The sequence below is a fragment of the Macrobrachium nipponense genome, chromosome 18, assembly GCF_015104395.2.
Source record: "Macrobrachium nipponense isolate FS-2020 chromosome 18, ASM1510439v2, whole genome shotgun sequence".
Taxonomy (NCBI): Eukaryota; Metazoa; Arthropoda; class Malacostraca; order Decapoda; family Palaemonidae; genus Macrobrachium; species Macrobrachium nipponense.
Genome location: NC_087211.1, coordinates 50,041,061 through 50,113,149, shown reverse-complemented (window position 1 = coordinate 50,113,149; position 72,089 = coordinate 50,041,061). Strand labels below are relative to the sequence as shown.

At 42.2% G+C, this 72,089-nt stretch overlaps 3 protein-coding genes across 4 annotated transcripts in view; all 3 read left to right on the top strand.

Annotated features, from left to right (window-relative positions):
* Nucleotides 1-16,986: 16,986 nt before the first annotated feature.
* Nucleotides 16,987-49,783, top strand: LOC135197042 (transcription initiation factor IIB-like). Its single transcript, XM_064223978.1, has 6 exons — nt 16,987-17,140; nt 24,373-24,559; nt 24,976-25,089; nt 42,796-42,897; nt 43,029-43,283; nt 44,124-49,783. The coding sequence occupies exons 3-6, from the start codon at nt 24,976-24,978 to the stop codon at nt 44,283-44,285; spliced, it is 633 nt and encodes a 210-aa protein (XP_064080048.1). The 5' UTR covers nt 16,987-17,140; nt 24,373-24,559; the 3' UTR covers nt 44,286-49,783.
* A 1,473-nt stretch (nt 49,784-51,256) lies between these two features.
* On the top strand, nt 51,257-63,848 carry LOC135197041 (putative lysozyme-like protein). Of its 2 annotated transcripts, none has more exons than XM_064223977.1 (4): nt 51,257-51,311; nt 61,180-62,472; nt 62,740-62,910; nt 63,242-63,848. In XM_064223977.1, the coding sequence occupies exons 2-3, from the start codon at nt 61,180-61,182 to the stop codon at nt 62,866-62,868; spliced, it is 1,422 nt and encodes a 473-aa protein (XP_064080047.1). In that variant the 5' UTR covers nt 51,257-51,311; the 3' UTR covers nt 62,869-62,910; nt 63,242-63,848. The 2 variants fall into 2 exon arrangements, with proteins under 2 accessions (XP_064080047.1, XP_064080046.1); XM_064223976.1 differs by lacking the exon at nt 51,257-51,311 and adding an exon at nt 59,326-59,869.
* Nucleotides 63,849-64,489: 641 nt separating this feature from the next.
* The window catches only part of LOC135196576 (uncharacterized), a 13,782-nt gene continuing 6,182 nt past the window's right edge, over nt 64,490-72,089 (top strand). The window contains exons 1-2 of the mRNA XM_064223418.1: nt 64,490-64,555; nt 70,743-70,798. Coding sequence (XP_064079488.1) covers nt 70,747-70,798 — 52 coding nt within the window. The 5' untranslated portion in view covers nt 64,490-64,555; nt 70,743-70,746. The remainder of the gene's footprint in view (nt 64,556-70,742; nt 70,799-72,089) is intronic.

Below are 72,089 nucleotides of genomic sequence, written 5' to 3'. Positions count from 1 at the left end.
AGACTCTCGTCCTCTGAAAAGGACGTTTCGTGTTGAGGACGCTTCACGTCCTGTATCGCCGCTTTCTTCGGAGGATGCTTATGACGCTTTTCCACCTCAGAAGAGAGGTAAAATCTCATCCGACGAGGACGCTGGGTTGCGCGCACAGGCGCGTATCCCTGAGAAGCAGGTAGCTGTACCTGTGAGAAGGAAGGAGGCGTCCCCTCGCCCCTCATCTTCTCGCAGGATCAGCCCTGCTCCCTCTGTTCGTTCCTCTCCAACGAAGATCAGTCTTTTGTCCCTTCAGGACCAGCTATCGATGCTTATGGCTCAGAGGACTCGCCCCCCAGCAGCAGTCGAGCCTAAGCGGAGGAAGGACCTTAGACTGCCCGTTAAGAGGACGAAGCAGTCTCCTTCTCCCTCTCCTCGCTCGTCTCTTTCGCCGATTGTGTCTCCTTCGGCGATTCGCCGATCTCGTTCGCCCGCTAAGAAGACGGGTCGTCAGGACGCTTTCGTTCCCTCTCGACGTCATGGGCAGGCTGCTTGCCGTGATTTTCGGGATGACGCTCAGGACGCTTTTGAGTGCGCTCAGGACGCTTTTGAAGACGCTCGGCAGGACGCTTTTCAGGACGCTTTGGGGGACTCCGGCCAAGAAGAAGACGTACACCAGGACGCTGGGTTGCGCGCACAGGCGCGCATACCTAAGAAAATGTCTACCTTTTCGTTGAGGAAACGTAAGGAAGCTTCTCTTGCAAGTGAGGCTGCCTCGGGCGTCGCTAAGGACGCTCACGCCGTCAGACGCTCTGCCTCCTTCGAGCGGTAAACGCCACAAAGAAGACAGCCTAGATAAGGCTTCTACCAGTAAACATCGGGGGTCTTTGATTAAGGCAAGACCCGATAGACGTATGCCCTCTCCGGAGAGGCGGTCTCCTCTTCCGATTAGGGAAGAAGGAGAGTTGAGTAGTCCTGCTGACTCTGTTGAAGAGGAACCTTCTGCTGCCTCTTCGAGGACAAGTTCCAGCCTGCAGCTCCCAAGTCTCCTCCTTCGCAGTTTTCATCCTCTAAGACTTGTAAGACCCCGGAGTTTGTCGAGATGAAAGACTTCGCTCTCTAGCGGGCATTCAAGAAACTCCAAGACTGGATGGAACGAAGGAAGGATCAAGGACAAGACAACTTTTGCCCTTCCTCCGCTAGAATCAGCGGTTAAAGGAGGTATGTGGTATAAAACCAAAGAAGACGTGGGTTTGAGGAATCCTTCTTCAGCACAAGGGGATTTCTCCAGCTTGGTGGATTCTCAGAGGAGGTCCCCTTTTATCCACTGCTAAAGTGACCTGGACCCCCCCTACGGAGACGGACCATCATTGAAGGGCTGCTCCGGACTCTTGAAGTATTCAACTTCCTAGACTGGGTGCTTGGGAGTTCTGGATCTGCAATCGAGAAGCCCAGAGTCTCTCAGTCTGGGGGAGCTGTCCAGCGTGCTATCATGCATGGACAAAGCCGTCAGGGATGGTTCAGAGGAGCTGGTCTCTCATTTGGGACGGCCTTCTGGAAGAAGAGAGCTTTGCTGTGTAATTTCACGGCTCGATCAGTTACTCCAGCTCAGAAAGCGGAGCTGCTCTTTCTCCTATTACGAACCATCTCTCCCCCAGACTTTGGTTAAGGACCTGGCAAGCAGTTTGCAAGAAAAGGCAACGCAGGACCTCTTAGCCCAGTCCTCGAGACGTCCGGCAGTTCCTTCCACTTCTTCGGCTTTTGTACGACCGCCGAAGAAGGTTAAGCCCTTCGTGGGGCTCCTCCCTCGAGAGCAGCTCCTCGAGGGAGAGGGCTTGCAAGAGGAAGAGCTTCTTTCAAACCAAAGCCATCCAAGTGAGACGCATGTCCTTCAGACACCAGTCGGAGCCAGACTGAAGTTCTTTGTGGGAGCATGGAGAGAGAGAGACATGGACCCTTGGTCCCTCAAGATCGTGGAGCAGGGGTACAAGATCCCCTTTTTAGATCTTCCTCCTCCTTTCTACGACTCCCAGAGACCCTTTCTCCCATCCTATCAGGGAGAAAAGAAACAAGTTTTATTCGATCTTCTACAACAAATGATCGAAAAAAGAGCGGGGTGGAACAAGTCGCGGACCTGGGGATCTCCAGGCTTTTACAACAGGATTTTCCATAGTACCAAAGCAGTCGTCAGGTTGGCGTCCAGTCCTAGATGTAAAGCAGGCTCAATCTTTTCGTGGAAAAGACCAAATTCACGATGGAGACGCCTCATTCTGTTCTGGAGCCTTGAGACCTCCGGGCGACTGGATGGTGTCCTTAGACCTGCAGGACGCGTACTTTCAACATCCCGATCCACCCTCTTTCAAGAAAGTACTAAGATTCGTCTTGGGCAAAAAAGTGTGGCAGTTCAGAGCTCTTTGTTTCGGCCTGACCACGGCTCCAATGGTGTTCACCGTTAGTCATGAAAAAAATGTGGCGAGGGGTGGCTACACTCTTCAGGATAAGAGTTTCCCTTACCTCGACGACGGGTCAAGGACGATCTCAATGCGATCTGAGAATATCGCATCCAATAAAGAGCCATCTAAGATGGTGGTTCGACCCACAGAAAAGTACAGGGAAGGGCTTGTCCCTAAGTCTTCTGAGCCCCGGGGACCATAGTGTTGTTCTCAGACGCTTCCATCGCGGGCTGGGGAGCAACACTAGGAGGGGAGGAAGTGTCAGGCTCCTGGAGAGGGGAACAGGTAGCCTGACACATAAATGTCAAAGAGCTAGCAGCAATCTTTCTGTCGCTGCAGTTCTTCGAAGGGAGTTTGACGAACAAGATCGTTCAAGTAAACTCCGACAATACCACAGCACTCGCTTATTTGAAGAATCAGGGAGGAACACACTCCAGAACTTTGTTTCACCTGGCGAAGGAGATTCTGCTGTGGGCGAAAAGAAGAAAGGTTACGATCCTGACGAGGTTCATTGCAGGAGTGCAAAACGTCAGGGCCGACCTTCTCAGTCGTCGGGAACAAATCCTACCGACGGAATGGACCTTAAAGACGTGTGTCGAGACCTTTGGAGGTTGTGGGGACGTCCTCTGGTCGACTTATTCGCGATGTCAAGGACCAAGAGGCTTCCTCTGTATTGCTCCCCCGGTCCTAGATCCAGAAGCAATCGCTGTGGACGCGTTGCTATGGAATTGGACGGGCCTTGATCTGTACGCCTTCCCGCCATTCAAGATCATAGGGGAAGTCATGAGGAAGTTTGCGGCTTCAGACGGGACGAGGTTGACCCTTATCGCCCCGATGTGGCCAGCGAGAGAAATGGTTCACAGAGGTCATGTCTTTCCTTGTAGACTTTCCAAGGACGTTGCCCTGGAGGAAAGATCTACTCAAACAGCCTCACTTCGAAAGGTATCACCAAAACCTCTCCGCTCTGGTTCTGACTGCGTTCAGACTATCGAAAAGTTGGCCAGAGCGAGAGGTTTTTCGAAAGCAGCTGCGAGAGCAATCGCAAATGCAAGACGTGCATCTACAAGAGCTGTATACCAATCGAAGTGGGCTTCCTTCATGGCATGGTGTAAAAAGGAGGGGAGTTTCCTTCTTCCACGACATCTGTGAACCAGATAGCCGATTTCGCTCTTCTCCAGGAATGTGCAGAAAATTAGCAGTCCCTACCATCAAGGGATATAAGAGCATGTTGTCAGCGGTTTTTAGGCACAGAGGCCTGGACCTTTCTGATAACAGAACAGACATTCATGATCTCTTAAAATCTTTTGAGACTTCGAAGATTCCCCAAACGAGACCGCCTTCATTGAACCTTGACGTGGTTCTTAGGTTCTTAATGTCAAGTCCTTTTGAACCTCTTCAAGCAGCGTCTCTTCGAAACTTGACAAGGAAGGCTCTTTTCCTAACTTCTCTGGCGACGGCTAAGAGAGTTAGTGAAATCCAAGCTTTTAGTCATCTAGTGGGCTTCAAAGGAGACATCGCTGTCTGCTCTTTGAGCCCAACTTTCTTGGCAAAGAATGAAAATCCTTCTAACCCTTGGCCGAAAAGCTTCGAAATCAAGGGTATGTCAAGTCTGGTGGGCCAAGAATCAGAGAGAGCCTTGTGCCCTGTCAGGGCTCTCAAGTTCTATGTGCATAGAACAAAAGAGGTAAGAGGTCCCTCAGGTAATCTCTGGTGCTCTGTGAAGAGACCAGAGTTACCTTTATCTAAGAATGCGGTGCTTTCTCGAGGGACGTCATTAAAGAGGTCATTCATCTTGCCAGAAGACTGATTTGACCTCTTACGAGTGAAAGCTCACGAAGATAGAGCTGTCGCTACCTCTCTTGCCTTCCAAAAGAATATGTCAATCAAGGACATTCTTGATGGCACCTTTTGGAGGAGCAACTCTGTCTTCGCCTCACATTACCTAAGGGATGTGAGAACAATTTATGACGACTGTAATTCTCTTGGGCCATACGTTTCTGCAGAAACAGTCTTGGAGGCTGGAGGTAGCTCTTTCCTTATCCCTTAATTAGGTTTAGGTTAGTTTTTATTGTTGTGTTTTTAGGTTGTGGTGAGTCTTGTGTGAAGATCTCCCATCCCTTAGTTTAGTATTCAAGGGGTCTTTGGATAGTTGGTCAGGTGGTGGTCAGTTGCTTCGTTGCCCTCATATGTATGGCTTGATGGTCTTGTCACGTTGAGGTCTCGTACCCGTTGACAGATCATCCAGAGCGCACCAGCACTACAGGTCTCCACCTGGCTGGCAACTCTGATTAAGCAAAAGCAGGCTTAAGTGACAGTAATCACAGAGTCTACTTGCTAACAGGAGGTGAGGAAACCAAGATATACATCATCTACTTAATTTAAGTTTTCCTATAAATCCCTATTCTGTCTCTTCCCAGCCATACGAAGGTGGGATTCAGCTATATATATATCTGTAGGTAAGTGGCATGAACAAAATGTTATTGTTATAATACAATTAAGTTTGTTCATACTTACCTGGGCAGATATATATAAATTAAAGTGCCACCCTCCTCCCTCAGGAGACAGGGGCATTAATAAAATATGAATAGAAAATGGGAATGGTTCCTGATATCCGCCTCCCAGCGGCGGGAATGGGTACTACCACCTGGCCGCCCACTGCGTGTGCCGCGAGTTTTGAAATTCTGTCGGACTTCAGAAAATACAGCTATATATATATCTGCCAGGTAAGTATGAACAAACTTAATTGTATTATAACAATAACATATTAAAGCAATTTTATCATTATTGCATTACTATGACAAGTAGAATTCATGGAAACAGTTTATGATAATCCACTAATGTGGCAACGATGATTTTGCCATTCTTAGCATGCAAACATTAAAGGTTAAATTTATTTCTGGCATACAGTTATTAATAAAAATCACAATACTAATATAGACTTATATCAATGAAAAGTCCTAGCAAAAAAAAAATATATATATAATCCACTAATCGTCATCTGCTCCGCGATGGTTTTCGGCAGCCAGATGTACAGTGGTCTCCCCGTATTCGTGGGGGATGCGTACCAGACCCCCCCGCGAATGTTTGGAACCCCTATAAAAATGCTAAAAACAGCCTATTTTGTTAGTTAAAACTTAAGAAAAACCACTAAAAATTTTCATAGTACTTGGTTTTTTTAATAGTTTTATCACAAAAAGTGCATTTTATGATGAAATTGATAAAAAAAAACCCAGGAATTTGTGGATATTTCTCATAGAAAAATACCGCGAATGCGCGAATTTTCCGCGAATAATGCAGGGAAACGTTCCCGAGAGAAATCCGCGAATGTGTGAGTCCGCGAATCCGGAGAACGCGAATACGGGGGGTCCACTGTACTCTGTTTTCATTTTCATTACCTAATTATGGGTCAAGATGGAGCTATCGCCGTAGATGCGGAGGTTTCCGCTCTTTTCATGAAATTGATACCCTTGAATCATGTCTCGGTGCCGAGGGCGGGAGCGCGCTCGCGCCGAGTCATGTATTTTGGGTGAAAGTGTGTAATTAAGATGTAAGTACTCCTTTCATTATATTTTTGCCCTGTGCGTTCGTTGCCGAGAGCGTGAAGGCGGTCGGCACGAGCCTCTTATTTTGTATAATAGAATGCAATGAAAGTGGAATCGCAATTGCAGTATTCTTTTTCATTTTCATTTATTATGTAATTGCATCAATTTTCATTTTGGATCAATTTCCGCTCTTACCCGGGAATTGATCCTTACATTTTTATTTTCTGTGAAAGTGAAATCGCAAGTGCAGTTACGAACTACGCTGTGGACTTAGTTCGGTTGTTACGGAGCAATCATTACTTCGTCTTAAGGGGGCCGGCCAGCTAATGCCGTTTTTTAACGACAGGACTTTGACATTCATACCACTTAATAAGGTGACTTGGGACATCTCCAAACCGCATTTGATTTTCGCCTCTGATCTTCGGTTTTGTGACCCCAGGGCAATTTATCCCGAAAATAACCATTTTTCAAATTCTATCCTCCTTCCTTGTATTTAATATAAGACCCTGGATTACTACCTATATAGACCTGATGTCGACCTCCAATCAAATGGAGAGCTTTTTTTCTAAAAGTCACTTTTTTGCTAGATATGAATTTTTCAATATGGTAAAAAAATAAACCCTATAAATCACGAGAAAAAAATTTATAAAAAAAAAAGACGAAAAAAAACAAAAATTGGAAAAAAGGGCCCTATTTGATTGTTCTATAATGTCTTTCTGAGTTATATACCAAATTCCAATGTTATAGCTTTAAAACTAAGTGAGGTCAATAAGTATAGTTTTGAGATACGGGCGTTCAAAGTTTTCCTTCGTATTTCTATAAAGACAATGTTAATAAATAATGATTATTATGAATGTATATTCTTTTTTGTGTATTAATAAACCAAAAACACTATTTTATTTATAATTAATATAAAACTAAAAGATGATCCCTTTGCTCATATATCGTAGCCTGGGGCACTGCTTGAGGCAAGATGGGGCACTCCTTCCTACGTAACCCCCTCTCTCCCCTTCACTAACTCGGCTTATTACAGCGAATTTTCTTCTGTATGTTAGCGAGATGTTTTCCTTGTATTTTCCTCTTTGGCATGATGACATTCTTGCCGAAACAAAGATAAACAAACGTAAATGCAGAGAATGTCAGAGGTGAAACTCGAAGGTGTACTCTCTTTTTACAAAGACAATTTAATAAATCATGATTATATTATGAATTTCATATTCCATTTTGGGTATTAAAAAACCCAAACTATGTTATTTATCATAAATGAAGATCTCTTTGCTCAAAGATCGTAGCCTTGGGCACAGTGTGACGTGTGCTGTCAGGCAAGAAGGGGGCATTACTAGGCAACCCTCCCCCCTCTCTTCACTAACTACGCGTATATTATGATATTCTGTAATAATACTTGAGCGATTTTTCTTCGTCTGTATGTTAGCGAGATGTTTTCCTTGTCTTTTCCTCATTGGCATGATGAACTTCTTGCCGAAACATACATAAACATACGTAAAAGCAAGCGAATGTCACGAGGTGAAACTCAAACGTGTAATCTGCTTGAAGTCTATGGTCCAACTGATTCATGATTGAACCAGAATACCAGATACTCGCTTCTGCGAGCCGCGGAATCTCTACAGATGCCATTTCTCACAATTTCTTTGCCAATAATTATCAAAATTTACGATAACAGAAGAAATATTGCATTTTCTTGTACGGATGAATGTTTGTTCCGATACGTAATACAAACCATCGGTCCTTTAACAATAGGAAGTAGCTAGCGGCAGCTGGAACGGTCGTAAGCTTCGAACAAGGGGAGAACGGTAGTTAACTGCTTCTCCGACAGTCGCGCGCCGCGCGACTGGGAGGTAAACAAATCACTTTTGCTTTCGGCCGCGGGTGTGAAGGACGTGTTCGTCATCGCTCTCTGCCCGCTTCATCGTCGTATGCTTTGTTTATATTGTGTTTTCTACTAATGGTTTGTTGAAAATGAAACTGTAAGTACACTGTTTTCATTTTCATTACTTAATTATGAACCAACATGGAGTTATCGCCGTAGATGCGGCGATTTCCTCTCTTTTCATGAATTGAACCCTTGAATTATGTCTCGGTGCCGAGGGCGGGCGCGCTCGCGCCGAGTCATGTATTTTGGGCGAAAGTGTGTAATTGAAAAATGTAAGTACTCTTTTCATTATATTTTTGCCCTGTGCGTTCGTTACGAGAGTGTGATTGCGCTCGGCACGAGCCTTTTAATTTTGTATAATAGAATGCAATGAAAGTGGATTCGCAATTGCAATATTCTTTTCATTTTCATTTATTTATTTGCATGAATTTAATTTGGATCAATTTTCGTTCTTACCCGGGAATTGATCCTTACGATTTTTTTTATGTGAAAATGAAATCGCAAGTGCAGTATTCTGTTTCATTTTCATATATATTTTATGATAGCATCATATTATTGGATCAAGTTTCCGTTCTTACCCGGGAATTGATCTTTTCCCCTTTAAGTTCTATGAAGTGAATCGCAAGGGCAGTATTCTGTTTCATTTTCATATTACTTTTCACTGCTGTGCGGGGGTAGGGGGGTAAGCGAAGGGTCTGCCAGGAAGTCGTCGGAAAGAGCTCTCCCGCGACTACCCTTGGTATCCGATTCTTCGTCTTCCTTCCTGCCCCCCGCTCAGCTTCTTCGTTGTATTTGTATTTGGGGTCTTCCTTGCGTTCGGGGTGGGGATGTCTTCCCCCCGTGCGTGAGGGAACCCCTCTTACTAATCTAATTCTATGTTACCGCAGGTGCTACATCCGTGGGAGACGACCATTGGACAAGGTATGGACAGACCTCCCCTGGAACTCCCCCCACCCCCCCCCCGGCCCCCAAAGGCAAGGGCGTGCCTAGCATCCACGGGCTGCTGCAGCGTCTAGCGAGGCTGGGGCGGTCTCCACTACTACCACGGCCGCTTATGCTGCTCCCCCCCCCTCCTGGTCTACACTCCCCATGCTGTGTCGATGACGCCGTCTGCCGCTACTAGGGCCGCAGCCGTACCGAGGTGGGGTTGCCGCCGCCGCCTGTTTTCTTCGTGTTGCCTGCCCCAGACTTCCGCTGTTCCAGCAGCTCGCCCCTGGACCGGCCGCCAGGACCCAGGTTCCGCTGGCTGCCGATGATTCTACGAGGCGATCGCTGGGCCTGCCGTACCTGCCGCTGATGTGATTCCGCTGCTTGGCTGGCTCCCTTCTGGGTCTACCGCTGCCGCTGTTCCTGCCGCTCCTGAGCTGGTTGCTGTTCCTGTCGCTCCTAGTTCCTGTGCCTGTCCATGCTGGTCCTGCCACGGTGTGTCTTCCCAGTCCCAGGTCCTTCCGGACAGGTGCAGTCGGGCCGTGTTGCTTCGGCAATAGCCCGGCTCCGGCCTGGATGAGGACCTGACGACTGTCCTGCGTGAGCTGACGAGGAAGAGGAGAAGGGAAGCTGTCATTCTTCGTCTTCATCGTCTGCTGCTGCCTCTTCCCCTTCGACTTCTAAGGCCCATAAGCCGAAGAAGAAGAAGGCTGCCTTCACCCTAAGAAGTCTCCTTCGCGGAAACTTTATTTATAAGGGGCCCGTCCAACCGGTGGGAGGGGGGGTCCTTCTGCTGGTCCTCCTGCCTCCTCGGGGAGCGGGGCCCGTCCTCCCCTTCCGTAAGGGAAGAGATAGGACGGGGACCAGAGGAGTATCGGTTAGCTCTGGTACTTCCTCGCCTGGTGCTAGCGGCGATGCCGCTACGCCAGGTCCCGGCTCGGTCTCTCGTTCGCGCAGAAGATCCCGAGTGTACATTCTCCCTCGGGAGACCGTGCAGCCAAGTTTTCGGCGCCAGAGTTCGCTCGGCGCAAGAACGCGGCACGGAGCAGAAGGCTGGTGAGAGACGCTCAGGTGACTCTTGCCAGGCCAGCGGCCGCTCTTGCAGCGACCAGCTGGTAACCCGGGTTTTCCCCCCTAAGAAGGCTCCTTCGGGACCATTCTAAGGGCCCGTCTCGCTCCGGCGATTCGGGGAGCTCTTCTGCTGGTCCTCCTGCTCCCTCGGGAACAGGGCTTGTCTTTTCTTCTACCAAGGAGAAGAAGACGGGGACCAGAGGATACCAGCTTCGGCTGGCACTTCCTCGCCTGGTTCTAGCGGTTCTGCCGCTAAACCAGGATCCGCCTCGGCTTCTCGTTAGCGAGAAGTACCGAGTGGACGGTCTCCCGCGGGAGACCGTCCAGCCAAAGTCTTGACACTCGAGCTCGCTCGCCGCCAAGACCGAAGCGCGGAGCAGAAGACTGGCGAGTGTCGTGCAGACGAATCTCGCTAGGCCAGTGGACGCTCTCGCAGCGACCAGCTGGCTGCTCGGTTGTTGACGTGACGGTCGCTGACCAGCCACGGGTTGAGGCGAGGAAGGGGTCCCCGGCGGTCGTCTGGTACCGGCCACGGCTGGTTACCAGCGGCTCGACGCGCCGAGAGGACGCTCGCCGGTCTCACCGCGACAACGAGCCTAGCAGGTCACCTGACGCCGCTCCCATCGGGACCGGGCGGAGAACGGTAACCATCAACAGCCTCGCCTGACCGCTAGAGATCAGCGTCGACGTTCTCAGCCCGAGCTCTCGCAGGCGAGCGGCAAGGCTAGGCCTGCTGCTCGATCGCCACCGCGGTGTGGACGATCAGCAGCAGCCCTCCAAGCACGCTGATCCTGCCAGCGAGCTAGGGGGGAGCGTCAGGTCTGCCTCTCCTGTACCTTCAACCTCCTCGGGCTACACCGGGAGGAGCGAGGTACCTATGAGTGATCGCGAGAGGTGCGCCGCTCGCGATCCCGCTATGACGCCGTATGGACCAGGCACGGTTCTAGGACCGACCAGGACATACGCGCAAGTAGCTGGAGGCGACCGTCAGGGGTCTGCCGCTGTTCCTCCTTCTGAAGGAGGAGTATCTCGGGATCTGTTCTTGTTGGAGGGACTGGACGGTCCTACTCCGCAAGACACGGTTACTCCCGAGATACAGAGGAATTTGCAGAAGTTCATTAAGCTGATTCGTCAGCATAATGACCTTGCGGAAAGGATTGCCGCTCCCACCAGCAGAGCCCACGTCTCTGCTCGAGTCGTTTTGGGGCCCGCCGAGAGGGAACCCAAAACGACGGTGGGTCTGCCGCGATCGGAAACTTGCCGATTCTGTCTCGAACCAGAGTCTCTCGTCTCCGGACAAGAAGGCTCTCTCAGTTCTGGCCGGTCGATCAAGCTACTTCCACCTCCTCTACTGCGACAGCGGCGTTTCTACGTGTCTTCGGACACCGTATTTGAATACTCTTCGGTTTCGTCCTCCTGAGAGGTTTCGACCTCGACGAGACTGGAATGAGTCGGAGGACGGTATCGGCTCTCTCCTGTCAGGTGTCGATCAGCCCCACCCAGACGACGTTCACAGTGGCGGCAGACCCTTACCTACAGTGAGAGTTTCGTAACCCTCCGCGGGAAAACATTTTCTCCTGACGATACATTTTCCCAGACTCTGAGAGGCCATCGCCGCAAGGCGATGGCTGTTTCCTACCTCTTCCCAAACTGCTAGTTCCCACCTGGGAAGGCGAGCGAGTATCCAATTCCTCCCCCATTCCCTCTCTCCTTACGGTTACGAGGGAAAGGGAGGGATCCTACAGAGATTTCTCTGTAGGATCCCACGTTCGGGACTGCGCTACCGGGGGGACCTTCGGGTCCTACCTGACGTAAGCCCCGGTCGTTGAGGAGGAATCCTCCTGCCCCATTCTCGATTTCTACGGGAATCGAGAGGACCACCAGCCGATATCGTTTGACGAATTCGGTGTTTCGCAGACTGCTTAGAATTCTACGGAATTTCTAACGCATTCAGTGTTCGAGTTTTACGATCTCCAAAACACTTACGCGAGGAACCACGTCCAAAGTGAGCGAGACGAGAATCCCCGATATACACGATAATCGGGAACCTCGCCTATGCTCGAATTCCTGGAATTTCTAGCATTGGGAAGAAGACTGCTGCTGAAGAAACTATCTCACAGTAGGCGACCAACCTGGAACTAGAGAAGATCGGACGGGAATATCCAGTTTGGCTTGAACTATCGTCTTAGTATTCTGTTCACCATTGAAGCTTTCCTTCGAGGAAGACTTCTCCTTCACTCTCTTTGATAGAGATCGAAGGTGGTCGATCTCCAATCCTTATTTTGTTTTCTTGAAGGAAAGAATTTAGGATGGAGATCGTTGTTCAGAATCCTACAAAATATACTACGTATATTAACCTCGCGACATGATTCTACTAAGCAGTTGAATTGTCCGAGGGGGGGTAGGCGCAATATCCTAGTTAATCTACGGATTGCGACTTATAAGAGAAGTATTCGAATTGAACTGCAACTCGGGGTTGCCTGCAACCTCCCAGGAGTTTTCAGTTCAATTTTATATACTTATGGTTTTGTCACGACAACACCATTTCAACTTTTATATTTACCGAAATTCGTTTCGCCTAAATATAATTGCTCGAGCATATCTTTTATGCTCGGTAGTTCTAGCCGAACGCATTCCCTTGTGGAATAATGGATTACCTGGCAACTCAGGATGACGAGTCAGCGAGAGCTCAGGCTCAACTACTGCGTATTGAACTGCCTGATAGCAGCTCAGTATCAGCTGGGCCTCCGATATGCACGGTCATGTATGTCTCTCTCTGCCCTGCTTTGATTGACTACCGAACCGTATCTCTGCCCAACAATCATGGACTTAGGTCTCTGATTAACGGGGATTCTCGCAATAATGAAGGACCATCTACTGCTGTGACGCTAGATTCCATCGCCGCTTCGACATGCTTTTGCGAGAATTTTCAACAGAGATATCTCTTGGACTCTTTCATCTTTCTGTTTACCGCACGGTAACAGAAGTCCTGTACAAAGTTCTCCCGCTGCATCGCACTGCGATAATGCGAATGATTTTGCAGACATCTGAGTTTGTCTTCAAAATATCTCTTATTCGTAGGTGTACAATTGTTCATTGTTCAACCAAATTACGAGATGTGTCAGAAGACATCGCCTACTCTCCGACCTGACAGCTCTACTTCCAAATGTTCAGCCCATGAGAAGCAGTTCTTCAGGCAGGCTTTCCCCTGTGTTTTCATTACTGAAGAACGCCCGCTTTCATTGCAAACTACGACTTCTCACCGGACAGCAATGAAATAGCGGTTAGCGTTTTCAGTCATTTGTAAGCACAGGTTATGAATCTTGAGAATCCTTCTCTCGATTCATCTGTGAAGACGTAGGTTGCATTCAATATTACCTTCGTCTTCAAGCGGTACATAATGTTGTCTCCTTAGCTGAGATTCAACAACCACTGAGATGTTTTTACCTTCAGGGACCCTCGGTCTTCTAGATGGCAATTTGACTTTCGCCTGTTGGGCACATGCCTTAAGAGAATCATCACCTCGCTGGTCCGGCATTGGTGACAAACAAATACTTATTGTTTGGTCTCTCGGCATAACCCTTTAAAGGCGAAGGTCACGTGACTTACTCGATGCCTTGACAACTTGCCTCTACCGAACGCAGTCAGTCGGCAGCTGTCAGAGCGGCCGAGTCAGTTACGAACTAACGCTGTTGACTTAGTTCGGTTGTTACAGAGCAATCATTACTTCGTTTTAATAGCTTGTCACAGTACCCATACCATTGACACCCACCATGGAGTGTCGGTGTCCTATCCACTACGAGAACTTCGCTGCATGGGGATAGGAGGATGCGAGAGACTTCGTGGCAAACGGACAGACCAGTAATGGGTACTGGACATCACCGCGTAGAGAGTTAGATAAGTAGGGAATAGGTCATTGCAAACTATTTCCTTCCTTTTCCCTCTGATGGAAAACTGCAGTGACTTCTCCTGCGAAGTCAAGCATCCAGGGGATGGGGATCCGTGACGCTCGATTTCGTACCGAACTTCGTAGCGAAGACTCTGAACCCTTCGGTCCTGACGATTGGTTCGAGTCGTTCACAATCCCCTCCCTAATGCACTTCACCGCCTTCGATGCGAAGGAGATGCTGCCTTGTCCGCAAGAACTTCTCCGTGGCGCAGGTACTGAAGGCAGGGGTCTGGTCAACCAGACCACATGCCCTTCCTTCTACCTTCGAGATATTGCCACAGGTCCTTGGATCTTTTTCCCTTGGGACCCTCCCGTGGTGGCTGCTCAACACGTTGTGTAGCGAACCCAGACCCTCGCGAGGCTGAACAGCATCGAGTCCTGGTGTGACCATAAGAATGGATGAGTGAATGAGAGTGTGACTGGCTCCTCTTCCCATCTTTTTCTTCCCCTCTACCTGTGGTTAAGAGGGACCACGTCGTCACCCACCCTGCTGGATAAGGACACAGATGCAGGTGAGCTTACTCAACAGAGCCCCATCCTATCCCTTTTCACTAGGGATAAGGAGCGTATATCCACCACTTCCTCCACAAGGGGGAGGATGGATGCCCAGCTTGAGACAACCCATACTTTATGTTGCCTCTTGCAAACAGGAACAAGTACTTGCTTGCTGGTACGAAGAGATACGCTTGCCTCTCTCTTAGTACTCGGCCCAGAGGTCTGACCATTGATCCTGCGGTGCACACCCCGATCAATCGGACAGAGGCTTGGATCCCTCCCTCGCTCTTACGAACCAGGGAGGCATTCCAGGGATGGACGAACACCAGTCTGTTCATCAAAAGACTCAGATTCCTCCCACCAAGAAGTGAGTCTTCCTATTGTTAAAGGGACCGATGGTTTGTTATTACGTATCGGAACAAATGACAATTTGGTCGAAAATTGCATTTTTCCTAACTATACAAACCTGAGGTCCTTTACATATAGTCCCTCCTCATGCCACCCCTCACTCGGCGGTATTTTGCATGGGCCAAAAGCAAAGTGATTTGTTTACCTCCCAGTCGCGCGGCGCTCGACTGTCGGACAAGCAGTTAACTACCGTTCTTCCCCTTGTTCGAAGCTTACGACCGTTCCAGCTGCCGCTAGCTACTTCCTATTGTTAAAGGACCTCAGGTTTGTATAGTTAGGAAAAATGCAATTTTCGACAAATTGTCATTTTAGGCTTATTGAGTTATGTTTACTAATTACCCTGTAACTACAAAAGTAAGAGGAATTTTGACAAAATATTTCGTTCTCAATTGCCATATGAAGCTCCATGAATTTTTTCATGACTGCATTTTTCGCCCTATACCACCATATATACGGGTTCCAGCCGGCCCCCTTAATAGCTTGTCACAGTACCCATACCATCGACACCCACCATGGAGTGTCGGTGTCTTATCCACTACCGAGAACTTCGCTGCATGGGGATAGGAGGGATGCGAGACTCTTCGTTGCAGACGGACAGACCGAGTATGGGTACTGGACATCAACGAAGTCGAGAAGAGGGATAGGTCATGCGACTATTCCCTTCTTTTCCTCTGAGGGAACTGCGTGACTTTTCCTGCGAAGTCAAGCATCCAGGGGATGGGGATCTGTGACGCTCGATTTCGTACCGAACTTCGTAGCGAAGACTCAGAACCCTTCGGTCCCTGACGATCGGTTCGAGTCCTTCACAATCCCCTCCCTAATGGACTTCACCGCCTTCGATGCGAAGGAGATGCTGCTTTGTCCACAAGAACTTCTCCGTGGCGCAGGTACTGAAGGCAGGGGTCTGGTCCAACCAGACCACATGCACCTCCTTCTACCTTCGGGATATTGCCACAGGTCCTTGGATCTTTTTCCTTGGGACCGTGGTGGCTGCTCAACATGTTGTGTAGCGAACCAGACCCCCGCAGGCTGAACAGCATCGAATCCTGGTGTGACTGTAAGAATGTATGAGTGATATGAGGATGTGACTGGCTCCTCTTCCATCTTTTTCTTCCCCTCTACCTGTGGGTAGAGGGACACTGTCGTCACCCTGCTGGATAAGGACGAGATGCAGGTGAGCTACTCAACTGAGCCCCATCCTATCCCTTTCACTAGGGATAGGAGCATATATCCACCACTTCCTCCAACAAAGGGGAGGAAGTGGATGCCAGCTTGAGACAAACCCATACTTTATGTTGCCTCTTGCAAACAGGAACAAGTACTTGCTTGCTGGTATGAAGAGATACGCTTGCCTCTCTCTTAGTACTTGGCCCAGAGGTCTGACCATTGATCCTGCGGTGCACACCCCGATCAATCGGACAGAGGCTTGGACCCCTCCCTCGCTCTTACGACCAGGGAGGCATTCCAAGGTTGGACGAACACCAGTCTGTTCACCAAAAAGACTCAGATTCCTCCCACCAAGAAGTGAGTCTTCCTATTGTTAAAGGACCGAGGGTTTGTATTCGTGTCGGAACAAATGGCAATTTGTCGAAAATTGCATTTTTCCTAACTATACAAACCTGAGGTCCTTTACATATAGTCCCACCTCATGCCACCCCTCACTCTGCATTTTTTTGCATGGGCCTAAAGCAAAAGTGATTCTTCACCTCTCAGGCGCGCGGGCGCGCGCACTATCAGACAAGCAGTTAACTACCATTCTCCCCTTGTTCGAAGCTTATGACCGTTCCAGCTGCCACTAGCTACTTCCTATTGTTAAAGGACCTCAGGTTTGTATAGTTAGGAAAAATGCAATTTTTGACAAATTGCCATATTTCATCTTCCCAACCTAATGTAACTGTGTGGGGTTCCAGTGATGTCATCTTATTCTGACTAAATATACAGTATTAATACTTGAGTAATTTTCATTCAGTGTGTCACTTTCTGTATACATACTGTACAAGTGTGAATCCTGTTCTAGATTAGCTTTACGTATGTTTTCAGGTCATGTGACATTCTTCAAGTATTTATCCTTGTGAAATTCACATGATAAAGAAAGGCATTTTATGCTCATTTAGCAAATGAATTTGATTATTCTACTTTCCTTTGTTTTTAATGTTTGGGATTTGTGATAACATATGCTTTGATACGGTTTGCTGGTATTGTGCATTAGAATTAAATTTACGTGACCAGTACGTGCAAGCAAAATTTCTCTTTCAGTTAGGTTTTATTATTGTTAAGATGCTATTATTGTTAAGATGAAAAATTAAAATGGATCTTTCTGCAGGGGAAGATTCAATGAAGTATGCTGTCCTCAGCATCCAGATGCTCATCTTATCGAAGATTACCGTGCTGGAGACCAGATTTGCTCAGAATGTGGTCTTGTTGTAGGAGACAGGTAATTGTAGAATTATTTTATGCACTGATTAAATAGTACTATCGTTCATATTTCTTGGTTGGTAAATTTTCTTGGTTCCATCCCTAAGTCAAGACTATAGACTATCTGTAATTAATTGTCTCTCAGTACCCTGCTTGCATTCACTGGACATATGTTGTTTCTTTTGTACCATACTGTGTAGTAGTATTATTATTTTATTAGATGAAACCTATTCACATGGAACAAGCCCAAGGGGCCACTGACTTGAAATTCAAGCTTCCAAAGAATGTTGGTTTCAGCCTCCCACCGCAGACCCCACACTGCACCAGTAACTGATTGTGATACAGAGCCAGTGATTTTTCATCGCCCAGGGGGAGGGGGGAGGCATGAACTCGCAACATCTGAGCGCCATGCCGTGATGCTAGCGACCATACCAGCGGACCAACTAACTTTATTTTTCTTTATTTTTCTTTCTTTTAAGGATTTATGTATTTTTGTTGAGAGATGGGAGGAGTTCTTGGGCTCTTTGCATTTGTTTAATTCTGAATGAGTAAGTGAAAGTGACTGAAAAGCTTAAAACTTTGTGATTTTCTTATAAATAATAATACGTAATAAATAAATAAATTTCTTAAAAGTATGTTGACAGTTAATTGCTGCTAATTGGTACTGTAGTACTGTGCTAGGTAGTTAACCTTAGGTAGTCTGAAGTTTTATTGAGTATATGTGTTCAGGCGCTCAGTTGTTAAGTGCAGTCATATTTATAAAATAGAATTTTATTGTAGTGTCTTACCGAACAATTATACAGCCGTGATTTCCACGAGCGGCAGGATACTAAATTCAAGTTTAGCGCGTCGGCGTCGCCAACACTGGTGGTGATGACGTCATCTCCCTCCACTCGCGGGAGAACCAGGTACAACTGCCCAGGTGAATCCAATTCTTTTCCTGCCGGCGTCCGGTGAACATCGGTGGTCGGTGCGGTTGGATGACTTTGCTTCGCTTTTTTTCTTGTGGATTTGATCTTCGGAATTGGTGAAGTACTCTTTTTTTTGGCGCTTGTTGTTATTTTGTTTTTCTTTATTTAGGCGTTGCCATGTCGAATTCTAGTCCGTTCGGGAGTTTAGGTTTTGCATCTCAGGATGTAAAAACTAGATTATCCAAGTTAGAGTATGATTCTCACACTAAATGTGTTAAGTGTAGGGGACAGGTTTGTTCAGCAGATCGAACATGTAACGAGTGTAGTGATTGGACTGATTCTCAATGGAAGGTTTTTAGTTCATACTCGGAGAAATTAGCTAAAGACAGAATTAGAAAAGCAGCGCTTAGGGAAAGTAGACTTAGCTCTGCTTCGTCTTGTGATGCATCTGTTCCTTCTGTTTCTCCTCAAATTGTTATGTCTCCTTTAACTACACCTCCTATTCCTCCTACTAATCCCACTTCTCCGGCTTCCCGTGTAGTTTCTTCCGACACCATTGCCAGTCTGGAATCGAGGTTAGATCAGAAATTTTCGGTACTAGCGAATACGGTTTTGCAACTTGGTAATTCAGTTAAGACGTTTTTGGAGAAAGCGGCTTCAAGGTAGGTAGTGTAGTTGAGGGTGCGTGTCTGTCCTGACACGTCTCCTAGACAAAGGTCACTGTCCAGCTCCCCCGCACCGGGGAGAAGACATACCGGAAGTCCAAGGAGTCGATCGGGATTTGCCCACAGACAGGCGCCTCTCTTGTTGAGCTGTTGCGCCTCAACAGGGCTCGGTTGTTTAAGCGTTGGAAAGGTGTTGCGGTCAGACGCCTTTCGAATGATTCAAGCGATTCGTCTCCGGTCGCGCGGCGCTCTTGGCGAGATTCGCCCGTTTCGCGTCCCTTAAAGAGGCGTTCAGGCGCCGATTCTTCGCCTCCTCCAGTCAAGCGGTATAAGGAGCCTGAGAGTAGGGTTGCGCCGCGGCCGTTAGCGCTCGTTCGTCGCCCTCAATCTGTGCCTTTTCGGCTCCATCTACTAGTAGAGATTGTGGTTTTAGCGCTGTAGCTAGCAGTTCTAAGGGTGTTTCTTTAGGCGCTTTTTCCGTCTGTTACGCCTGATGCGCCTGTTTCGCCTCGAATTTCGGCGGCTCCGAGCGAGGCGCAAGTAGTTTTTCCGCCTCCTGCTGAACATTTAGGCTCTTCCAAGCCTACGTTAACTGTTTTTGATTCGTCTCTGGCGCCTTTGCGCAAGCAATTAGAGATGTTAACCAACTGGATGAATAAGTCCAAGGGTGGTTCGAAACCTTCAGATCCGGTTGTAGTTCCGTCTACTTCTTCGGCGGTATCGGAGAATGAAGAAGAAGTAGAGGAGGAGGATTCTCATCCCACCTCTCGTGTTATTCACGTCTCCTTAGATTTCTTCTGGTATCTTATCCAGATTATTTTGAGAAAGCGGGCTCCGCGCTCCACAAACTTCGACTTTTTTGATGAGGAGGAAAACTTCAGACCCTCTCCTCCCAAAACTTGTTTCTATTCTTAAAGCGGTTTTAGACATTCGTGTGAAAGAGACTGAGAAATGGATGTCTATGAAAAGAGACTTAGGGAAGGCTCTTTTTGCTTACCCTCCCTCTAAGTTGCTTCGTAAGAGGTATAGGTTTTATGTAACTGGGGAAGCTCCTTCTCTGGGAGTTTCTGCCTCCTCCAAGGGAGACTTCTCCAGTTTTAATCGACTCCTCTAGAAGATCTGCTTTCGCCGCAGCGAAAGTTTTCTTTACAGCGCCTGAGTTGGACCACGTTGTAAAGAATCAATTTAAACTTTTGGAAGTCTTTAGCTTCCTTGATTGGACTATTGGCGCTTTAGCGGCCAAGATCGAAGACTGTCCTTCTCTTTCAGGAGTTAGTGGAGGATTGGATTGGGGTTCGTCCTGTGCGGACAAATCCATTAGGATGGATGTGATGAGTTAGCTTCGCTCATCGCTTTGGTACCTTAAGAAAAGGCAACTTTTGGTGCTCCTTTGCTTCTAAAAGGGTTACTTCCCACAGAAGTCTGCTCTCTTGTTTGCTCCTTTTGTGAAAGATAACCTCTTCAGACGATGTAGTGTTGTCAATTTCGTCTGCGCTAGATAAGAAATCTACTTCGGATTTACTGGCACAGTCTACTAAGAGACCTAAAGCTCCTGTGGAGACTGTTCCTTCGGTTTCTCCTCTGGACCCAAGTGCCTTTTCGAGGGAGAAAACCCAAGCGCTTCTTTCGGCCGAAGTCGAATTTGCGACTCAGTCTAAGGCCTCGGCCAAGGTTAACAAAACCTTCCAAATGAAAGCTCGGTTCTTCATGCACCAGTGGGAGCCAGGCTGGCTCTGTTTTGGGAGGAATGGGAAAACAGAGGAGCAGAAGCCTGGGTAGTGCAAGTACTCAAGTTCGGCTATCGTATTCCTCTCGTTTCACCTCCTCGCTCTCACCTGTGCCAATTCCATTCCAGGCATACTCTCCGGGCTCAGACAAATTTCTGGCGCTAGCCGCAGAAGATGGAAGCGCTTGTTCTCAAAGAAGCGATAGAACAGATAGAAGGGGATTTTCCTCCAGGCTTTTACAATCGCCTTTTTTGTAGTTCCCCAAGTCATCTAGGGGGCTGAGGCCGGTTTTGGGATGTGAGCGCCCTGAAACTTGCATGTCCAGAAAATAAAATTTCATATGGAGACCACTCGGTCGGTTCTGGAGTCCATCAGACAGGGGGATTGGATGGTCTCTCTGGACATGCAAGACGCTTATTTTCACATTCCGATACATCCGCGAATCTCGGAAGTACCTGAGGTTCATGTTCGAAGGCAAGGTGTTTCAGTTTCGGGCGCTTTGCTCGGACTAGCGACCGCTCCTCAAGTTTTCACCAGGGTTCTATCCCCGATAGGAAGCTGGCTGCACATATTAGGAGTAAGAATCATCCCTCTATCTGGACGATTGGCTTCTCCGGTCGGAATCAGAGAGTCGGTGCATGAAGGACCTTGGAACAACTGGATCTTGCCAGAAAGGTTAGGAATTCTGGTCAACAAACAGAAGTCCCAGTTGGTTCCATCTCAGAGCATCCTTTATTTGGGGATGATTCTGAATGCTCAAGGTTTTTCAGGCTTTTCTGTCCCCGAAGAGGGTTTCAAGGCTGTCTGGAGACAGTTCAGGGAGTTCTTGGACAAAAAGGTAAGTTCTGCCAATCAGTGGATGAGGCTCCTGGGCAAATTGACGTCAGTGGAGAAATTTGTGGACGTTGGGAAGACTGAACATGAGACCTCTGCAGTTTTTCCTGAGAGCCTCTTTGGTGCAGGAAGACACAACCAGACTCGATTACCTTTCCTGTCACAGATCAAATAAAAGAGGACCTAAGGTGGTGGCTCTCTCGAGCAAGGTTGGAAGAAGGGTTAGATTTACGACCCATCTCCCGAACCTACAGTTCTTTTCCGACGCATGCGGACACAGGTTGGGGAGCCCTACTGGAAAGTCAACGGACTTCAGGAAACTTGGTCGGAGAAGGAGAAGAATTTCCACTATAAATGTAAAGGAACTGTTAGCAATTTTCTTGGGGGCTCAGACAGTTTCGGAGTTTAGTAGAAGGCGAGCAGTGGCAGTGCATTCCGACAACTCACGGCTCTCTCGTACGTGCGGAAACACAGGGGGGGACTCAGTCTTTCTCTCTGTACGAAGTAGCCAAGGATCTCCTCCTGTGTCAAACGAAGCGAAGGTTCAGCTAGTCCAGAGATTTTTGTTCCGGGAAAGATGAACGTCCTGGCGGACGAGTTAAGTCGTCAACAAGCAAGTGTTTACCTCTGGAGTGGACTTTGGACAACAAGATTTGTCAGAAACTTTGGCGCCTTTGGGGACGACCGTCAATAGACCTGTTCGCGACATCAAGGAACAACCGTTCTTCCTCTCTTTTGTTCTCCAGTCCCAAGATCCTCTAGCTGGGGTCGGTGGAGCAATGCTGTTGGATTGGTCGGGTCTGGAAGCTTATGCATTCCCTCCGTTCGGTCTAATAAGAGAGGTGCTGACAAGTTCATGTCGCACAGCAATGTAACACTTAACGTTAATCGCTCCCTTTTGGCCCAGGAAAGAGTGGTTCCCGGACCTTCTCCAGTGTTAGTAGACTTCCCCAGACTTCTTCCTCCAGAGAAGTGGTTCTCAAACAACCTCACTTCAAGAGGTTCCACCAAAAACTTGTCCGCTCTAGCTCTGACAGGGTTCAGACTGTCCGGAATCTTGTCAGAGCGAAAGGATTTTCAAGAAGAGCTGCAGAAGCTATCGCTCGTTGTAGGAGAGAGTCTTCTAACAAACTCTATCAAGGGAAGTGGAGAATCTTCAGAGAGTGGTGTAGAAGTGCTAAAGTCTCTACTTCTCGCGACCTCTTTAACAGAAATAGCAGATTTTCTTCTATTTCTTAGGAACTCTAAGAAACTGGCTCCTTCGACGATCAGAGGATATAGAGCCATACTCTCTTCGGTTTTCGACATCGAGGTTTGGATATTTCCTCCAATTCAGATCTGTCGGACCTCATTAGGTCTTTCGAAACCACTAAGCTCCCGCAAGATACAGTGACTTGGAACTTAGATGTGGTGCTTAAGTTCCTCATGGGGGCCACCGTTTGAGCCTTTGAAGTCGGCTTCACTCAGGAACTTGACTAAGAAGGCACTTTTTCTTATTGCACTAGCTTCTGCTAAGCGTGTCAGCGAATTGCACGCTATAGACAAAAGAGTCGGTTTCTCTCAAGGCAATGCTGTATTTTCGGTATCTTTGACCTTTCTAGCCAAAAATGAGAATCCTTCTAATCCTTGGCGAGGAGTTTTGTGGTAAGGAACTTATCTGATTTGGTTGGACATGAGGAGGAAGAAAGGCTCTTATGTCCAGTCAGGGCTATTAAGCAGTATCTGTTTGCCACTAAGGGTATTAGAGGACAATCTTCTAAGCTCTGGACCTCGGTTCAAAATCCCTCTCGTCCTCTTTCTAAGAATGCTATATCGTTCTTTATTAGAGAGCTTATCAGGGAAGCTCACTCGCAGTCCGAGAACGACAATCTTTCCGTTCTGAGAGTTTAAAGCTCACGAGGTTAGAGAGTGGCAACTTTCTTTAGCATTCAGAAAAAGAATTTATCTTAGGCTTCGATTCTTCAGAGCACGTTCTGGAGATCGAATTCGGTTTTTGCGAGTCATTATCTCAAAGAGATAGAAACGGTTTTCGAGAATTGTAAAACGTTAGGTCCGGTGGCGGTTTCCGGCATGGTGTTGGGAGAAACGGCACATGGGGTCGTCACCTCTATGCTAACTTTTCACCTTGAATAGGTTGTCGAGTTCAAGGGAAGCTTGGGGGTACTGAGTACCTGGGATACTCCACCAGTCTGTTAGGTCAGATTTTACAATGGTTGGGTATATATGTTTTTAAATCTGGTGTTGGTGACAAATGTTTTGTATGATTGAATTTCTGGTCTTAGCCCAGGGCAAGGGCAATCTTTGTTGTTACTATCCTCTGTCAGTCAGCCTTGACTCGCTTGAACTACGGAAGGATTCCACTCCTGTAGAGGCTAACTTTGGTCAAATTCCAATTCCTCTACAATAGTAAGAAGAGCACCGACCAGAGGCAGTAACAGTCTGCTGTAGCTCTCTTACAAGGTAAGGTACAACAGACACCTTGATTGTTTACTGGTATGCATAAATGTAACCATTTAAAAATACTAGTGGTCCACTGAATCCCACCTTCCCATAAATGTGTAATCAGCTGTATAATTGTTCGGTAAGTACACTACAATAAAAATGAAATTTTCATTATTAAAATGAAGGTTTTATTTGTATACTTACCGAACAATTATGATTATACCCACCCTTCCTCCCCTTAGGTGGACGGACGGGCAGAAAGAATTGGATTCACCTGGGCAGTTGTACCTGGTTCTCCCGCGAGTGGAGGGAGATGACGTCATCACCACCAGTGTTGGCGACGCCGACGCGCTAAATTTGAATTTAGTATCCTGCCGCTCGTGGAAATCACGGCTGTATAATTGTTCGGTAAGTATACAATAAAACTTCATTTTAATAATGAAAATTTCATTTTGTGTACTCTATGCTGAAATTTTGAATTTTATTATTCAAGATCTCAATATTGAATGTTGCTGTGATATTACGTACTACATGCTGATGATGTGAGATATACTCTGAGAGATTGGTATTATGTTGATTATGTGGTAAATAATTATACTAGTCTTTCTGCTCTATGTTAATAGGCTGTCTTTGATATTTCTCCTTTTTTTTTTTTTTTCACTATGATTACAGGGTTATAGATGTAGGTTCTGAGTGGCGTACTTTCAGCAATGAGAAGGCAAACAGTGACCCTTCTCGTGTTGGTGGGGCAGAAAACCCTCTTCTAAATGGCTCTGACTTGTCTACCATCATTGGTCCTGGAGCTGGAGGTGCTGGGTTTGATGGATTTGGTGGTCCAAGATTTCAGAACAGAAGATCTGTAAGCTTTTTTTTATTACTTACAAAAGTTGCGTTAGTTGCTTGTAGAACAGAATAAAAATAATTCTTTCATCATAATTAATAATCAGTGTAACAGTATATTACAACCATCTATGATTTCTGTTATTTGTCATATGTACAAGAAATCTATGCATAAGTGGGATTTGTCTCGTGTGTGTGATGCCCTTTGACCCTTTTTTACCTCCTTCAAACCAACTTGGGCATGGAGATTATTAATGGATTGCCTTTTCATGAAAACGTTTACATGGATTAACTGTATACTAATTATTATTGTAACTTTAATACTCATTGTTTTTTAAGTCACCCACAAGATTGCATGAGACAAAAAGAAATGTTTGTTTGTGGTTTAAGGTTTTATGAATTCATTTATCTTCTAATATTATTTTGATTTTTCAGATGAGCAGTTCAGACAGAGCCCTCATTAATGCTTTCAGGGAAATAGCCAACATGGCAGACAAGATCAATCTTCCAAAAGCTATTGTAGACAGGGCTAATGTTCTCTTTAAACAAGTAAGTACATACAATAAAGGGTTGCATAAGAGTATTTTGAGGTTTGCTCTTTTGTTATGTTAGTTGTCCTCTTGATTGACTAATTACTTTTGTTGTAAAATAACCCTTAAATGCTGAAGCGGTATTTTAAAAATCGTCTCCTGTATGCCGGCGGTGTTTGCGAGTGAGTGTCAAAGCGGAAAAAATGTTTTTTTTTTTAAAATCACAGTACGCTTAGTTTTCAAGATTAAGAGTTAATTTTTGGCTCCTTTTTTTGTCATTGCCTGAAGTTTAGTATGCAACCATCAGAAATGAAAAAAAAATATCATTATCATATATAAATATTGGGATATAATGACAGCACGAAAAAAAATTTCATATATAATTGTATACAAATCGCGCTGTGAGCAAAACGGTTAAAGCAATTAAGTTAATTTTTTTCTGTTGTATTGTACACTAAATTGCGATAATTTTGGTATATAACACATTGTAAAACAATCAAGGCAACACAGAGAAAATATTATCACAAAATGATACATGAATTCGTAACGTGCTGATGTATAAAAAAAGCTGTCTTCAAAAATTCACCATAAATCGAAATATTGTGCTAGAGACTTCCCGTTTGTTGCAAAATGAAGGTAATTGATTGAATATTACTAGACTGTAAGTGTTGTAGCTTACAATTGCAGTTTTTTACCATTTTGGTCGAGTTAAAGTTGACCGAAGGATAAAATTTTTCTATTTATCATTATTTATATGAAAATATTTCAAAACAGATAAAAGCTACAACCATGGGTTGTTTTTTGTTGTATTCTACATGAAATTGCACACATTTTCATATATAATACTCCATGTAACGGTTAATATATAATGGTGCAAAAATTATGTCAATGTTACGAAATAATTTCTGAGATGTGTCACTGATGCTTTTTAATGCGAGAAGAAAGAAATTCGCGCTTGAGCGCCTGGGTAACGATTGTAAATAAAACAACGCCTTGATCCGTGAACTCCCAGCATCCCCCAAGGTGCATGATTCAAAAGTTTTTGCCTAGTAGGCCTATAACTATTTTTCCGCGAATTTTTAAAAAACTTTTTATATCGACGTACCATACGTCCAATCGGCACCCGACAGACAATTTTTATTGACATTTGATACGTCCAATCGGCGTTAAAGGGTTAAGGGCTATTTTATGATACTTTCATTATTTACTGACTGCAGTGAAATGATTATCACTGTACTGCAATTAGAATTTTGTGAAACAAATATGTTCTGAGACACTTGAGCCCCTTTCGAAGAAAAGAAAAAGAAACTAGTCTGTCAATAAAACTGCTCTTATGTTGGTGGATCCAATGGTCCTTAGATATTTGTGAGTCTCTTTCTTAGTACATCTAGAATGTGCATCTTGGACAGCAATTACTATGCGCTCCAAAGCTTAAATCTTTTGCTACATATCGGCTTCCCCTTGTCTTGTAGTTCATTATATAAGTTTCTGCTTTATTTGTATATTTGTGATAGGACTTTTTCCCTTGGTTTTGAATATACAAAAAATTTCTTAGACTATTTTTTTCCCTTTTGTGAATGCAGTACAAATTTTTTTACAATATATTTTAGTCTTCAAGAATGGACTGGTTTTTCTTCTAAAGTTCCTGAACCCCTTTTGAATTTTGTGCCTCCCTATTGTCTGCATTTCTTATTTGTAGCATGGGATGAAAGTATTTTATTGCACATATGTGAAACTATGTGCCCAAATTTGTTCACATATGTGAACAAATTCAACTATTTAAAAAAAATGTACTTGTAAAACCATTACATACTGTACTGATACTGTAATTGGAGTGCCCACCCCCCTACCAATTATAGTAGAGGCTCGTGAGTCATGATTTAATGACTTGGGCTCAAGTGCTTTGTCCCGTTGTATCCACCCTTGCCCGTGCAGGGTTTGATAGACTTATTTTTTATTGTTCAGGAAAGATTGAAACGTCTAGAATAATTTTAAAAAATTAATTAAAAATCTTGAGAACAAGATGTGGTAGGCCATTTTACATGTCTTCGTTCAAGTGTAAAGATAAGTGTCCAAGAATATGTATACAGGCAGTCCCCGAGTTATGACAGGTTTGGCTTTCGACGATCCGAGTTAAGGCGCTTTTCAATTATATTAATCAGAAATTATTTCCAGGGTTATGACGCATGTTCCAGGGTTACAGCGCCTACAAACACTGATATGGCAGAAGAAATGTGACACCAAAAATGCAAAATAATAAATATTTGAAGTTTTTTTTTTATGAAAAATGCAATGTAGTTTACATAGTTTTTAATGCACCCAAAGCATTAAAAGTAAGGTTTTCTTAGGATTTTTGATGATGTTTCGGCTTACAACGCGTCTCAAGAATGGAACCCCCGTCGTAACCCAGGGACTGCCTGTTTTTATGCATTCAACTTACCCGTCAGATATATACTTAGCTATAGACTCCGTCGTCCCCGATAGAAATTCGAATTTCGCGGCACACGCTACAGGTAGGTCAGGTGATCTACCGCCCCGCCGCTGGGTGGCGGGAATAGGAACCATTCCCGTTGTCTAAGACAGATTTTCTCTATCGTTTGGAATGTAAACATACGTTTGCAGTTCCTCCTGATTTGGATTTTCGTGTTTCATCGCCATCGATCTTCTGGGCTAACTTTTGCAGGGAAGTACTGGGTCTTTGGTTCGGCATACGTTTATTAACTGTTTTAACGAATTTGGCTTCGAAAATTTCGAAGAATACATTACGTGTAACTACCGAAGTTTTCGGTAGACACTTACATAGTTTGCAAGAAGGGAAATATTAATATTTATTCATTAATGGGTAATAGAAGTTAAAATTGATTGAGGCTAACTTCCTTATCGAGGAAGTCAGAAAAACATAGAACTAGTTACGCTTCCTTTAGAAGTTTTATAGCTCTCGTACTAACAAGCAGTTAGAGCATTAACAGTACTAGTAGTGTTGTATCCTCATCACTTCTTACTTTACAGAACTACAAATTCATATTGCAATTTGAAGATAAAGGAATATAGCTCCAAAAGCGAGCTATTAGAAGGTAAGAAGTGAATTAGTGTTTCCCCATTGCAATGGAGGGTGCGTCTGATCGGCTTCATCTCGCTCCCAGGCCTAGACCTCTTCCAAGCTCACAGGCCCAGAGGAGAAGGAATGTCGAAAGCCTTACGGAGGTTATGGAGAATCCCCACCGATCAGGCGTCCCCTCGGCAGTGTCTGTAGAACGTCCCAGACTGCCAGGGATAGCCATTGGAAAGGCATCCTAAACAGTGTTTCCCCCTTATGGTTAAACCTCCTTACCCTCGGCGGATGAGGAGAAGGAAGATTCATCAACGAAGATTCTTATGAATATACAAGATAATCTCGTTTATGTTATGAATAAAGAAAGAGGAAAAATTGATGGTTATAGTATCATTACTAAAGCATAGCTTCATCTAGGCACCAGGTGCAAGTCAAGTGCCAGGTGCCTGCTTAGACGTCTACCATGATGAAAGATCCTCCCAAAAGCGCATGAAGGAATGCCATGGGGAAGGCACATAGCCAAAGGCCATACCACGTTGAATACCGCTTCCCTTCCGATCAACGAAGTTCAGTAACATGGGGTCTGGTCAGTACGTGGATAGGTGCCACAGGATAGAGCGGTGATGTCACAGTCTCTCAATGATAGAATTCCTTCGCCTTTACAGTAAGTGAGGTCTAAGGAACAATAACCTATGAAAGGGATTAATCTCCTTCTGATCTTCTCGAATGGGAAGAAGTTTAGAAGACGAGGCTCCAATGAGGAAATACTTTCGAATTATAAATTGTTCCGATACGTAATACAAACCCTCGGTCCTTTAACAATAGGAAGGTAACTAGCGGCAGCTGGGACGGTCGTAAGCTTCGAACAAGGGGAGAACGGTAGTTAACTGCTTGTCCGATCGTGCGCGCGCCCGCAGACCCGAGAGGTGAAGAATCACTTTTGCTTTCGGCCGCGGGTGTGAAGGACGTGTTCGTCATCGCTCTCTGCCCGCTTCATCGTCGTATGCTTTGTTTATATTGTGTTTTCTACTAATGGTTTGTTTGACTTGAAAATGAAACTGTAAGTACACTGTTTTCATTTTCATTACTTAATTATGAACCAACATGGAGCTATCGCCATAGATGCGGCGATTTCCTCTCTTTTCATGAATTGAACCCTTGAATTATGTCTCGGTGCCGACGCTCGCGCCGAGTCATGTATTTGGGCGGAAGTGTGTAATTGAAAAATGTAAGTACTTTTTTCATTATATTTTTGCCCTGTGCGTTCGTTACCGAGAGCTTGATTGCGCTCGGCACGAGCCTTTTATTTTGTATGATAAAATGCAATGAAAGTGGATTCGCAATGCAGTATTCTTTTCATTTTCATTTATTCATTTGCATAATTTAATTTGGATCAATTTTCGCTCTTACCCGGGAATTGATCCTTACGATTATTTTCTGTGAAAGTGAAATCGCAAGTGCAGTATTCTGTTTTCATTTTCATATATATTTTATGAATAGCATCATAATTATTTGGATCAAGTTTCCGTTCTTACCCGGGAATTGATCTTTTCCCCTTTTTTAAGTTCTATGAAGTTGAATCGCAAGGGGCAGTATTACTGTTTCATTTCCATATTACTTTTCACTGCTGTGCGGGGCTAGGGGAAGCGAAGGTCTGCCAGGAAGTCGTCGGAAAGCTCTCCCGCGACTCCCTTGGTATCCGATTCTTCGTCTTCCTTCCTGCCCCCCGCTCAGCTTCTTCGTTGTATTTTGTATTTGGGGTCTTCCTTGCGTTCGGGGTGGGGCATGTCCCCCCCTCCTCCCCCCGTGCGTGAGGGAACCCCTCTTACTAATCTGTCTGTGCTACCGCAGGTGCTACATCCGTGGAGACGACCTTGGACAGGTATGGGCCACTGCGGCTGCAGGGCGTGCCTAGCATCCACAATCTGCTGCAGCGTCTAGCGAGGTCTGGGGCGGTGACCTTGGAGCGGTCTCCACTACAACCTCCACGGCCGCTTATGCTGCTTCCCCCCGCTGGTCTACACTCCCCATGCTGTGTCGGTGACGCCGTCTGCCTCTTCTAGGGCCGGTCGCCGCCGTACGAGGAGGGGTATGCCGCCGCCGCCTGTGTTTTCTTCGTGTTGCCTGCCCAGACTTCCCGCTGTTCCAGCAGCTCGCCCCTTGGACCGGCCGCAGTACCCAGGTTCCCGCTGGCTGCCGATGATTCTACGAGGCGATGGCTTGGCCTGCCGTACCTGTCGCTGATGTGGTTCCCGCTACTGGCTTGGCTGTCCCTTCTGTGTTTACCGCTGCCACTGTTCCTGCCGCTCCTGAGCTGGTTGCTGTTCCTGTCGCTCCGTGGTTCCTGCGCCTGTCCATGCTGGTCCTGCCCATGGTGTGTCTTCCCCAGTCCCAGGTCCTTCCGGACAGGTGCAGTCGGGCGGGCCGTGTTGCTTCGGCAATAGGCCCGACTCCGGCCTGGATGGAGGACCTGACGACTGTCCTGCGTGAGCTGACGAAGAAGAGGAAGGGTGTCATCTTCGTCTTCGTCTGCTGCTGCCTCTTCCCCTTCGACTTCTAAGGGCCCATAAGCCGAAGAAGAAGAAGGCTGCCTCCCCCCCTAAGAAGTTTCCTTCGGGAACTTCTAAGGGCCCGTCCACCTCGGTGGGACGGGGGGTCCTTCTGCTGGTCCTCCTGCTCCTTCGGGAGCGGGGCCCGTCTCCCCTTCCGTAAGGAAAGAGATAGACGGGGACCAGAGGAGTATCGGTTAGCTCTGGTACTTTCCTCGCCTGGTGCTAGCGGCGATGCGCTACGCCAGGTTCCGGCTCGGTCTCTCGTTCGCGAGAGATCCCGAGTGTACGCTCTCCCTCGGAGACCGTGCAGCCAAAGTTTCGGCGCCAGAGTTCGCTCGGCGCCAAGACCACGGCACGGAGCAGAAAGGCCTGGCGAGAACCGCTCAGGTGACTCTCGCCAGGCCAGCGGCCGCTCTCGCAGCGACCAGCTGGTAACCGGGGTTTTCCCCCTAAGAAGACTCCTTCAGGAACTTCGAAGGGCTCGTCACACTCCGGTGTGACGGGGGGGTTCTTCTGCTGGTCCTCCTGTTCCTTCGGGAACGGGGCCCGTCTCCCCTTCTGAGAAGAAGAAGAAGACGGGGACCAAGGGTGTGCTGGCTACCGCTGTACACCCTCGCCTGGTCTTGGCAGCTCTGCTGCTAAGCCAGGTACCGGCTCGGTTTCTCGTCCGCGAGAAGTTCCGAGTGTACGGTCTCCTTCGGCGTGGTGACCGTTGCAGCCAAAGTTAAGACGCCTGAGTTCGCTCAGCGTTCATGACCGAGGCACGGAGCAGAAGACTGTCGAGAGCCGCTCAGGTGACCTCTCGCCAGACCAGCGGCCGCTCTCGTAGCGACCAGCCGGTACCTCGGGTGGACGTGACGGTCTCTGACCGGCCACAGGTTGAGGCTGGGAAGAGGTCCCCCAGGTCCCCTCGACCGACGGTACCAGCCTCGGCTGGTACCAGCGGTTTGACGTGCCGCGAGGACGCTCACCGGTCTCACCGGGCGAAAGCGAGCTCTTGCAGGTCACCTGACCGCCGCTCCCACAGGGACGGGCGGATACGGTGACCAGCAGCAGCTCGTCTGACGCACGGGACCGGGGTCGACGTGCTCAGTCGAGCCGCTCGCCACAGGTGAGCGGCACGGCCAGGCCTGCAGATCGATCCCCACCGCGGGTTGGTGATCGGCTGCAGCCCCCCACGTACGCTGGTCCTGCCAGCGAGCAGGGGGGGGGAGCGTCAGGTCTGTCTCTCCACTACTTTCAACTTCCTCGGGCTACACCGGGAAGAGGCCGAGGTAGCTAGGAGTGATCGTGAGAGGTGCGCCGCTCACGATCCCGTCACGACGCCGCACGTGCCACGTATGGTCTTAGGACCAACCAGGACGTACGCGCAAGTGATTGGAGGCGACCGTGGGGGGGGGGGGCGGGGGGGGGGGCCGTAGCGTCAGTTCTGTCTCTCCGATACCTTCAACTTCCTTGGCATACGCCAGGAAGAGCGAGGTATATAGGAGTGATCGTGAGATTGCGCCGCTCACGATCCCGGTCACGACGCCGCACGTGCCAGGTATTGTCTTAGAACCAACCAGACGTACGCGCAAGTGATTGGAGGCAACCGTCAGGGATCTGTTGCTGGTCCTTCTTCTGAAGGAGGAGGGTCTTGGGAGCTGCTCTTGTTGGAGGGAGGGGCTGGACGGTCCTACTCCTCAAGACGCTGTAACTTCCGAGATTCAGAGTAACTTTGCCCAGGTTATTGCACTGATCGTCAGCACAACGACCTGGGGGAAGGATCGCCGCTCCCACCAGCAGAGCCCATGTCTCTGCTCGAGTCGTTTTGTGGGGCCCGAGAGGGAAACCCAAACCGACGGTGGGTTTGCGCGATCGGAGCTTGCCGATTCTGTCTTGAACCAGAGTCTCTCGTCTCCGGACAAGAAGGCTCTCTCAGTTTCTGGCCGGTTGATCAAGCTATCTTCCACCTCCTCCTAACTGCGGAACAGCGGCGTTTTCTGACGGTGTCTTCGGACATCCGTATTTAAATACTCCTTCGGTCCTCCTGAGAGGTTTTGACCTCGCGACGAGGACTGGAATGAGTCGGAGGAGACGGTAATCGGTCCTCTCTCCTGTCAGGTGTCGATCAGCCCCACCCAGACGACGTTCACAGTGGCGGCAGACCCTTACCTACAGTGAGAGTTTGTAACCCTCCTCGGGAAAACGTTTTCTCCTGACGATACGTTTTCCCAGACTCTGAGAGGCCATCGCCGCAAGGCGATTGGCTGCTCCTACTCTTCTCCAACTGCTAGTTCCACTGGGAAGGCGAGCGAGTATCCAATTCCTCCCCCATTCCCTCTCTCCTTACGGCTACGAGGGAAAGGGGGAGGGATCCTACAGAGATTTCTCTGTAGGATCCCACGTTGGGGACTGCGCTACCAGGGGGGACCTTCAGGTCCTACCTGACGTAAGCCCCGGTCGTTGAGGAGGGATCCTGCCCCATTCTCGATTTCTACGGGAATCGTAAGAGGACCACCAGCCGATATCGTTTGTACGAATTTCAGGTGGGGGTTTTTCGCAAGACTGCTTAGAATTCTACGGAATTTCTAGCGCGATTCAGAGTGTTCAGAGTTTGTCTTACGATTCTCCAAAAACACTTAGGCGAGACCACGGTCCAAAGTGAGCGAGACGAGAATCCCCGATATGTTACACGATAATCGGGAACCTCGCCTATGCTCGAATTCCTGGAATTTCTAGCATTAGGAAGAAGACTGCTGCTGAAAGAAGAACTATCTCACAATAGGCGACCAACCTGGAATAGAGAAGAACGGACGGGAATATCCAGTTTGGCTTGAACTATCGTCTTAGTATTCTGTTCACCATTGAAGCTTTCCTTCGAGGAAGACTTCTTCACCTCTTCTTTGATAGAGACCGAAAGGTGGTCGATCTCCAAATCCTTATTTTGTTTTCTTGAAGGAAAGAATTTAGGATGGGATCGTTGTTCAGAATCCTACAAATATAACTACGTATATTAACCTCGCGACATGATTCTGCTAAGCAGTGAATGGTCCGAGGGGTAGGCGCATATCCTGGTTATTCTACGGATTGCGACTTAGACGAAAAGTATTCTAATTGAACTGCAACCCGGGTTGCCTGCAACCTCCCAGGAGTTTCCAGTTTCAATTTATATACTTATGGTGTTGTCACAACAACACCATTTAAGCTTTATATTTACCGAAATTCGTTTCGCTTAAATATAATTGCTCGAGCATATCTTTTTATGCTCGGTGGTTCTAGCCGAACGCATTCCTTCGTGGAAAGGATTACTTGGCAACTCAGGATGACGAGTCAGCGACAGCTACTGCGTATTGAATTGCCCGAGGCATTTCAGTACCAGCTGCCGCTTTGAGATGGACGGTTGGTTATGTCTTTCTCACCTGCTTTGATTGAATACCAACCGTATCTCTGCCCAACAATCACGGACTTAAGTCTCTGATTAACGGGGATTCTCCGCATACATGAATGACCATCTACTGCTGTGACGCTAGTATTCATCGTCTTCGGTATTGCGAATTTTTAAACAGAGATACTATTCGTACTTCATCTTTCTGTTTACCGCACGGTAACAGAATTCTGTAATAGTCTCTTGCTGCATCGTATCTCGATAATGCGAATGATTTTTGGCGGAATCCGAGTTTGTCCTGCAAAATATCTTGTATTCGGAGTGTGCAATTGTGCATTGTTCACCCCGGATTAGCAGATGTAATATGAAGACATCGCCTACTCCCACACCTGCCAGCTCTACTTCCAAACGTTCAGCCCATGAGAAGCAGTTTCTTCAGCAGCTCTCCCCTGTGTTTCATTACTGAAGAATGCCCCGCTTTCATTGCACAACGGACAGCAATTGAAATGGCGGTTAGTTTTCGTTTTCAGTCAATTGTAAGCACAGGTTTAGAATCTGAGATTCCTTCTCTCGATTCAGCTGGAAGACGTAGGTTGCATTCATTGCCTACCTTCGTCTTCAACGTCACTAGTGTTGTTTCTCCTTAAGCTGAGATTCAATGTCTATGAGATTTTCTTGCCATCAGGGACCTCGGTCTTTTGAAGGCAATTGACTTTCGCCTTTTGAGCTTATGCATTAAGATCATCGCCGCGCCGTCCGGCATCGGTGACTAACAAATATTTTATTTGTTTAGTCTCTCAGCATAACTCTTTAAAGGGCGAAGGTCACGTGACTTACCCGGATGCTTGGACAACTTGCCTCTACTGATTCCGAACCAGTCAGTTGGCAGCTGTCAGAGCGCCCGAGTCAGTTACGAACTATGCTGTGGACTTAGTTCGGTTGTTCCAGAGCAATCATTACTTCGTCTTACTAGCTTGTCAGTATGAGTACTGTACATAACCAAAGTCGAGAAGAGGGATAGGTCATACGACTATTCCCTTCTTTTCGTCTTAGGTAAACTGCATGACTTCTCTTGAGAAGTCAAGCACAAAGGGATGGGGATTTGTGACGCTCGATTTCGTACCGATCTTCGTACGAAGACTCAGAACCCTTCGGTAACTGACGATTGGTTCGAGTCCTTCACAATACCCTCCCTAATGGACTTCACCACCTCCGATACGAAGGCTATGCTGCTTTGTCCTGTGAAGGCGCGACGGAGCTGTCTGAAGAAACTCGACACCCAGGATGAGTGTGGACGCCTCTTCATCTTCTCTGCGTTCCGCAAGAACTTCTCCGTGGCGCAGGTAATGAAGGCAGGCGCCTGGTCCAACCGGACCGCATGCACCTCCTTCTACCTTCAGGATATTGCCCACAGTTCCTTGGATCTTTTTCCTTGGGAACCTGGTGGTTGCTCAACACGTTGTGTAGTTAACCCAGACCCTCCGCAGGCTGAACAGCATCGAGTCCTGGTGTGACCGTAAGAATGGATGAGGAATGAGAGTGTGACTGGCTCCTCTTCCCATCTTTTTCTTCCCTCTAACCTCTGGGTAGAGGGACACGGTCGTCACCCTGCTGGGTGGACGAGATGCAGTGAGCTACTCATAGAGCACCATCCTACATTTCAGTAGGATAGGAGTAAATATCCACCACTTCCTCCCAACAAGGGGGAGGAAGTGGATGCCAATTTTTTGAGACAAACCCATCATTTTATGATTGTCTCTTGCAAACAGGAACAAGTTCTTGCTTGCTGGTACGAAGAGATACGCTTGCCTCTCTCTTAGTACTTGGCCCAGAGGTCTGACCATTGATCCTGCGGTGCACACCCCGATCAATCGGACAGAGGTTTGGATCCCTCCCTTGCTCTTACGACCAGGGAGGCATTCCAGGGTTGGACGAACACCAGTCTGTTCACCAAAAAAGACTCAGATTCCTCCACCAAGAAGGGTTAGTCTTCCTATTGTTAAAGGACCGAGGGTTTGTATTACGTCTCGGAACAAATGACAATTTGTCGAAAATTGCATTTTTCCTAACTATACAAACCCTGAGGTCCTTACATATAGTCCCACCCTCATGCCACCCCCACCCCCCTCACTCTGCAACTTTTTGCATGGGCCTAAAGCAAAAGTGATTCTTCACCTCTTGGGCGCGCGGCGCGCGGCACGATCGGGACAAGCAGTTAAACTACCGTTTCTCCCCCTTGTTCAAAGCTTACGATCGTCCCAGCTGCGCTAGTTACCTTCCTATTGTTAAAGGACCTCAGGTTTGTATAGTTAGGAGGAAAAAAATGCAATTTTCGACAAATTGTCATATTCTTACAGCATGCAGGATTTCCAGCTTCTTTGTGTTGGAAGATGGAAATTGAACAGGGTATCCTCTTGAGATTTGTCACGGGATCAGTTTTTCCTGACGGGGGCGCGAAATGTCGCACAGGCGGCTGTCGCCCGTGTCAGGATGTGTTTGAATCTGTGGGAAGTTTCTCTGGAAGAGAACCCAAGAACATACTTCTCGTGAAAGAGACTAGTGGTCGCATAAGCGACTTCGTCTCTATCACATTGGTTTGATTTGGAGAGAAGTTTTTTTTGTAGGATCAGCCTTCACCTGCCAGGTACTCAAGATGTCGCACAGCGAACGTAACCCTTGTCAGGATGAAGCTGGTTCTACTTTTAAAACCCTTTACCTTATGAAGAGAGGCGCCTCTCCTCGGGTAACTCACTCTTTTCCCAACATTATGGGACAAGAGATGGAAGATATCAGACTAGGAAGTCAATGAGGGTGCAGGTCTTTCAGCTTACAAGACCTTAGCAACCCTTTTATTGCAAGAATTCGGAGAGTCTCTTGAGTTCTGCCACCCCTCCTTCTCCTAGTTCGTTACTTTTAAGAGGATTATAAGTCATCCTCTTCTGTATATATGCAGCAAACCGATTTTCAGAATGAGAACTTTGCAATTGTTTGGAATTGGACAAGACTTGTATGAGCTCGCATTATTTGATTAGAGGCTTTTTCAAGTAATAGAAGCATAAATTACAGCATTATGTCCATGGATAGGAAGCTTGAATGATTCTCTTCGATCCTTATTTCTCAATAGGATCTCCTTCGTCTAGTACCAATTCGTTTTATTGACGAAAAGAACGAAGTTAGGAGATTTTACATTCTCTCTCGGCCTCGGCGAGGAAAGAATGTAGTAGAGAATTCACCTTAAGACTACGGTATGATCATGTCATATACATATACCGAAGTTGACTCTATGGTTGACAACTGAATTCCTAGTATCCTTACAAAAGTTTTCCTAGTTTAATTCTGTTTACCGCAATGTAAGAGAATTATAGAGGATTCTTTATTTTAGGAGTTATCTCAGGCTTTCGGGAAGCATGCAGAAAAGCATGTCTTATTAAAGGACGAAGATTGCTAGATAGTTCGATAAGTCTGTTGGGATCATTTTCTTCGTGGGCAGAAGTTGTTTCCCTGATCTCAGGCTTTCGAGAAGGCATGTTTAGAAAGCTATCGTATTAAGAACGAAGATTGCTCAGGATAAGTTTGATAAGTCTTGGGAATCATTCTCTTCGTGACAGAAATTGTTTCCCTGAATAGACTATATACAGTGGTCCCCCCGTATTCGCGGGGGATGCGTACCAGACACCCCCGTGAATAGTTAGAGCCCGCGAATGTTTGGAACCTCTAAAAAAATGCTAAAAACAACCTATTTTGTTAGTTAAAACTCAAGAAAAACCCACTAAAAATTTTCATGCACGGTTTTTTTAATAGTTTTATCACAAAAAGTGCATTTTATGATGAAATTTATCAAAAAAACCAGGAATTTGTGGATATTTACCATAGAAAAATACCGCGAATGCGCGAAGTTTCCGCGAATAATGCAGGGAAACGTTCCCGAGAGAAATCCGCGAATGTGTGAGTCCGCGAATCTGGAGAACGTGAATACGGGGGGTCCACTGTACAGTCCATAAAAGTTTTTCCTACTGAGAACGGAATAAACATAGAAGGCTCAATGCGCCAGAATGCGCAGCCTGAAAGCCATGGCGCAAGCCAGAGCGCCTGGCGCAATGCGCCAGAAGCGCCAGCCTGGCGCAATGCAGAGCGCAGCGCACCTGGCGCAAATGCGCCAAAAGCGCCACCCTGGCGCAATGAGCCAGAAGCGCCAGCCCCTGGCGCAATTGGCGCTAGAAGCGCCATCCAAGATAATTTCTTGTGTTTTTTAGCGAGTTATTAACCTTAGAGTTTCACTAGCCTCTTCGACAGAGGCGTAGTAACGGCAAGTTTTCGTTCCTGATTTCGTTCCCCTTCTAATCGAAAATGGGTTCGATCCCAAGGAACTATGAAATTATTAATTTTAAGCATTTAGGCCAATGCCACAGCTCTCTCATATCACAAAGAGAATCAAGAATCTCTTTTTTTTTCGTCCGGGTTCGCGTTGACAAAAGAGAACCTGTTCGGAAATCAGACACGGAACATAACGATTCTTAAGAGATTCACTGCAATATGTTGCACGTCCGTGAGAAACTTCTCGATAGACGATAATAATTGTGAAATTATGTCTAGCATCTATTGGAGAGAGTTGTAAAAACCTGAGAGAAGTCTTCTTCATAATCGCTTCGCAAGGTGGAAAGACGACCAGGCTTCCTATAGATTACTCATTATTCTTGACCCAAGAGATGTTAGCAATTTACGCCTCTTTAGTTTAAAGAAAGGGGAATAAACTTTAGCTTTTTCCCCTAAATATAAATTCTTAACAGATGTTGTCAAAGGAAGAAAGGATGATACTTTATGCTTCATTTTTGGCCTTAGATATATTGGATTCACAGAGATCATAACGTTCTTCTCACAGCATGTTTCGTAAGAAAATTTCCCAAAGATTTCTGGAGGTTTCTATTAGAATCCAGTATATAGACCTGTAAAACCTCTCCATTCTGAGGTCGGTCTGCGTGCAGACTGACCAGAAGTAGACATGGTAAGAGGATTTTTTTTAAGGTAAGGAAAAGGCAAGGTCATGGTAAAGGGAACATAGGGGAACTTGCTGCAGATCTTGCTGGTGGGAATAGGGAAGCTGTCCTCTTCCTATACCTCTGTGAACCACATACGGGGTGTTTTCTTCCCTTTCAGAGGGAAGAATCACCTTTGTCTATATCTTTTATCAACAACGCAGTATAAGGTTATATTCTGTCTCTGCAAGGAGAATTAGATATAGCAGAGAATTAAGATCTTCGGGATCTTATACGATACCTCTATATGATAAGAGTAGGATATCATGCACGGAGTATGGGATTCCTTTTGTTTGGAGTGCTCAGATTCCGTGTTATGACAAGATGGAACTGCTCCTCATAAAACTTCTTTTTCAGAATTTTATGAGGGAATTCCTCCCGTTTTTCGTTTCTCGGTCCTATACGACCAAGAAGAAAAGGGAATTTTTTGTGCATTGGAATCTTGCATCAGATTCTATGGGAACTCGGCAATGGGTTCTTGCCAGCATAATACAGTATGTCTGGCAAAAGAACTAAAACCCTCTGTTCCTCACTAAACGCTCCAGATAGAGTTTCGTTGTTCAGACAGGGTCTTACGTTTTCATCTACAGAAGAAGAAATGGTGGAAACGTTTGCCTACAGAGTTTTTGGAATGTGATGAGGCTCAAAATGCTGCCCTTAGTTAGTATTAAGAGGGATATATATAAAGAGCTAAGAAATCATGGGTCCGCCCAATTTCTACTCTGAGTCTCCTTCGACTTCCAGGCTCCTTCCCTTCCTTCGGGCAAGGATAGGGAAGATTCTACAACGAGAAACCTCATCAACATGTAAGAAGAGATCTCTGTAGCAACAGAAGTAATCACGAAGGATCCTTTTCGGAATAAGACTTATCTCTCGTACTGTTAGATTTCATATCAATTATGGGAGTGTTCCGTTGACTTACTTCTCCTCCCTTGCCGGAGAGGCCGAGAGCTCAAAGTGGAAGAAGGTCTTCCACCCTTCTCAAAGTCTCCTGATAAACTATTGTGGGTTGTTTAGGACTTTCGGACAATGTAGCGCCAACTAGGCGCTAAATGCCATACAGGCGTAAAAAACGCCAGAGGCAGACAGTCCCAAGATCACTGTCATTGTCTGGTGAGGAGAAAGAGTGGGGCCTCCAACCTGGCTTAGATTTGCTAGAGGCGAACAAAATCGGACAGATAAGAGAGTTCGATGGGGAACATCGACCAGACATCTTCGAGACTCTAACCAAGCTCGAAGCTCTAGCAAGTGGGGAGGAACCAGCCAGGCTCCAGAGGCGAGGCTCCAGGCAGGCGCAAAAAGGCGCCAGGCCGGCGGGAGGGCCAGCCAGGCGCGAGGCACCAGACAAGCGCGAGGCGCTAGGCAGGCGCGAGGAGCCAACCAGGCAAGCGCGAGGAGCCAACCAGGCAAGCGCGAGGCACCAGCCAGGCTCTAGGCTTCATCCAGAAGAGATCCATTTCTAAGAAAGCCCTGGTCTTCTTTGAAACTATGTGATCACTAAAACACTTCATGAGTATCTTGATGATTCCTTCAAACAGCTGAGAATTAAAAGCGAATGAAGTGCGAGCTTTTATGAATTCTTGTTCTTTCCATAACAATATGTCATTAAGTACATATTAGCTGTCATTTTACGGGAGATGCAAACTCTGGGTGACCTCCCATTATACGAAGGATGTCAAGTTGACCTGCGAGGTTTACGTCCTCTCTGGGTTTATACTTGTCTACGGATAAGTTGCTGGGATAGGGAGTCGACACTGATCCTTAACTAGTGAGTTAAATCTTAATTTAACGGAATTTTTTTTATTATTTGGGTTGTTTGAAAGGAGTTTGGGGATAAAAACACTTTTTTTCCAAGTTAAAGCACGAACCCTCGTGTGAGGATCAGGTGATCGGGATCGGTGTTGTGCTCCTTAATTATGCCACTAGGCATAGGTGTTTTGTCATGTAAGTGGATAGGACCCCTTTGACAAATAACCATTAGATTCTGTCAAGTAAGTGGATAAGACCCCATTGACAGATCTACAAGAAATCTCTTTAGCCATAGGTTCACATCCTCGCTGAGGGCTCTTGAGACGAAGCAGACTTCTAGCAATAGCTAGGAGGTCAACCCTTCGTCTAAACACAGGAACCAATAGGGAACCAAGGTTTTATTTATTTATTCCTACAACGTATGTTGTTTTCCTGTCTATTCAGTAAATTGTAGCTGTCTCTTACCCTCCGCCAAAGGTGCCAATCAGCTAAGTATATATCTGACAGGTAAGTTGAATGCATAAAAATGTTATTGTCATGATACCATAATAAAGTTTTATGCATACTTACTGCAGATATATACGATTAATGGCCCACCAAGACTACCCTCAGGAGACAGGTGGAAGAGAAAATCTGTCTTAGAAAACGGGAATGGTTCCTATTCCCGCCACCACGCGGCGGCGTAGATCACCTGACCTACCTGTAGCGTGTGCCGCGAAATTCGAATTTCTATCGGGGACGACGGAGTCTATAGCTAAGTATATGTCTGCCAGGTAAGTATGCATAAAACTTTATTGTATCATGACAATAACATATTTGTTATTTGAAAATTATATTAATAATAATGGTTCAGTAAGATAGATTTGAAAATTATGAATTAAAAGTTAAAAAAGACTTATTGCCTATATGAATATTCTTGTTTATGTGTTGTGTTAAAAATTACTGTTGTTGTGTAGTCTACAGAGCATTAATGTATGTGTATGAGGAGTCACAGTTTAGTGTAAAGTTCAAAGAAGTATAGTGAAATGCCTCTTGCAGAAGGTATATGTTTAACATACCTGTGCTAATGGATTCCATTCTGTTTTTTCTGGTTTATTACAGGAGCTATTTTTATTAAGGATTTGAATGTTAAGTAAGACATGTTGCCTAGACTCTGTAGACTTAGAAAATGGATATTGCTGTATTAGGACCAACTAACCTGTTAAGCATTTATAAAAAAAAAAAGTAAGAGAAAATAAAAGAAAATAAATGAATGGTACAGTTTTGTGGCTATGCACTGCTTCCTGTAACTGAGGTGAGTTGAATAGTGGTAAGGACATGGAGTTCCAATCATGATGGTAAATCAAACATCCTGAGACGTGGAATAGTAAATAGTATGCTCTTGTCCACAAATCAGATATAAAGGAAGCTCAGTTACTGTATTTCTCATTTCTTTGTTTTGATGGCTCATACATGGCAAACTAAGAAAATTGACAATATTGGTTCATCTTTATTGGTGTTGAAGTGTTTAGTAGGGAACTGCAGTGGAAATTTCTTACATTTTTACTTTTGGGTTAAAGATAAGAAAAGAGATGAAAAAGGGTGTAGAATATAAAGCTTAGATCTTAATTATTAGTAGAAACTGGGGAATGTATGGCAGATGTAAAAGGCACTAGATTGCATTATATGTTAAGGAATTTAACTAGACTGGAGGAAAGTATTTTGGAGGCAAGTTTCAAATGTGTGTTTAACATAAATTGTGCAGTACGTATAGGAAGTGTGTGTGTGCTTGTGCTAGAAAACATTTCTATCACATATATTATCATATACATTATCTGCAAATAACATGTGATAGAAATGTTTTAAGGATTTTTAGACTGGTGTATGGTTTCTGACTTTTTTTTACATTTTTTTATTTATTTATTTATTTATTTTTTTTTTGGAGAAGATTTTGTAACTTTTGAATTACTATTGTATTTCATTTGTGCTTCAGGTCCATGATGGGAAAAACCTTAAAGGACGTAGTAATGATGCCATTGCTTCAGCATCTCTTTATATTGCATGTCGACAAGAAGGAGTCCCTCGTACATTCAAGGTACAGTAATGAGATATCATAACTATGTTGTTGTGAATTGTATCTGCAAATACCGTAATTAGATTTGCCTTCCTCGCCCTGTATATATACTATTTGCAGTTTTTCATATCCTATGTTTCTTATGATTTCAGGAAATTTGTGCTGTAAGTAAGATAAGCAAGAAGGAAATTGGCCGTTGTTTCAAATTGATTTTGAAAGCTTTGGAAACTCAGGTTGACCTTATTACCACTGGAGATTTCATGTCAAGATTTTGTTCTAACTTGGGTCTGCCAGCTTCAGTCCAAAAGGGCGCCACTCATATAGCAAGAAAAGCTGTTGATTTGGATATTGTTCCTGGAAGATCACCCATCTCTGTAGCTGCAGCAGCCATTTACATGGCATCACAGGTAGAGTTTGTATAATACTAAGTCTATGGTGAATGTGTTATGCCTCATGTAAGCTTACCCAATATGAGACCATCCTTTGACAAAGGTCTTAGCTGTATTCTTAGAAATATTTTGATATTTTAATTCTCCTGCTCTTAATTAATTATCAGAGATACATTTGTATGAGCCTTAAATGTTACTGTGGTTGATCAAGTGTTATCTATTATCTAGAGCCAGGTTTAACCAGTTACTGTGCTTATTAAAGATGTTCATGTACGGTAAAAAGTACATAGTTTTGCTTGTAGACGTATTAGTGACATCAGCGGGAAATATTCCCAGAAGCTGAGGCATTACTATAAATTTGATATAGAAGAATGATAGTCGTGTTTCGAAGTTAATTACCTATAAGCACAGTTGGAAATGGAAGAGGTCAATGACTGCATCAGCACTGAGTAACATTTTTGCTTCTACACTTGTGCAATTGTAGTGTTATTCTGGTAACATTTGTTATTGTCTAGAAGTGCCAAAAACTTTTCGTTTTTTATTTAGATTTTGGATGTTCTCTTTTACCTGAAATCCTTCCAGGAGGACAAAATGATACTACATGTTTTTATATTTTATAGAAAAATTAACTTTTTCTATGAAATTTTTGTGGATGTTTTTGAATTGTCAGTGAATACATTAGTTTCAGTAAGTAATTTATGAACCCTGTAAATAACATCACTTAGTCATATTCTATTTTTATTACACAAAACCCTGCTAGTAACTTCCCTTGGTCATACTCAACATTTGTTTTTAATATTCTCATTTTTTTATAGCATGAAATTGAAGTCAGTCCTTTGCTTTTTCTGTGTATTTCAGGCCTCAGAAGATAAGAAAACGCAAAAGGAAATCGGTGACATAGCAGGTGTTGCTGATGTGACCATAAGACAGTCTTACAAACTAATGTACCCAAAAGCTAAAGAGCTCTTTCCAGAGGATTTCAAGTTTGTCACACCAGTCGATCAGCTTCCACAACTATAAAACTTTTATCATGTGATGATTCTTCCTTGGTTTTTCATCATCTTTTAGAAAATTTATGTTAAGGTAGGGATTAGTAATGTGCCACTGCACTGTATGGGCCTTTTTCATGCCATGACAAGCCATTTAGTGGGTAATTTCAACCTTTCTGTACAATTCTTACCACAAGGAAATAGTGTTCATATTTGGTTGGAGATGTGTATGGCATTAGGTAAGACACTAGGGGAGGAAAAGTTTCAGTTGAGTTTCTTAGTAGTTCTGAAGTATATTGTAATAATGATGACATTTTAAGCTCCATGTGTACCATATTTTATTTAATTTAAATGCATGTTCTATTTATTCCCAGAAGAGAAAGTGCTGTTATATCTTTGCTGTGCATGTTTTTATGTTGATGAAAGCCTGTTGATTTTTCTTGGAAGAGAAATAACTAGGATTTTAGGAGCCGGAAGTTGAGAATGCAGGTGCTGTCAAGAGCTCTGATTTAATTGGTTGGAGTTGTCTCTTTTACGGAGATATATGCTGTTAATCCTTCATATTTTTTAATTGGGTTTTTTCTGCACTTCATAGTGTGGGAAGTGGAAAAGCAATGAAGATTAGATAAATATCATATAGCTGTGTTATTATGCTTTCATAATACTTTAATTTACTTGAAATGAGTGTTTATAAGTACAGTAAGGCCTTTTTATTGGTTACTGTCATTTTGAAAATGCAGTTTTTGTGGTCATGCTATTGTTCCTTTTATTCAGTAGTTAGCACCTTTGTTCCAGTAAATGTGGTTTCCTTCTCTTTCTGTTGTTGAGGAGTTCATATTTTGTATTGCCTGTTGATTGGCAGAGAGGAGTGAAATATTGAAAAAAATAGTGATGTAGTTTTTAAATTGATCATACTGTATTTTTACTGTAAAGGTGTACATATTTCAGTTAGAGAGGCTATAGTAGATTCACATCAACCTTGCGTTTGATGTCTAGGCCCGTCCCTTACGACACTCCTGATTGGCAGTTGATAAGCCAGTCTCTCAAGAGTTCACATAGGTAGGATGTATGTTCCACCTCTCCTGAGGGATACATCTTTCTTGTATCCCTCAGGAGAGGTTGAACGTAGATCCTACCCATGTGAACTCTCGAGAGAGACTGAGGTTTTCCAGCCCTGTGATTGGCTTATAAACAGCCAATCAGGAGCGTGGTAAGGGATTGGCCTAGACATCAAATGCACGGTTGATGTGAATTTCTACTATAGTATGTTTCCCCCCTGATATGAGGCCTTTAATACATTTTTTTCTGTAGTAGTTTTCACTTTAAGAGCGTTGTGGTTATTTTTGTACGTTTTTCAGTAGCTGGCAGTTTTTTCATCTGGTTAGGCACATAATAGCTCTCTTTGGTAGTCATACAGTTAGTATATCATGGAAAATGTAGCAAGCAAGAATGAGCATCATTTAGATGTCAGGTGGAGTTGAAGTTTTACTTTTTAATATCTTGAGGTTAGTAGGTCTCTCGATGACACTGAATTTTATGTGATCAGTACAGTTATTTGCAAAGTTTTACTTTCTTCAGTCATCTGCAATGAAGCGTTTAAGGAAAGATAATTTTGAGCTCATTGCACTTCAGGAAACTTACCCATACACTTTTCCTTCTCGTAGGTTGTTGATCCTCATTTGTAGAAGAATGGTGGCCTTGGTGAAATAGATTCTCCTTAGTGGTTTAGGTCATGGATTTATTGTATAGTGGTACACATAAATGTCACAATTGGAGCATTGCTTGTTTATAGTCACTTAAAGATGGTGAATGAATAGGAAGGTATATTGTTCTGTATGCTCATCTTAAAGGTACAAGATGGTAAACTGTCAATGTTGAGGTGAAGATCTTTATCGCAAATGTGCCATTGTCATGACCATTATTTTCAGTTTACCATTTTGATATTTTCAAGAATATTTTTTTTGATTGACATTGAATATATATGTATTCTATATATTTTTAACAATATACAGATCCCACCTCTTCATTTTATTAGCTTGAAGTTGTTTGGAAATAAGGGAAGAATGGACTAGCGTCAAGATTTTTTCCTTCTTTTCAAATTAAAACACGTTACAATCACATACCATGTGATAATAGTAGTTGAATTTGTCTGTATTCTCCTTCCAGGTGCAAAAATATTTTATAAGAGTACAATTTGTAATCTTTGGCCTTTTGAATGTTGTTTAAAGGAACTCTATAACTGGAATTGTGAGGCATACAAGTTAAGTTTGGGTCGTTTAGATTTTTTCTGTATTGCCGTGATTTTAAGGCCACGTTATATTAGTGGGTTAATTTTTGTTTTGATCTCTGACCCTACAGTATGCTCTTGCTCAGTCCCTTTAACAATACTTTAGCTTTATTTTTGTTTTGTTACATAGAAGATGAGAACTGTGATGAAATAGCACAGACTTATCTGTTACCATATTTCTCTATGGTAGGGATTTTAATGTCTTAGATTCACAGGCATGGAAATAATATTCCACTGAACTCAGTTTGTGCAGATAACAAGATTTTATGCAGATTTGTATCTTTCAATTAGTACTAACCCTATGTGACCAGTCAACCCCCAGAAACATGCAAAAATGGGATGTTAAGGTTCTGTTGTAAATCCATATCTTTGTTAGTTTTTTTTTCGTATGTTTGGTTTTAAATCTGAGATGGAAGATGGTTTAGGTATTTTAAGGCTGGTTTTATTAGGTAATTGAAAAACATCATTACCTTAGTGTTTTTCCAGAGCATAACACTGAGCAAAGAAGCCTACAGTTTTGTTGGTATGTAATGGCAACAGTATGTCACCAACAATGTCATAATCATCATTATTAACATTTTTATGTGGGATTGTCCTTTATGAGCTTAGATGTAGAATGAGTTAGCATTATAATATTTATAGTACAGCCGGAACTATTATGAATAATCGATTCATTAGGTTTGCTTTAATAAATTTCAGTCTTTAATAACTGTTTATCGTCCTATTTGTTGCAGGGGCTAGTTGTAGAGTTATTTTTTCTAAGTGACCATGCAGTTTTGTGTTTGCTTATGATGTAGTATCTTAATTATTCAGAAGCAGGGTAACAAGACTATTTCAATTATTTTAATGAGTCATTTCAATACTTGCTTAAAGTCAGCATCAAAGATTTCTTTTTGGAAATTAGAGCAAATAAAGTCACAGAAGTTGGACTGCCACATAGGAAAAGATCACAGGGAATGGATAGATAGATAGGGCAGAAAGCATGACTGCTTAGGGGCCAATCATTTTTACTGTGTCATATAAGGTTCATGTTTGCACTACTTCCTCTATAGTCATAGTAGGATTAGACCACAAGACATCACTTTTCTGCAACAAGGTAAACTTAAAGGTAATGAAATTCTTTATGATAAATATTTCTGTGGTGGTATTGTATCTCTCACTTGTAACGTTTTTGTGAGCTGTCATGGTTTGTTCTTTTTTGTACTCGGTAAGATGAGTGGATGAGGAGATATGTATATGTTCAGCAAAAAGATTTAAAATTTAATCCATTTCAGATACTACTTTAGTCTTTGTGAAGAAAATTGTCTTTGTAAGTTTTCTTACCAGAAACTCATTTCTTTTTATCTCCATGAACATTTTTCCTCGCCAGTTGTATATATCCTATGGCAGCATCAAAATCAAATATTTATCAGTCAAGTGTCAGGTTGCATTACTCATTTGTCAGCTTATTTAGAAAATATTTAAGCCAGTTTTTCCATCTCACGATTAGTATCTATTAAGGTTGAAAACTTTGAGTGAGAATATTGGGTACAAATGAAGTCTTGGAATTTTTCTTAATTTTTGTCTTTGTGTAACGTACGTGTTTGTTTATCCTTTTACTTAGATCGCACCAGAAAGTGAGTTGAATTGAGATAGTTTTTTTCAAGTAATTTTTTTTTTTTGTGCTCTAGTCATCATTTTAGAAGTTTCAGATATGCCAGAAAAAATTACAGTCAAATACAGTTGGGAATTAATGTTGTATATATTACATACTGTTCAACAAGAGAATAAGTATCTATTATAGCAAAGAGTATTGCTAATAGTGTTTTCTTCCTGCACGAGGTTGGTAAAGGTAATGGTGCATAAAAAAATTTTATTTTATATTTGATGGGCTTACCTAATTCATCCGGGTCAGCCTGCCAAATATTCTAAAAAATATATTAGTATTTCTATGTTGCATTTAAAAAGGAGGAACCTTTGAAATTGTCTTGTTAATAGATATGTTATCTGGATGATGATCCCCAGATGGTTTTTTGGGAAAATCACTAGATTAAACAAAAGTAAAGGTACATCGTTGTAAATTATACTGAAGCTTACAGTACTGTAATATATTTTTGTCTTTGCACTTCTATGAGTTACCATAATTCTCGTGTGATCTTTGCTGCAATGGGTCATTAAATTACCCCTTGGTCATAATCATGTTTGATAAATTTGGGTTCTGATTTTTGTATTCATGGATTGAGTTGCAAAATATTTGAATAGTTCAGATGAAAAATACCTGAAATCTCAATCCAAGCTACTGTTCTGTAATTTGATTTCTCTCGCAATCAGGCCAGCCTGTGAAAGAATTGTAACTGGTCTGGGTAGTACTTTTATCTAGCAAGGATAGTTAGGAAGACTAAACAACTCGAGTGGATAGACTTTTGGGTGAACAGTTTCTTTGATGAAGCATTATACATACAGTAATCCACAGGTGCATAATTGGATTTTTCTGTGCTTCCTGAAGCAACGTACAATGTGTGCTGTTGGGTTTACTAGTGCAGTTTAAAGAGTTGATGATTTCATGATAAAAAGTTAATTACTTTATTTTTATTGTTACTGAATTTAGGCCATAACTAACCCACTTTATAATCATGAAATGGGAACTTCATTGCACATAACTTCATTTGTTTACTATGAATTCTTCCTCCACATACTTAGAATCCCTCAGTATCCCCTATTTCTACTCCATTCCAACTTTTGTAGTATTAAAATACAATCCATGGCAGTGTTGTAGTCCATAGACTGGTCTGGTAGAGCTCATTAATGATATCAATAATCATGTTTAATCTGCATCATTAAATTCAGGGTACAGTAGTACGTAGTACATGGAATGGTATTCAAATGTTTAGTAGACATAAAGACTGAAATTTTGAACAGTGATCGTCTCGCACGACATTTAAAAGTGGGAAACAATTAATTTTCTCATGATTATTGATTTTTGCTGAGAAAATTTCCTTTTTTAGTACTGTAACATAGCTACTGTTTGTGTCTTTTAAGTGCTTTATAGCTTTGAAATAGGCTCTATTTTTGTAATGGATTTGCTTTATGGATTACAAGTATGTAAATGATACTATAATCTGATCTCATAAAATTTTAGGACTGGATCACAAAGGGTTATATTTATTAGTATGAGTACTAAGAAAATTTCTTAAACTGTAGAACCACTCATGCAATAATATTTATTTTGCATTTGTATTGAAAATAAATAAAGATGATACAAATTCTTTCATTATGCCCTGTAAAGAAACTGCCAAGATCAAACTCATAAGATTTGGATTTTATTGTTGCTTTGTCTAAGTTTGCCATATGCAGGCAACTAAGAATGAATTTGAATCTGGTATTGCTTGCAATTAGAACATCATGCTCCTCTCCTGTTAAATCCAACCTTCTAACTTTGACAAAAGTGGAAAGTTTGCCATCAAGTTCTACGCAAAGTGCTAAGCATGATCTTGGATTGCCAACCATAAGGGTGCCTCAGCGGCGTGGTTGGTATGGTATTATCGTCCCACCTCGGTGTTCGCGGGTTTGATTTTCGGCCATTCCATTGAGGAGTGAGAGATGTGTATTTTTGGTGATAGAAGTTCACTCTCGACGTGGTTCGGAAGTCACGTAAAGCCGTTGGTCCCGTTGCTGAATAACCACTGGTTCCATGCAACGTAAAAGCACCATACAAACAAACAAAGTTGGAATTTCACTTCTGGTGTAAGAACAGATTGCTGTTCGTTGTGAGTACATCAAATGCAGTGTTTGTTACAGTGTGTCATTTTCTGTTTTAGTTGTCTTTGATAAAGGGATCTTCAAATTCTGCTGTTTTCCCTTTCTAAACATTTGATCATTTGCGTAGCTTAGTTGCACCAGTTATACATTCTACTGCTAGATCAAAACTGCTTAACAGTAGTCTGAATTTCCTCTTCGTTAAAAATATTGGTAGACGTACCCCTCGAATCGGAATAGTGCTACTTAAATTATGTGGTGTAGAGTCCTCCATTTCAGCATTATGGAAATAGAAATAGCATGTGTCATGTAACCCTTCCCTGAAAATTTTATATAGAATTTCCTAGTCTCTGATTTTGAAAAAGTCCTTCAGTTAACATCAGATACGTGAAAATAACTGCAGCTCTTCAACACTTACTTAAGTCGCACACGTGTATTAATGGTTTTTAAGTTTTCTGTAAAACATTGTGCCGCCTTTGTCTGTTCATCAGCCCTCGTATCTTACAAACTACTGAGGCTAGAGGGATGCAATTGCAAATTGGTTTGTTGCTCATCCACGCCGAGTCATCAAACATTCCAAACTGCTGCCATCTATCCTCGGTACTTTTTATTTTGTTTATGGTTAAAAGCAGCCATAACCTTACTTCTGGAGCGCTATAGGTACCAACAACTGGCCACCACCACAAATGATCAGGAACACCACTACATGATCTTTGACAAGGAAATGGAAATTCCTTCTTTGGGTGGAGCTGACTTCAGTGTATTTGAAAGAAGTACATGTATTCTGAAGGGCTCCGCATGGAGATATCGTTTTCTTGGATTAACCTTTTTCTATTTTACTGTGCAATATCTAAAAGAGTGTTTACACAGCAGAATGGTGAGATAACATGAAAGGTTTACCGAGCTAACTTCAGAAATTTAACCATCTTACTCTCATGTTTTTATAAACCATCTTACTCTCATGTTTTTATATTCATTTCAGAAGGGCTGTTACTGTAAACATGTCGCCCCGCGGAGCAATGTGTAATTACTGAGGTAAGTAGACTGAGTTTATACAAGACAATTTGTAGCAGAAATTAGCAATTTAATCTGTCTTAATGGGTTACATATATATAAATTATCCAAGAGCTCACTTGTGCATCGTTACGTTACCGAACATACATTGGCTGCCAGTGCCAGGCTCCAAAGTATAACGGACAACATAGCCTATACCCTATGCTTTTGATATCACCTCCAGAAAGTTATCTTTGATTGAGTTGAATCTAAAGTCAGAATACATGTTCCGATGTCGATATAGTCTGTGCATAATAAAGTAGCCCTTATTCATGTTAAAGTCAAATTACCCACTTTGGGATCCATTGGGATAGATTAAGGGAAGGTTAAGTTAGGATGCACCTTTGCAGAAATAGACTGGCCGCGTTGATAGGCCTAACCGACGCATCTCTTCTATACATTTACCGAAATTAATTTTGCAAATTTGTTGTTTACTGTTTTTTTAGCAATAATTAGTTCCATGTATAATGTTTTGAGAAAACTAATTTTTTGTGTGTAGTTTTTCAATAGTCACGCATAAAAAATAAATGAATAATTTTTATTACATCTAAAAATGTCCGTTTTCTGAATCGGTTAAACCAAAAGTTAATTATTTTTTTTTAGGTTTTTAGAATATTAATCCGGGAGCTTTTTTAGTTGCACTTCCTATTAACTGCACCGAAGCTTTAAAATTGTCAAAGTATTAATCTCCGCATAATTTCATGAAGTTTATCTATATCAGCAAGAATGTAAATTCTTGTTATATAAGCAAAAATAAATAAGAACAGTAGGAAAATTACGACGTTTTTGAAATATACTTTCATTTTATTTTTTAGGCCAAATTTTAAATTTTCTTTGATTATGGAATAGTTACTTTGAATGTGAAAATATTGCATTCATTTTCAGTATCGAGATATATATACAAAATAAATTAAATTTAATAATTTCGTAATTACAACCTCACATAGCTTAATTATAGCCTATTCGTTTGGCACAATCTGGAGGGTATGATTACACCTACTTGACCATCAAATAATGTCCAATCGTGTTTGACCATCAAATAATGTCCAATCGTGTTTGACCATCAAATAATGTTTAGCTACAATTAAATGTATATTTCCCTCATGCAGGAGAGGGAGAAGAAGGCTTCCTATGGTATCGTGAGGTTTAGTGAGCAAGACAGGTACCGATTATTTATTTACTTGTTGTTTGAGATTAAGCTGGTCTTGTGCCAGCACGGGCTCTTTTTACGTTGTTGTTTGAGATTAAGCCGGCCTTGTGCCAGCACGGGATCTTGTTCCTATTTTTACAGATAAGCTCAGGTTATAAAGAGGTGTGCGGACGGATCTGTAGTACGCGACCTACACTGACACAAAAATGACACGATCCGACCCGGATTTGTGTTTCTTGACATGCTAACTTATATGAATTATATTTGCTACACTGGGTTAACTTATATGAATGAAATGTCGGCGGATAAGACACGTGAGGTAGAACGCGGACAAGAAAACTTTTATCTATACATTTAAGCAAAAAACGTTGTCCTTACAAATACATTTAAGTAAAAAGGGACGGACTGGGACTATATTTTGGGCTAGGACTTTTGATGTTAAAGATGGAGCTAAATAGAAGTGGGGAGGTATAACTTGAAATGAAAGTATACATTTGATGGGAAACAGGCTACAACGCGCGCGCACACATACACAGATATATATATATATATATATATATATATATATATATATATATATATATATATATTATTATATAATAATAATAATAATAATAATAATAAAAGGAGCCCATAAAAACACCAACATATAGAGAGAGAAATGCTATATTTCAGAGACTGCTGAAGAGGGAGACAGCAGTCTCTAAAATATAGTATTTCTCTCTCTCTCTATTTTGGTGTTTTATGGGCTCCTTTTATTAGATGGAATTCTGTTACAACAGAACATTTTTACCAGTCATATATATATATATATATATATATATATATATATTATATATATATATATATATATATATATATAATAGTGATGGGTTGGATAAACGGCTCTGGAAAGAATAAAACACATGCAGGCATAACTAAAGGAATTACTTTGATTTTAGATTATCAAAATTTTCTTTAATAGTTCACTTTTGGATGCAGCTTTGTCAATTATTAAATCATTATCGAGAAACAGTAAATATCCCTCTCTATTGTCATTAGCGTAAACTCCTGAAGGTGTTCCTGTGAGAATCGCTTCTTAGACGATTTTTTATGAAGTTTAAGGTAGAAAAACTTCTCTCACAGGAAACTTGAGTAACTGACAAGTTACTCAAGATAGATACTTGTAATCTAGACCAATTAAATGATAAGCATCAGTTAACAAGTTGTACCTACTGAGTATCTGGTAACAGCAGACTGGACAATCCTTACATGATGAACATTTGGTTGCAATTGTCTCATGACTGTCTTCGTTTAAATAAGACTCGTGTTCATCCTCATCACTCATATCTTTAACGTTGTAATTTTCCAAGGGTGCATTTTTCCATTTTTCCCAGTGTGTAGCTAGACTCCTTAATTCCAACTTCAAGTTTTCAGCTGTTGCCCGGCTGTCGAACTTAAGCAATGCCTTACTGAGTTCTTTAAATAAAGACTCATACTCTTCAATGTTACTGTTCTTCAACTGATCAAAATTTCTCGGGTCTAGAATCGATAAATCGTTGTCAAGAGACCCATGAGAAAGAAATCAATTGCTGAGGCTCTGTGTGACTGTCCAATATTGGATATATACCTTAACTTCATAAGCCATCTCTGCTTCACTCAGCCTTTCATCATAAGCCTTCTCAATAATTTCACCATTTACTCAGATTCTTATAGTGCACTCATGGCCATTCAGCAGTATAACCCTAAACATCCAATTGTTCAACGTATTCAAGAATGGTTATATAGGCTTGCTTCCAAATTCAAATCTGTCCAGTTTTGCTGGGTTCCTTCCCATGTGGGTATTTCTGGTAACGAACTTGCTGACCATGAAGCAAGAGATGTCATTAATAAAGAAGACATTCTCTTCCACCATATTCCTTCCACTGACATAAAATGGACTATTCGTTCATATGTTAAAAATAAATGGCAAGCACATTGGTCGTCTCCCCATCTGACCAACAATAAAAAGTACAAGAAGATCCGACAAAGTATTGAACATTGGCCCTCTGGTTTCCAACAAAATCGTAGGGTAGAAACTGTATTATGTCGTCTAAGAATTGGCCATACTCGATTGACCCACCGATTCCTGTTGGAGGGGGTACCTGCACCAGTCTGTATGCAGTGTGACTCTCCTCTTACTGTGGAACACATTATATGCCATTGCCATAAGTATTCTGTGGCACGACAGAGACATGGGTTAGTGGGCAGGGATATAGTAGAACTGCTTGGTCCGGATGTAGCTGTTAATAGAATTGTTGGATTCCTTAGAGACATTAACCTTTTTAATGAAATTTAATATTGACCGCCCGGTATGTTGCAAAGTGTAGTGTATACACTAAAGTTGTTTATATAAGAATACTTATATGAATATGATTATGTGTATGGTATATGTATGTATAAGTTTTTTACTCTTGCTTGCATTCACGAAATGCGAAGTTATAATTTTTATGACGGACATCCGTTTTTATCATAATTTTAAAATTGCTTGTATTTATTTAGTTTATAAAATCATCAACATAAATATTCATGTCAAACCAGTTTCATTATAGCGCTGAATAATCCCTATGGATTCCAGTGCTTGGCTTCAAGCCTAAATTTCATATTCCATTCCATAAGCCTTCTCGCCAGGCATCGTTTTCTTCTTTCTAACTTTTCAGTGGAATTTCTGTCTGCACCGCCAACTCCAAATCTGCGCTCTCTTCATCTTCTAGCTGTTCATTAGCCCAACAAACAAAATGATCTGCTGCCACCTTACTACCTCCAAAATCTCTGTGTATTTTATCTTGACTCTCTTTAGTAGTAGCAACCATTCTGTACGCAGAGAGAATATCCATTCTGTTTGTTTGCAAATATTTCGAAAGAGGAGTAGTCTGCTCAAATATACGAAGAAATATTTGAGCAGTCAGTTTGGTTTCAATTTTGAGTAGTGATTCAATGTATGCTTTGGCTTTGCTGCGAACATCTGATTTCATATTTTCATGTTCTTGTATGGTAACCAAAGTTAGCAGAACATCTGTGTATAGGGCATTATCAGGCTTGCCAAAGTTTCCAAATATTTTTCTTAAAGCATCATCTTTAGCCCACCAGCGAGTTTCTCCGATAGGAGAGAGGCGTTGATGGCGAGAACCTTTGTTTTCATTCACAATTCACAACTGCAACAAGTCTTTCATGACTAACATCTGTGACATACCTAAGAACAACAGCACACTGGTCCTGCGAGGTAATATCATGTGTTGTATCAATCTGCACAGAGAACATTCTAGCTTTACGAACTTCATTTGCAATGGATTCCTGAATAATCTGCTGAATTGTACTTAAAATATTATTAACAGCGGTCTTAGACAAAAAGCTTACAAAAGAACCTCTGCCCTTTGACTTGGTTTGCTGCATTCTTTTGCTCTTTTCCAAACATTCAGTTAAGTGGTCTCTTATGCATATATCATATTTTCCCAGGAGAATTATCAGTTCTAAAAAGTTACCATGGTCAATGCTTGGATCATCCAATGTATAACAGGCTTCTGACTATGTACCCCTATAACTAAGCCCCCCTCTTCCCAATGATTTTAACTACATCAATTATTCTTTGCAATACCATACGCCTCTTTCTAACTTGTTCCCTAAGTAGTGATATTTGTTTGCCACCTAACAAATTCCTTGTATCTGATTCAGAAGCTCTTAAGAAAATATGCCTCTGCACAGTGCTTGTGCGAAGAGCTTTGCTCGTGTAGCTCCACTCGTTGATGGACATGCTTCCAATCGTTCATTCCGCTAATAAATATATTCTTGTCAGAAGTATTAGCAAAAACAATACAGATGTAGCAATATAACATGTGACTTTCTTCACTGTATGAAAGCCATTTCCTATTTGTACCATCCTTACAGTGAATTTTTTTGTAATATTGGATTTGTTGATGGTTGCTTTGGGTGAAATTTGAAAAATTATGGATAATCCCTACTGAACAGTGTTTTTTTTATTATATTAATCTATTATATAATTATGTGTGTCTGTATAATCACAGAATTCTGACTGTTGCCCAACCAGTAAGCAATAATGAAATGGAAAAGATGGCATATTGTATACTGGCTGATGGTTAATGAACGATAGCTTACAGAAAATGTTGATAAAATTATCGGAACAACCATTTAAAGGGACATTTCAAGATTACTCTCTTCCAATGGCTGCATTAAGGTGTGCTGGCGATGAGATTCATGTCCCGCCTCCCCACTCTCCCTCCTATTTTTCTCTCTCTCTCTTTCTGTGTTTTCTATCCAATTCTATTCTCTTTGTTCCCTTATTCTTCAGATTATTAAGTTTTCTTTCTAACTTTTTTTTTTTTTAATTTATAATTTTTTTTTACCATAGACCGGCCCAATGGGAAAAGTCCCATTTCTCCAAATGGCCAGTCCGTCGCTTTCAAAAAGCGTTGTCCTTACAGTATGTGCACAACAGTAGCGTTAGGAAGATCATCCATTTTACTATATAGTTTTGGAATAGCATCCAAAAGGGATTTAGAAATGATAGCCGAGTGATCAACGTCGACTGTTGATCTAATAGCTAAGTCAGAGGGTCACGTAAAGCCCACGTTCGAATCCTGGTCGAGGCAGTTACACGTCACATATTTCCCTAACATGTAAATTGTTATTCTCAAGACAGCAGATTGGGTATTATAAGCTTTCTCTCTCTCTCTCTCTCTCTTGGTGTGTTTAGCACTGTTATCTGACAGATTCTTAAAGATTACGGAAATGGCCAGAGACTCAAGTTTTGTCTAGGCCTTCGAAATGAACTCATAGCATTTTCGATCTTATTATCCCTAAGGTTAAGGTTCATAGTGTTGACAATAAACAAGGAACAGTGAGTTCCGCATTCCACATGAACATTCGCAATATCCCTTGGTAACTTTCATATTTTTCGCGAATATTTCAATATATTTCAACCTTTCGGGAACTGGTGCGTGAACTCATAACAGAATATAAACCAAACAGCTAATTTCTTAACCTGGCTCCGTGTTTGACCTCTGATAGCCTCGGGCAGGTTGACCCATAACCTGAGAGTTCAACCAGGAACAATTTACGCGAGGAATCTTTCCTAACGGTCCCTGATAAATCGATCAGGGAAGTGGGCTGCCGAGGATTTGTCCCTCCACGGAAAAATAAGTCATTATAAGTGTGTGGAATGCAGGTCAGCGATCGTGTCTTACCAACAGAACCTGCGGCTTTGTAGCATCGATAACAATAAAAGAACTGAAGAAATTATTATTCAGTTAATTATTTGGAAGACATCAGTGCTAAAACAATGAAGAAACTTTAGGCTACAGAAGTTGTTTAGAACTTTTACTGTCATAATTCACTTCTAAAAGTAATTGTCTCCCGTGAGATCACGGAAGAGCAGAATACTCTTTACAAACGTCACGACCGTTTCTTGTTAATAGAAGTCATAAACTTTATATATGTGTGTGGAGAGTATATAAATTAAACCGTTTTTTCTTAAAATTGGACGGCTCCGTCTGAAATAACAGCACAACAATCTGCCATATTTACAACTGAACTGCTAATGGTGTGGAATTTTCTAGAACTATCTCTTTCCACATCTCGGAAACTCTACTTTTGATGTTGGACACAAAGGCCTTAATTCCTGTCTAGATCTTACCTGCCTCCTTATCGTCATGATAATTTTTTATTAACGAAAATTTCTTCGACACTCACTGCGCACATTTACACTTTGGCTTCTGTATACAGTATTTTCCTGACCTTTTGTATATACCCTGCTAACGGTTTTTGTGTGCTGTCGCCTCTTCGCGTATCCTACCATCTTCCATTTTGGTTACTCCCATTTAGGGTACTTACATAAATCAACCTAATGTTCTTCCGCAATCCGCATTAACACTGGTTGTTCAATTTTTACCATTTAATCTACTCCCATGACCTTCAGTCATATACATACATACACACACACACACATATGTATATATATATATATATATATATTATATATATATATATCATTGCTACAAAAAGCTAAAGACTATAATTGTATACATCCTGACGGATTGCGGACTTATTTCTAAGCAATTGTCGAAGGAATGATACTTAGCGCATTTCAAAATCTTTTGGTACTGAGAGATATTTATATGAATCACGTGTCATATTTATTATAATCATGTATATATGTATGTATATGAACAGACTAGTGTATCTGTTTGAGAGTCGCAATGGTGTACTATGTATGCCAATGTATCTGTGTGTAGGCTACTATGTTTGTGTGTTTGAGAGAGCCTCAGTGATGTATTTAGGTATGTATGTATGCAGGCTATGTCTGTGTGTTTTATAGAGAGCCACTATGATGTATGTATGTAAGTAGGCCTATATGTGTTTGAGAGACCCACAGTGATTTCTGTATATGGGTCTATGTGTCTGCGTGTTTGAGAGAGCCACAGTGACCCCTTAGCTTGTCGTTTTGATAATTATGTCACAATTAAAAGACCTTAACTCCGAAATTAAATTCAAATGAAGGAACTCCAACTTACAGTGAGGATAATGGAACTCACTCACATTGGGTTGAGTGAGATTCAGCCTTGCTGTTTCAATTACACATATTGGTAAGAGCGACTTATTGTAGAACGTGCGTTAGATATGTTAGACAGCCAAACGGGATGAACTGTTAACTTTACTATTTCCTAATATTTTCCACGTATTTACTACTGAAAGTCGTAAATTCCGAAATTGACGATTAAGGAAAATGAAACAGAAAACTTCCTAAAATATTTGCAGGATTTAGAGCTCATTGCATGTGGTCGTTTTAAGAGTGAAAATTATATATATAAAGTGAACCAAAACCATATTACAGTATATTTGCACCGAAGAAGTAAACAAGATCGCATAACTCAGGTTCGTTTGGAGAACATTTAGGCTATATAGCCTAAGGCCAGCATGGACCCTCGAGAGACCATTTATCTGTTATGAAGATGGGCCTAACCATTACCTCACTTTTACTCCTCTTACGGTCGGTCCCTCGAGATTCGGGAATCGTCAAGTAAAAGTGATTTGGTGAAAGGGACCAACTAAAGAAGTGAAAATTCGTTTTCATTCGGCGACAAATTTCGATTCGAGGATTCGATAACTTTTATCAATTTGACTCCGCAGCAATTTTGGATTAGACGCAAATCGTTAGACTGCCTGATCTAAAACTGTTAATAAGACAGTTAAAAGAAGGGAAAATGAAATCTGGCAACTCCTGACGGAAAGGCGGAGTCAGAAGGATACGCAGCCCCCTTCTGGCCCTACAAATTCACCTCGTTTCCCACCTGGATGCGCAGAGGTCACCGGTCTTCCCTTGGAGTCAAGTCAGGCACTGCACTCTGTCCTTGTCAAGGTAAGTGTCTGTGAAAAGGTATATACTTGTACTCATTTACGCAATTTATATATATATAATCTATATAGATATAATATATATATATATATAGATATATATTATATATATATATCTATGATATACTGCATATATATAAATGTATAACAATGAGATAAAAGGCCAATAAAACACCATTTTAACGTTGCAACCATAAATTCCGAGCACTTCCTTCTGCGCTCATGATCACTGGTAAAATATGGACATAGGGTGTCTACAAGAGTCTACTTATATACAAATGTATCAGGCACAATGGAAAACATAATAATCATCCTGAAGTAAGACGCACTCTGGCTCTTTGGTGAAGACCATCATGAAACTATATATATATATATATATATATATATATATATATATATATATATATATATATATATATATAATATATATATATATACATATATATATATATATATATATATATATATATAATGTGTGTCGTTTTATAACTAAAGTTATTCTGATGATTTCTGAATGTACTAGACCACGGTTGCCAATTAGTAAACTGTAATTGTACTCTCTCCTTAGGAAAACAATGTTTTGTGTATAATGCACTGTATGACTTACAGTATGTTATTAACTTTTCTTTGATGCCTATGTACACAAATATGCAAACTTGCACACACGCCCATTATATATATATATATATATATATATATATATAATATATATATACATACATACATATGTGTGTGTGTAAACTCGCACACACGCCCATTATTATGCATATATATATATATATATATATATATATATATATATATATATATATATATATTTATTTATGTAGGATCTGTTAAATAATGTTTCCAATGGAAAATAATGTTTGTTGATTTCCAATTGCCTAATAGGAATAACTATTATAACTGTGCTATTACATAATCATTTAATCTAATTAATTCACCATAGAGTGCATGATGAGCACTTTTTACCCTCTTGCATCCATTATTGTCCCTGCCCTTAAACCGTACCTTTCTTCTCACTTTCACCACTTATCAATGCAGAGGCTGATATATTTATAATGTAATTTGTGGAGTGGTGAATTTGAGCACGCAAATGACACTACCTGGTCCTAAGCCCATGTCCACATTTACATTTACTGAAATGATTTTACAAGCTTTGCCCTTTACTCCTGTTAATATTAACTGCTTAAAAATATACAAATATGTTTATTGCATATATATATATATATATATATATATATATATTGTTACATGGCCATTAACATCTTAAAGAATTGCAGTATTGTTAAACTATGACTATCTTCATTCCAGATGAGGCTCGCTACACTAGTGACGGTGGCATTAGTGTTGATCATAGCTCCGACGAAGGGCACTCTCGACTTGCTGCTGAAGAAGAAGATCGCCGAATCTGCCAAGGTAGACCTCCTCAAGACCTCTAGCTTTACTCCCGTCAGCAACTTCAAGGATTATTACGTCTTGGGAGGGCTTCTGGGCCAGTCCGGTTACCTACCACCGACTCAAAGCAGTGGTAGCTCGTCCTTTGGCAGTGTTCCTGGGGGCACAACCAGCTTAAGCCTTGGAGGTACAGGTAGCATAGGTGGTAGTGTGAGTATTGGGTCGGTTTCCACAAGTGGTGGCATCGCTTCAACAGGCGGTTTCTCTTCCACCAGTGGTGGCATCGCTTCAACAAGCGGTTTCTCTTCCACCAGCCAAGGAAGCGGCAATGTTGGCATTGCTTCAGGAGGAAATAACTTTGGTTTCACTTCCATCAGTCAAGGAGGCGGCAATGCTGGCATTGTCTCAGGAGGAAACAATTTTGGTTTCACTTCCACCGGCCAGGGAAGCGGCGTAGGCGTAACTACCTCTAATTCCGGCAGTCAGGGGGGCATCATTGATGTGAGCATCGGAAGTCAAGTTGACCTAACAGTTCCTAACGATGGTATAGGTGATGCCGGCATTACCGCGATCGTTGGAAGCACTGGATCTTCGGTCAGTGTCAGTGGCGACTCCATCAGCAGTTCTGGTGGATTCGGGGCCATAGGCTCAGGCGGCGGCGTTGTCATCAGCGGTAGCGGAGGTAACATCGGAGGGGGCCTCGTAAGTCTTATTGACGGTGGTGTCACAGGGGTAGGAGGAGGGATAGCCGTTTGCCCAGATGTCACAGTGCCTGTAGTGGAAGAAGCAGTCATGACCCAGTACGTTACCGAATACGTCACAGTCCCGCAGCCAATCGCAAACTACGTCGTCACTACCGTTCCCATCGTCAAGCCTCTGTATGTGACTCAGACCGTCCCATTCACTGTGACCGAAATCAACGAAACAGGATACTGTACGACCACTCGCCTCTTCTATCAGACAGAATCGCTTCCCAGTGCGAAGATTGTGCCACTGACACAGGGCTTGACCGAAACCGAAGTCTTTGAAAGAACGAGAACGATTACGAACACTCTCACACAGACGTCAGTCGTCACTCAAGTCCAGACTCAGATAAGAACCGTTTTCACAACTGTTGTAGGACACACTCGCACGATAACTCGTGTGTCAACAACCACGGAATACGTTACCAACACTGTGACATCGCAGTACAATATAAGGAGTACAACTGTAAGTAAAATTTAGCTTTTTTAATTTTTTTAATTGATAAAGAGACGGGATATTTTCGGTGACTAGTCAAGTGTGAGGATACATTTATTCTGAATGGAATTATATTTTAAAAAATTAAACGAGCTTTCGATCTGAGTAATATGAAAGACCAACTGGATTAGCAAGTACAAAATGTATGCAGTTAAAACAGGAAAAGAAAAACTACATTCTTAGGTATAATGTTCACAAAGTTCATAATTCAAACTATACACACCTCTTCCATATCAGGTTGCCGGAGTGGGCGTCCCAGTGTGGATTACAAGCAATACAGAAGTCTGGCTACCTGTCACCCGCACTAGAACCCTAAATAAAACCAGCTACCAGACTGTCTGGAAGTCTTGTGGTGGTTACTACTAAGAGGAAACCTCGACCATGACCTTGGCAACCTGTAGGAAAACGGTACGCAATTCATTTTTTATTTTCTTTCTGTAGTTCTCTTTACCTCCGCTCCGGACAAGTCAATTGTTTTTTAGTGGGCTTGTTCCATATGAATAGATTTCGTCTTCCGAATAATAATAATTTTGGTATTCTTAAATATAGCTCAGTATCTCTTAAGGATGTGAATTGTTACCATAAAAGAATTTGTTTTGCAATAGGAGGATAAATATATAAAAGATGTCGCGATAATTGTATTCTAGCATGCAATGTTTTGGTGTCACAGAGTTGGCTGTTCACCTGACCTCTTTGTGAACATAAAACGCTAATACGTTCGTTGTCGTCTTACCAACAGGTGTGACCTAGGCTTGGCGGCTCCGAGAATTGCACCCTTTTCCTCCAGCAACCTTCTGACCTTTGAATTGCGTCGAATCTTTTTTGATGATGACGAAAAAACTAGATACCACTTATTTCTTACTCTTCTATGAAGTACAAGACGAAGTCCAAGTTTTCAACAGCTTTCGAAATTGCACGCATATATCACTTTCAGGTTATCAGCCCATTATTTTGATATTTATCTTTATGTATACAGAAGATGTTGAAAGATGATGTATGACACACATCTCCTGGTCTTGTTTAAACGCAATAGTTTGGCACACTACAAGATTTTATCCTGTGCTGTAACAGTTTCCTGCTGTGTGTAAGGAGTCAGATTTCATACCATTTCAACCCAAGAAGACAAACGAGAGTAGTACAACACAAACCCATGTCACATTAGTTCTAGATTCATTGATTTCTCGTCTTTTCATCTTCGGATTTTCTATTTATTGATGTAACTATTGACTTCTTTTTCTCTAATCAATGGTGATTAGTATCCCAGTTATTAGATGTAAGGAAACATTTTTTTGTAACTTGTATATACTGTATGTATCTGTTATGTCATTACGTAATGAAGAGAATAAGGGACAAAATTTTTCTTTTAATTTAAAAAGATCCATTTACTTGTATTGCAACAAGATTATTAACCTAAGAAGTATTAGGATGACAAAGGCAGACCATATAATTAAATGGATATATTGTCCATCAAGAGAGTGGGAAACAATGCAGGCACTGATTAATAGTGTGAATGTCACAAGGCGGACTTCCCCCAGTCTAACAAAATGGCTTTATGAAACGACTTTCAATCTAAAATAGAAGATTCCTCTAGCCACTCAGGGGACCTTAACGAAATACTCTGTCGAAAGCATCTAACAGCCAGGTATAGGCTTCCACTGAGGAGTAGAGATATGTATTTCTGGTGATATAAGTTCACTCTCGACGTGGTTTGGAAGTCCCGTTGCCGAATAACCTCTGGTTCCATGCAACGTAAAAGCACCATACAAAAACCTTACATGAATATGAAAACAAAACACTGGATTCGGTAAATTCGAGAGTTTGTGAAGAAGTTAAGCTAAAAAACAGGGCGTAACTATTGGTTAAAAGTGAAAATAAGAATTTTTCGAAAAGACATGGCAACGTAAGGAAGATGTTTAAACAGATAAAATAAAAAACAAAAATAGAACGAGCAAGAGGGGTCTTTCCATAATGAATCTCTTCTATTACTACTACTATAACGAACATTGAAAGTATTATAATTAAGGACAGCTGTTTGTGTATTATAGCCTCTAGTGTAAGCAGTTTCATTATTTGTTTTGGATATTTTACATATAATTCATAACTTATTCATAATAAATATTATTTTGAAGTTATTCAAATGGCACAAAACAACGTATATTTGTTGATTTATTAGTTTTCAGTATAGCTTCAGCTCACTTCAAGTTCAAGCATATAGTTGTTTGGTAGTTGCCAAAAATACGGGTGTAAGTCTTCGTTCCCTCACGTCATTGTGCCACCGAGAATCTGAGTCTGTCAGAAATTGTAAGTTCAATTTAATACGAAGATGATGTAACTTTGATGACGATATCACAACCCTACAAGAACTAGCTAAACTTGGTGGTACGTAGGTAGCTGACCAATGTAAACCAGACTTACAAGAACTCCTACCTACCTACCTACTACTATAGTAGTAACGTACTAGGCTACCTAGCTAGGCTATAGCTACCTACCTAGGCTAGGTATCCTAAAGTTAGCTGTTAGTAGATTTGCTTTGTCTTTATTGTACGCTAAATTTATAACCTAAGTATTTAGGTAGGTATTCGGCTACCATAGCTTTGTTTTACACAATACCTACCTACTGTGTTTAAGGGTTAGTACCTAATAGGCTACCTACCTAGCCTACTGGTTGGGGAATTGAAACTGACATTTTGTGGGTGGGGTCTGATAGGCACTCCTGTACTACTAGGCTATATACTGAAATCAATGGTATGGTTTCCTGTTTAGGTATGTTAAAACAGCTCATTGTTACCCAGTAGGGACCTACCTAGGGTAGAACATCACAGCAGGCCAAGCAGGCCACCTACCATCAATGCAAGCCACCCTCCGAAAAAGTACATTATAACGCGTCCTGACACCCGAGATGGGCATCAGTCGCGACTTGTTGTTGGTGAGAAACGGAGCTAAAGACCTCTACTCTCCTTTCGAAGGTCACCCGCACTGCGTACCTCAATTTTGGAAAATACACACACACACACTCCCAGCAATTCCGCCTAAGTCTGGCCGAATGTAAGGGGTATGAGTGAGTTTTCCTGGTAATATCCTACGTATGACTGTACTGTCCATGACACGACTTGGCCACTACTGACTTACCTGGAGAGTAGAATGATGGCTAAGAATCCTTCAGGAACAGCTCTCTGAGTGAGTATTAGTACCATAGGTTAGGACAACAGCCGGAGCCCCTTGGGTTCTCCCCTATTGAATCCTTACCGTGTAAAGTGTCATGAGGAGTAGGGGGTCTGGGTTAACATCAGGTCGTGTGAAGTTATTGGCGGCTCTTCAAAGGGGTACATTCAGGTCACTCACCTTCCCATCCTCAGTTCGAGTCTCCTTTTGTTAGACAACCGACGGTTTGTACTTAGTCGGAACAAAAGTAATTTTGTCGAAAAATTATTTTTTCCTATATACAAACCTAGGTTGTCTAACAGATTAATGGCCCTCCTCATCCACCCCTCTTTGAGTTATGGCCCCCCTTTTGAAGAGTGTGTCTGTTTAGGCTAAGTATTCTAACGCTCAAAGAATGGTATCACAATGACCTACCCAAGCTGGCCCGGGCTCACCCCGCGCAGTTACCCCAGACCCAGGTACAGCGATTCAAGTTTGAACTCTTTGTATGCGGTAGCGGCGGCGCGTTCCCGCGGATATCCTTTTGTTAGACAACCTAGGTTTGTATATAGGAAAAAATAATTTTTCGACAAAATTACTTATTTTCTCCAAAGTTAGAAATTAAGGCCAAATTTTAAGATTTAAACAGAGGGTACTGAAAACGGTCTCAAACGTAGTGCAAATCTCACCAAAACGCGTTCAACATTTTTACTTACAACTCGAGGTATTTAGAAGATTGACGCCATCTCGATGCTTACGGAGTAGCTTGTGTCAATAAACTAACCATTTCCTGTGATAAATCCGCACACCACTTGTACCCACAGACGCTGGAGCACTTTTATCACAACAATCGAAACACGATTTCTCATCAACAACAAGCCAGGCGTAAACAGCTGTTTGGGTAGAAGATGACGAGAAGCGTGCTCTTGGCTAATTTTTAAATAAGTAGTAAAACATCAATATTTTACATATTTATGATGATTAATTTGAAAATATTCGTTATTGAAAAAGTAACTCGACTCTGACTCAAATTTAAGTAATTATTTTTCTGAAATTAGAACGTTCTTTCAAGTCTGTAATTATGACGTCACGACATCTTGACTTTCGTACCTATTGTAAATAATTGCTATACTCAACTGTCATTGCAGAACAGTTTACCAGTTATTCATGCAGATTGTTATCAGCTATACATGTAATTGTTATAATCGTAATGCGCTTATATATCTTTATTATTTACTTTTTGGATATATGAAGATGTTTTACTGCTGGATTATCGCCGTAGTGTGACGCAATCGTTTTCGGTCCATGGGCCTCTGTCTGTTTTCGCACCATAAGAAATTATGGGGCCGAATTTGCAATGACCAGAAAGTCGTTAAAAGAGGAAAGTTAGCATTGAGGGGCATATGTTTTGACTGAGAAAAAATTTATTCAATAGCTAGCTTGTAAAAAATACTTTGGTTATAAAAACTTGATTGACAACTAAAGCAGCATGTCTACTATGGGTTTTCAGAGACAGTGCAAGCACGTTTTTGGGCAATACCTATTTCTGTAACGAACACTCGTAACAGAACGAGATTTTTCTTTAGTGCATTACCCCCAGTGCCGTAATTTATAAGGGTATCATGAATCACTAATCGTAAAGAATAACTACACTTGTCCTTGTACTAATAGACCAAAACTCCATTATCCAGAAATGGATAGGAACACACCAGTAAACAGCTCCACCTACCCTCTCCCCCCACCTCCACCGCCACCCCTGTCCTTCCTCCTTCCTTCACCTTCCCTTCTCTCTCTCTGAAAGTTGTTGCAGTTTAAACTTATTTTCTATGATTTTTCCATCTATCTATCTAATAATAGTAGTTTACATTGGTGGATATATCTAACGATTCACTCGGTTGTTACCTGCCCATTGACCGATATATTTATACACTGATCCACTCAACTCTCTCTCTCTCTCTCTCTCTCTCTCTCTCTCTCTCTCTCTCTCTCTCTCTCTCTCTCTCTCTCTCTGTTTCTTTTATTGTAATTCGAAAAATGAACAAGAAAATATATTTCATACTTGTATAGCATTAATTAAATACTTTCAAGTTTTTAATTCAGTCGTAATGATGAATGTAGGTGCATCTACTAGTGCTCGCAAAATAGTTAAGCAGGACATAGGTATGTAAAATTTAAAAAATATGAGAGAGAGAGAGAGAGAGAGAGAGAGAGAGAAAGAGAGAGAGAGAGAGAGAGAGAGAGGACGGAATAGGAAGGGACATTAAAAATACCTGGAAATGAAAACCCTCCCTATAATCCAATAATTATAGCCTCAGGGTTTGTCTCGAAAACCATTCAAAGGTCTGTCACACAAGTGAAAGTTGTTTTTGAAAATTTGGCAGACATGTCTCCTCATAGCGTATAGTGTGCTGATGAATGAGGTTGTGTTGTTTATTGTTAATTATTAACCTCCTATATACCCTACATGGTTGGGGGACCCTTTGTGAATGCTGGTTTTGTGTTGGGTAAATATTTTGGAGAGAGGTTGGGAAGGAATCCGTGGCCGTGCGCTAATTTTCATCACGAAGACATGTTTAAACAATAATAGCCACTTGATTTATGTTTCATTTTTATGACAATTTGTGTGGTTTATGTATGCTCTAATTTTAGTTTAAAAATATTAAAAAAATTTTCATGCACAACAGTTTATATTGCAGGTAATAAATATTATATTAGTTAGTAATAACGAACATGGGTACATCACGTAGGGCAAAGGGATGGGCCCACTTGCCCCTCACCCGGATATCGTCATTTCAGCGAGTGAAAATATGGCTCAGGTTTACTATGTCAACTGAACGACTTAAGGAGGTTACAGATTCTTTAGTAACGAACATTGACCCTCCAAACTGGGTATAAGACTATAAACAAAACGTTGAAATTGGTGAAATTAGGCTATGTATTGGAAGTATATATACATAAATATTAAAGCAATTTTATCATTATTGCATTACTATGACAACTAGAATTCATGGAAACAGTTTATAATAATGGAACGGCGTATGTGTGAAGCCTCCACTAATGTGGCAACGATGATTTTGCCATTCTTAGCATGCAAACATTAAAGCATGCAAACATTAAAGGTTACATTTATTTCTGGCATACGATTATTTAAGAAATTCAAAATACTAATAAAGACTGAAATCAATGAAAAGTGCTAGCAAAAACAAAAAAGCAAAAAAAAAAAAAAACGTAGTCGTTCCTCTATGCACTTTTCCGTATTCGTTCCTCTATGGTTTTCGGCAGCCAGATGTACGAAAACGTTAGAAACATTTGATTTTATCTACGTTAGAAATATCTGTAATTTTTCGGGGTAATTTGGTTGCAAAAAAGGGATAATATACATGAATTAAATCAAAATTTTTAAATAACAATGTAAATTTAAACTAAATAACGAGTAAAGTAAACAGTTTAGGGAATAAAACTTTGCAGTTTCGTCGTCTGTCGTCGTCTGCTGTTTGTAATTGTGTTTATGGCGCGCGCGCTTAGAAACCAGGAACAGCAACGGGTTTAAAGTGCAATGTGGAGTGAACTGAGACCAAAATGTGTATAATAATAATCAAATAAGCACTGTGGAGTTTCAGTTGTGATGGCAGTAAGGATAAAAACCGCCGATTACAAGGTAAGAATGAATTCAGTTCCAACCATACCCCGGGAATAACAAGTTTCATACTTTCACTAATATAGGCAACAAAATGTTGTTTTATTGTGCTGATTACAACTGCAATCTTGAGTAAGATCAATAAACGTTACATACATACGCTAACATTGTTCAAATGAGTGCTGGGAAGGCTGGGGAAAGATGGTGGCCGTCACTGATGAGAACCGTCCATGAAAAACGTAGCCGCCATATTGGATTTCAAAACTGCCTTGAAAACATATTTTACGAAGAGCTCACATGCTTATTTTAGTTCGTATGGGGCTTTCATATATCACAATATGTTGACGAAACTTCAGTCTTTTAAATGGTATGCTTAGAGTTGCAATTGTATTCATGTTTCACCAATTAAATATCGAGTGAATAAGACCCGTCTACCGTGATGAGGGTTGGCCTGTTGTGATGTTTCCCCCTATTAACATTTACAAGAAATACCCATTTTACTTTCTAGCTCTTTCGTGTCTGAAGTTTCCCAGGTTAGCCAGACTGACTTCGATTTAGGCACAGAGTAGAACAAGATTCCTACTGCCTTTAGCCTAGGTAGTAGGCTATACGTAGTAGGTAGCTGCTTAAGTTAGAAATGTTGAGCAATATTGTGTAAATAGCCTAGCCTACTACCTAATAGCTACTAGGTACAACTAGATCTTTAAAGTCTTTCGACCAGTGATTATAGCCTAAAGGTTGGCACTGGATAGCCTACAAGGTGGCTACTGCGTTGTTAAGTACAGTGTTAAGTGGTACTTATTCACTAATCGGCCTTCAATTTATTTGGGTAGGCTAAGTAGGTATTACCTTATTTTCTTGGTTAGGTAGCCAGTGACCTGTTGACTGTGATGCAATAAAATTTTAACAGGTACTTAAGGAAAATGGGGTGTTAGAATCTTACAGAAGACAAGGTTTTAGTGCCTTTGTGTTACTTTTCTCATTTTTATAAGTTTTTGTTTGTTTATAATGTGTAAACTGTTGTTGCAGGCCATTTAGGTGACTACCTACCTATAGCATAGTAATATTCTTGAAGAAATTTTGCAATTTTTGATTGTCCTTTCTAATTTGTGTATTAGGTAAGTAGATTGTGTAGGAACTTTTCACCAACAATAATTTCAACTTCATAATTGTTCCAGCTTTCAACACAAATAGAGAAATTCTTAAAAAATACACTGTTTTTAATCATTTAGTTCATGAGAAGCTTAGCAGCCGGTGTATATAAAAGAAGTTGACAGAAAAACCTTATACAGTAACTTTTTGTACTTTATGAAAAATTAGTGTTCATTACATTGTTTGCTAGTGGTCTATAATATTGTTACTTGAAATCAGCGAAGGAACTTATGATTCATAAAGAGCCTGTATAATGTGCTACTTTTTATAGCCTCCCTAATGCAAAATAGACATTTGTTTAATTTTGTAGAACAATGCCTGACCGCAGACGGCAGCGGCAACAGAGAGTTCGTCAAGAAGCTGGAGGTAAAGATTATTTGCTCTTCCAGAGATATAGAGCAGAGCCTTTTATGTAGGAGAGTTCCTTTGTGTAAGTTAGATACAGTTGTTGAAACTGCAACAAGGTGGTTAACTCGAGGTAGGCAAGAAAGTGGACAAAGCCCCCATTCACCCGATGTAAGCCAGCACTTTTTCTTCAGCTGTGTTTAGTAAGAAGTCTTGGTGCTTTTTGACTGACTGTAAAGTTGATAATTCTTCCATGTTTTTTATTTGCCATAAAAGTAAACAATAAAATGTGTGAAGAAAGTAAGCAGGGACTTGGTCACTGCATGGCATTGGTGTTAGTGTAACCAGTTTGTTGTTCAGAGATGATAGGTTCTGTGTGGTTACTGGTTTCTCTGTCAGTGGAGAGGTTCAGCAGCAGAGGATGAAGATTCACATTCTCTTTCTTCTATCGTCCTCTGCTAACAGTTTTTTTCATTGAGCAACTGCAATTTTTCTTCCTGCTGCATTTTTAAAACCTCCTTACTCTCAATTTCTCTTTCAGGGCTGAATGACCTCATAGGTTGTAGTGCTTGGCTTTTGAACTAGAACTCATGTTCCATTCCATTCCATTCCATTTCACACACCTGTGGGTGGGATGTTGGTCTAGGTAGGGTTGACATGTGTCTCCCCATTTCCTTCTGAGATAAAATGACTGTTTTGTTGTGTACTTCTGCCAAGGTATATAGAAAAGTTGGCATGTACATGATCCTCAGCGCTTGCATGTGCAGGCAGAAGGTTCACTCGTGACAAGATTGCCACTTTATAATATTGGTGGATGTCATGATGATCTGGATGATGTGCTCTTGTGGACCATGTGGTGTGTGGTTTATCTGAAACTCTTGCAGTGTGCGTGCCCACTCCTCAAATCATGTGCATTCATGTAGAGAATTCATCTATGAATGGTCACTGCTTTATAATACTGTTGGTTATCTTGATGATCTGTATCTGCATGATTGTGCAGACCCTTGGGCAGTGCTTTGCTCACCCAGAACTCTTGATGTATTTACTTAAGCCTCTGTTTATACAGTTTTTGCCAACCATATAAGTTTATATTAACATGTACTACCATGATTTCAAGCAGTTTTGAGTTGTGTTTGCAGTCCCTAGAGCATTTAATTGAGCAGATTGGTGTTGGCCTTACTTTTGGGAGAGGATCATGCTCTTTTGACTTCAGAACCCTTTCAGACAGAGTTAGAATGGTTGTTTCAAGATATTTTTGGGTTCATTTGTGGGTTTAATGATCAACCATTGCTCCTTCGCCAAACCTATCTTG

Excerpts from the sequence above, each read along its gene's own strand:
- LOC135197041 (XM_064223977.1), top strand. The coding sequence starts at position 61,180 with ATGAGGCTCGCTACACTAGTGACGGTGGCATTAGTGTTGATCATAGCT. Across the intron at positions 62,473-62,739 it reads ACAATATAAGGAGTACAACT|GTTGCCGGAGTGGGCGTCCC; the intron begins GTAAGTAAAATT and ends CTTCCATATCAG.
- LOC135197042 (XM_064223978.1), top strand. The coding sequence starts at position 24,976 with ATGAGCAGTTCAGACAGAGCCCTCATTAATGCTTTCAGGGAAATAGCC. Across the intron at positions 42,898-43,028 it reads GAGTCCCTCGTACATTCAAG|GAAATTTGTGCTGTAAGTAA; the intron begins GTACAGTAATGA and ends TTATGATTTCAG. Across the intron at positions 43,284-44,123 it reads CCATTTACATGGCATCACAG|GCCTCAGAAGATAAGAAAAC; the intron begins GTAGAGTTTGTA and ends TGTGTATTTCAG.